Genomic DNA, 60,948 nt, shown 5'->3' on the forward strand with positions numbered 1-60,948 from the left:
GAAGTCTGACATGTATGAAGTCATGAAAAACAGAGGATAGTCAATGTTTTGTACTTGGATATGGAATTCATTTCACTCGTGGCACAGGATTTTGGATGTTTTCACGACTGCGAAGCACTTCGTTCTTACGGTTAAGCGTGAGCTATAGAGAGAGTTAAAATCATATGTAAACTTTTTTTTTCTCTTCACATACCTTAAAAACATATGTAAAAAATAATTTATAAATAAGTTATTCAATAAAATAAAGGAAGCAAATGTGTAAAAGATTATACTGACAATACAATTTTTGAAAAATGTAACTTTTCATGAACTTTTAGAATTGAGAAATGTCTTTTTTAGAGCGGGGGATTATCCTCGTTTTGTACGCCTCTATTCTTTGACACTTTTGCGGCCTATTTGATGATATGCCTCTGTCTGTAGTGCCGTAGGATGCAACGTCATAGTTGAGCAGGTGCAAGACGTCATAGCAAAGCGATGGTAAGATATGGATAATTATAAACAACAATTTGGATCGAGAAACCTTTGATAATTTTTGTCTAAGTTAGGATGGTTTATTTACTCCCGCTATCTCATAATAGGGAGATCTTCTTTATAACATACTTTGTCAAAGGAATGAAAATCAAGAGTTTTGCGGAACTTTTGATATTTTCAGTGAAAAATATCACCTTTGATGTGAAAAATATCACTTTAAAAAATATCAGTTTTTACAGTTATTCACTGTTGAAAATGTAATAAAGCTTATCATTATACCTCATAATAATTATTCTGTACAACGCATTATCTGATTGGTTCTAGACAATCACTTGACAGGTCCATAAAACTTCATATTTCCCTGTCTTCGTCTCGATTCAACCTCTTCGAAGACCTCATGCATTTTCCCGCATTACTTATATAGTTCGTTATATGAAAACTTTTTTTTTAACTGAAAGTGAATCATGTGAATTTGAGAGCGACGCCGAATTGAATAAAATTGTGTTCATTTTCATAGGGTTGGCTTGTTTCGTCATTATTAACAATTTATTGCATGTGTGTTCGGGAAAAATGAAGATTTATTCAGCCAAGAAAAATCATATTCCCCCGAGGGAATATGATTTTTCTTGGCTGAATAAATCTTCATATTTCCCGCACTATCATGCAATAAATGTATAATACATGTATATTACTATCATCGGTTTCGAGCAATCCTTCATTTACCAGATGTATTTTCACACGAATCTTAAAAAACATTCAAGACACAAAAACATTGAAAGGAGAAAATTCAAATCGAGCTTTATAAATATGGCGTTATGTATCATCTGCTGGTAATATTTGATTTGAATCTCCTGTCTGATAGTATTCAACAACGTCGTTAAAATCAACAACGACATCATTCTATGAAAACCAGTCGCTCAGGCAATATCCTATTCTTTATTTAAAAGGCCCAGTCCTTAATCAGTTTTCAAGTGTTCTTAAAATCGATTATGATTGGGGTGTCTCAGTTTGCGTTTGGAGGTATACAATTGCAGCTAGCTCATCCCTACCATACCAGAACCCTAACAGACCATCCCATCTCCTAATATTAGGAGAAGAGAAACTAATATTTTTTCTTTAACCCGAGAGCTTTCTTAACACTTTTCATATATTGTCAGCATTGTCTATTAGCAGCTGCTTGGTGTTAAAACACAGGCAAATCAATCACCAATGTAATCTATCAGGAACGATAAATCTAATTATACGGACTGGCACTTTTGGAAGCTCCATGCAGTAAGACAGACGATGTATACGACACACTTGGGCAGCAGGTGTTTTTCTACATCCAGAATCCAAACTACAATTTATTTTAATCTTCAGAAATCTCACATTCAACAGAAAATGGATGACTAAGCTTTGAAACAATACCTTGTAAACATCTAGCATTCCGCAGTAGTGATCAAATTGGGTATAAAGAGAGTTCAGCATGTTGACAACCATCATTGGGGTACAAGTCGCACAAATGGCCGTAAATCCTACTATGTCACTAAACAACATTGTGACGTCATCAACTTTGGTCGGCTGTATTGGTTCTCCTTAAAATAATATTGAATAAATTACATATTTTGATAACATAAATGATAAAAAAAAAAAAAAAGAAAACCAGATACATTTTTTTTCTCATTGTCATTAAACAATCATGTAATTTTTTTGTTTAAACAGAATTTCTTTTCTAAAAGTTGCGCAGTGAAATACAGTTGACCTTCGGTATCTCGAACACTGATATCTCGAATACAATGGGTATGTCGAAGTGATTTGGAAGTCCCAACGCCTTATTCTTTAAGTATTTTACACTGGACATCTCAATAAATCGGTTAGATGAAATATAAATTAATATCAATAAGGATCTAAACTTTTATTTTTGGTGTGCTTACCTCTCCAAAGTTTCATAGCTATAGCTTCAGGGAAGATCATGTTTAAGAGCTCCACGTTCTTCTGTTTTTCAATATTTACTGCTTCACTTCCTTCCAAAATGCTCTTTTTTATCTGTTCCATTCTTTTTGTCAATCCATCCTGCCGATATCAAATTCAAAAGAAGTCTTCTCAAGTGATTTTTTAACAAATTAAATAAAATTCATTTCCTTTAAATAATGAATATTTGCAATGTATATTTTAGGAATGACTCTAATTCTTGGCCAAATTATTCGAGTATAGCTTCGCGGATTATAAAGCGTAAACTGACCCAAACCAGGTTATACTCGAATAATTTGGCCAAGAATTAGAGTCATTCCTTATAATTTAATTTTAAAATCATTAAATAACTAAGGGTGTACAATTTCGTTGCTTTTTATTAGTTCAAATTTGCCGCTCAATAATACAACCGTAGTAACGGAAGTGATGGGAAGCGAGGGGAGGTAAAAACTGATGCATAGGCCTAGCGGCAGCCTTGTTGTTTGTTTACATGTGGTAAGATCGAATTATTTTTTGAAAATAAAAGTACATTTATTAAATCTGGAATTTTCCATGAATCCCGAGGACTGGAAATGAGAGGATTGTATGGATACAGATGATTCAGCTGGTTGTCAGGGGGTGTGTCCCCATTCCAAACCAGGTTATACAGAAATAATTTGTGTTCCTTTTTGGATATTAACCAATCAGAGGCTAGAATACAAACAAAATCAAATTATATACATGTATTACAAAACTGGAAAGCAAACTGAATGCCAAAATGATATTGGAAATTATTGTTTAAATAGGGTTAATTTCAATTTGTAATATAAACTGTTTAGTACACAGTTCATGTTTACGCAAATTAGGAAACGTCTTCTCATTTTGTACTTGTATTTAAATTTCTTCTTCAACCATTACTAAATTTACATACAACATTGTGGTGTGGTTTGTTTTACTTCTATTACCACAAAGAATCGAAGATATCGTTGTAATCAATGGAACATACACCGAGCAACTCATATTCCTTCTCATGGATGTTGTGTTTTATTAATGTGTGAAACTTGATTAAGTTGGATTAATCTTTAACAAAAAATGCTAATTGTAAGAACACCAACTAAAAAGAATATCACTACCTGTGCTTTGGTTTGTTCTCCAACGAGAATGACGTCACGAGTTGCGTCATGGATGGGGACATCTGATATGTAGAGACCTTTAGAGATGAGTTCGTCTAATTTCTCTATACTTGGGGATCCTAAGAACATTAGGGAATCTGATTCCGGGAGGAATATCAATTGCCCTTTTAGCAGTGTACCCTGAAATGGTTGAACGTACAAATCAATATAGGGCATGCACAAATATAATTTTAATTCTGAAACTTATAGGGTTAGAAATCAGCGAAGACAGTACCTCATTAAGAGATAGGTTGTCGTTAGAGCGTACTCTGGTCTTCAGGAGAAAAGCAAAGTTGACCCTCGACAGCAGCGCAGAAAAAGTAAGCTGTTTGATCTCAGGTCGGATAACCTTAAAATACTTGGTAAAGCTTAGCTCTTTAGATTCCTCCTCAGAACGAACAGTCTTCATTAATGCCGTTCCGAGCTGACTTATTTCAAGGTTTCTATTCATAATCAGATGAAAAGGGAATGTTTCACAAAAAGTGTCAAAACCAATCCTTAGATCTTCTGGATTTTCCGAGTAAGCGGATTGATGTGAACAAATCTTACAGCACGAGCACTCTCTCGAGCATGTTTTTACAGAGGTTTGTACTTTTATGATATGGTGTAAGGAGGTTTTTGTTTCATTCGGATGTACAGTGATTTGAACATCCAAGCTGAACATTGAATTTGATACATATTTAACAATACCCGCGTAGTAATCCAACATTTTTGACCTCTCCGTGTATATATGTAAAACCACATGGTTGGGACTATTTTCACATCGAAAAGATGGCGGTCGTTGCGCGTTGAATTTGGAAGACTTGAGAATATGGTCATGGAATCCATCAAGATTACTGAAGAATTCCACCATATTGCTACCCAGTACGCTTAGAGACCTCCGATACTCTGACAGACAGAGTTTGGCGTACTCCTCGCCAAGCCGGCAAAGCGTCCCCTTTTCGTCTTGTGTATCTACAAGTAGCGAAAGCCTAAATGTTTAATCAGAATTCTTCAATAAAAATCAATTCACAAATATAAAAGATGCAAAGGAAAATTTCTTTTCATCTCAAACAAATATACACATATTATTAGTGAACAGGACAAAAAAAACATTGTGCAAAAATTCCCAATACAATACACCATATCTAGAAAATGTTCGTATTAGAAGCAGATAAAAATTTGCATAACCCGTCTAATCTGTAAGTGTTGAAACAAAAATTCTATAATATGACATGATTGATTTGATAATATCTTTCTTCTCTAGACAAAAATGTCTGTGTTAGTAAGACGTATCAAAGAGTCCGAGTCCCCATTAGAGGACAGTTTCTGCGATTTTCTGGGGATAATTATCTAGCTTTGTACCGTTAGGGTTTATAGTTTGTCACTTTACACATAAATAACCCTTCATTGACGCCTCTACTAAGATGCAGGATCTTTATATGATTACGGAATCGGCTGAGTGTTTTATGCATTCGATCCAGAACCTCAGGATAGTAATTTCATACAGATAATTCAAAATTAACCGAAATGGAAGCTTGTGGGAGAATTTCTCAACCGTATATTTTCTAACATTTGCAGACATTTCAGCGTGCTGAATATTAGTTAATAATCTAATAGAATTGAGCAGATACTGACGTTACAAAAACTTAAATCACATCAATCATAATAGTTGAACGCTTAGACAGAGGTGAAATTAATAATAAAAAGAGCCCCAACACGAGACAGTTGACTTTTACTTCATCAGAGGCAGAATTCCTAAAGGCATGCCATCAAACGCGACACAGAAAGGTTAAAAAATGTTCAATACATAAGAAGCAGATCAGAGATTTATTGAAGTTTGTTTCACAGTCAATATATTAAACAGAAGATTCGATTTTTTTTTTATCCATATCAAACCACATCTGCTACAAACTCAATATAACAATGTGAAAATTGAACCACAGTGGAGTATTCGAGGAACATCAAATACGTAAATATTCCCAATGCGAACATTATAGTTGATAATATTAGTTAACAAAGTAAAAAAAGGCTTTTGGTTTGTTTTTAGGGTAGAACTGTATCGGAGTTTCTGATATCTAAGGACAGTTTGGTTCGGATGCATAAGACTGGAATGTATAAACAAGTGAATCAATTTTGTATATATCTTCAGCACGAAGGGATTTTCTTTCAATACTTTCTATTTGGAGCCAGCGATAAAGATGTTGCCATGAGACATAATAACTCGGAGAAAAGATAAATGTTCTGCATAAAATATATAAAGCAAAGCGTCTTAAAATCGCCCTGAGACAGCTCATCAAAATTTACAATCTTTGTTATTAAATATACAGTGTATATCAACCAACTATAACTGTTTTATTGCATTATATTCAATAAGATAGGATTTTATGCCGTTAGTATCGGTGGAAGAGAAAAATTAAATCAAAATGTTATTGTATCCACAGCAGCCTTGCTTGTGTCCTATACATTTTTAATTATTTATGCAACAAAGCAATTCTCTATATAATATCTACTTCTTACAGGTTCACAACTACATAAGTATTAAGAATACAACCTAACGAGGAAAAGTAAACAGAAGATCTCAACTGGTTAAGTCTCTTGTCTTGCATAAACAAAAAAAAAATCGGAAATACATGTATTTGAAACTCTGGCAAATCAAAAATTAGACCACGTTCAACAAATCATTGTGGAATAAAGAGTTGGCCGAAACGCAATAAAATTACAAATTACTTAAATATATGTAGGTTTTCCCATTTTGTGATTTAAAAAAAAACACTTTTATTCAGCTCGTGTGTTTTCTGTCCCTTGACAGAAATTCTCTTTAACTTTTCAATCGTCAACTTCTCTTACTTATGCAGCAATATACCTTTATCACCTGCATACGGGGTTTTTATCTCTCAGTTGATTCGATACGCAAGAGCATGCTCTACGTATGACCAATTTCTAAAATGAGGTAGGTTATTGAGAAACAAGTTGGTGAAACAAGAATATCAACAGTCTCGTTTTAAGCCATCATTTCGTAAGTTCTATGGTCGATACAATGACCTTGTCAGCAAATACAATCTATCATTAAGTCAAATGCTGACTGACGTTTTTCATACTAATCGTTAGGCCATTATTTACACACTGAATTGTCAACGGATTTTCCCGTTATTTCCCGATCATGACAAGGAGCACACGGCGGGTGTGACCGGTCGGTAGGGGGTGCTCACTCCTCAATGGCACCTGATCCCACCTCTGATGTTTTAGAGGTCCGTGTTTGCTCTGCTGCTGATTTGTATTGTTTAATGGACTTTTGAGCTTGAATACTGTTCGTTATTTCCATATATTTCATTTTACCACATATTTATACTTTACTGGTTTTTATCCTTTTTAAACTTCTTGCGCCATATAATAACATCATAACATAAGTGCTTAAAATAAAGACAAAGGTGTTTTGATTTTTTTTTTTTTGATGTAGGATCTGTTGCTTCAATGATTTTATAACTTAAATTGTTTTAAATTTTCCCTTTATAACACGTTTACAAATGCATACATCAGAAGCGTTAGAATACAAAGTGCGAGATCCATTGAATGATATTCACTGGGTAAAGGGTGTTGTAAACATGTGATAAAACTTCTGTACAGTACATGTATGTAAAACTAAAGTTGAATTCCTGTAGATTATCATAGATAATCATAAGTTTTAATCTTTTTGGATAAGGATAAGCTAGTGTAAAATTAAAATTTGTACAATTAATGTCCTTCCTCTTAAGTCAATTCAAAATCAAATCGACCTACGTATACGAAGAATAGCCTTAGATATCTGTTTGCTATACATGTACAGTACATGCATGACATCAAAGAGTTTTACCCGTAAGTTTTGCTACATGGGTGGAAAACTTTAAGAGCTCGTCTTGGTCCAGAGGGGTGTGTCTATTTTCCTCATTGAAAGCCGTACTGAATTTGACATCATTTTCGATAGCCTCATCCCTGGAAAAAATGGTTTTTATAGTAGAATTTCAGTATACTGTTCAATGTATGTCAGTTTTCATTGTTTATAAGTAATCTATTCGTTTTCTAATGTACCTGATTTTATTAAGAATATCTTGGTCACATGAAGCAAGAAGAATCTGCACGGCTCGACAAACAAACCCAGTCTGAAAAGAAATAAAGAATATGAAACTCTTTGTAAAACATTTTGTACTGCTATACTGTGTCTTTTCGCGTTATCAAGTCATTTTCATTTTTGTATTTAGATGATACGTCTTTAATAAATACGTGCATCACCTAGCTTTATAACAGCTGTATAGAAATATCTTCATGCTCTTTTACGTCGGGGGTATTTTGTCAAGGTTTTCGATTATTGTATTTTTAGGAGCATCTGGATCTAAAATATCGTCGTCTCCATTTACATGATGTAACTGTAACTGCCTGCGTGTGCCTCACATTATGTAGCGCACACACACGGAGAGAACCAATGCCACAATGCTACAAGAGCACTCTTCGAACATTACTCTCTTGAAATGTTTTGGTTTCGCGAGTTATTCTTGGTAGAAATAATAATAGTTTGAAATAAAAGTCTGGAAGACTGTGAAGTTATGTATACAAAACGTGGACATGTGATAAACATGGAAGCCGGCTTCTGTTTATACAGAGCCATATGTTTCTCAGAATTTCCTACCTATCATTCAGTATACATTCTAATGAAAGGAATGCATCTCAAAGATCAAAAGATTTTTCCCTTAGTGTGATCATCAGTATTTACATTTGCCATAAAAACTGTTTCAATAGTGGGTTATGTACTAACTTAGGTTAAAAATGTTTGCTCCGCACCTATTTTGTAATGTTTAATGGACTTTTGAGCTTGAATACTGTTCGTTATCTCCATATATTTCATTTTTCTTTTTGAAAATTATATGTTTATGGATATTGACTAAAATAAGGTGAAAAACTTATGTTACCTTAAAAGTTTAAATCTGAAGTTTAAACATCTATAACAATCTAGATAGTTACATTTAATTTTAAACTTCAGAGTAAATATCCATGATACAACAAATGCATGCATTATAAATCCAGTTCATTGTTGTATACCCTTAATGCTTGCAACGAAGTTCCCATTATACTAGTATGCTTTGGACGAAAATGTGGTGAAAGTACATGGCTTCCAAAACATGACTAGTGCAAAGCAGTAAATGTAAGATTGTTTGCCGAAATTTGAAATGAAAATTAAAAGCATTCCTCGTACGAAGACCTCCGACTTCCGTTTCAGAACAAAACTAAGGATAGGTGATTGTAATTGTCGCACTGAATCTCTCAGCAGGAATCGGTTTTTGTTGGTTGATAGATAACCCAAAGTAAGTGCCAAGGAGTACCTGAAATATTGTCTCTATGTGATATAGCTCTTGTCTTATCTTTCTGGAGTGGAGAGAAGTGATCAACTTCTCCGCCTTAATGACTCTGTTAACACCATTAGTAACAATTGCATAATGCTCACGAAAGTTTACTTCGTTCTCTTCAATATTTTAAATACCATGTCGGTGAAACAAGATTTTTATCTATGTTATAATTTATTAGCTAGGAGATCAACAGACCTTAATGGAGAGACAATGAACAGTATATTGATTTCCGGAATACATTAATTATACAGATGTATTGTCGTTAATGCCTTGGTACTATACTGCAATCACAGGAAGGTGTCATTTTTGTTACAATCAAAAATACATGCACAAGTAATTACATATGAAAATAACAAAAGCCATTCAGAGTTGATAGAAAAGTATAACTTATTGTGTCCCCATAGGAAGAAAGTGTTCTATTTGATGCCTTTCGCACACTGCATCGAGTGAATTATTAATTTTCTAATCAAATGAAAAGTCAATTTTAATCCATTAATAAATGAAGTATTGACGAGTGCTTTTACTTTAATCATGCCAATCTCCAATGGTGTACACCTGTGTTGAATATTCTCTTCGATATACTACCCAAAATATGATTCATTACAAAGTAACAGAATGTACTTTATTAAATTATTTATCATAAGTAAAATCCCACATAAAAAAGAACAAACACCCGATCTTTAATGAGAAACAATCTGTAGTATTTTTGGTAAAAATCTTCCACTTCTGATAAAACATCAACAATTAATACTATGTTGTAGCAGTATCAGACACTTTTTGCATCAATTATATATGCATGTACGTGTATTTATTATTAATAAAATAGAGTCCACTAAATCATAATCCTTTATGGATATAATAGCCACCGTTTAAGATAAAAAACAAATCTGTCAACTGCTACGATGAAAAAAATGATACAAATATACTCAACTTTTCTCTGTTTTTCTTATTTGTAGATTTTATAGCATCAGTGATTAGTACAGAGATTTTTTTTTTTATTCAAGCAATACAAAATCTAGACCAGGGATCGGGATCATGAAGCAGACTTAGACTTAAGTCAATACAGACAAATCTAGACCAGAGATCGGGATCATGAAGAAGTCTTGGACTTAAGTCAATACAGACAAATCTAGACCAGAGATCGGAATCATGAAGCAACCTTAGACTTAAGTCAATACAGACAAATCTAGATCAGGGATCGGGATCATGAAGCAGTCTTAGACTTAAGTCAATACAGACAAATCTAGATCAGGGATCGGGATCATGAAGCAGTCTTACATGTAGACTTGAATCAATACAGACAAATCTAGACCAGAGATCGGAATCATGAAGCAACCTTAGACTTAAGTCAATACAGACAAATCTAGACCAGAGATCGGAATCATGAAGCAACCTTAGACTTAAGTCAATACAGACAAATCTAGACCAGAGATCGGAATCATGAAGCAGTCTTAGACTTAATTCAATACAGACAAATCTAGACCAGAGATCGGAATAATGAAGCAGTCTTAGACTTAAGTCAATACAGAAAAATCTAGACTAGACTAGGTTTCTTATACCACCCACGAGTCTGTTGAGCTGAAATTTACTGGAATATAAATGCCATGAATAAACTACCAGCTTGAGGACTAATTACTAGAATATATTAAATTTGAATAACTTTAGTAATTCATTGGAATTCAATATCAAATTCATAGAAGGACTAGAGGATAAGAAAAAAAAATCGAAAGGGTAATAGCGACCTCTTAAACTGCATTTGAGAGTAACTTATTAAACTTTGAAATATAGTTCTGAAGGATAATAATGTATATTTAAATAAATGTTACAAAATTTAGCACTATACACTATATTCAATTTCCTGGAAAATGTTTATTTTTATTAGGTGACAAGAAGGTTATAACGGTTAATTTGTAAGTAACTTTTGCAGAATGTCCTAGAATCCTAGATAAAAGATTTCATACAGGTTTATTGATGAGATCTAGAGTTTTGAGCCGAGCAATATTTACAAAGGATATATGAGCAGTCAGGAAACGATCCGCGCAGCGGGTCAACTACACAATACTGCCATCTCAGATTCCATTAGAAACTCTCGGAGAGGTCTTTGAATTTGTCAGGCGGTCTAAACTTGTAAATTACGATTCTCTTCATAAGAGCTGTATCAGTACAAACCTGATAAGACCTATGTAATTATGAGTGTATTTAGTTATTAATGAACTAGATCTAAAAACATGGCACTGGTAGCACTGAATTGTTCGCAAAAAAGACGAGTGAAATAGAACATTATTAATTTTGCACTGATGTGAACAGGGGTGGATTCGTTTTATCAGATATGATAAATTCAAATATTTAAATTGCGTTTATAAACCATATTCTGAATTCAATAAACAATCGCACTTGTCATAATTTTATTTGTGATCGACTAAGTTTGTGCTTTTGAAAGTTGTTTTTGCTGTGTACAACAATGCTGACGTGTGACAACAAATACACATCATTGGAAAAATCCTATATATAAACGACATGAAAGTTTACTAGTACTCACTGTTGGTAATAAAAGTGTCCCCACGCTCTCTATCAGACCGATCAGGTCTACTTTCTTTTCAGATAACTCATTATCCTCCGATCCAACGGAGCTTGCCGTGGATACAGTGGACAGGGTACTGGTCTTCCTTTTCGGGGAATCACAGGTGCCCGAATTCCTGGTGTTCCCGCTACAGGAAAGTTTTACAGAGTCAGCAGGATTTTGTACTGATTTGGTATCACACGTTTCTTTTTCATCCTCCCTAAGGAACTTGTTTCTTGAGTTTTCTGACACCAATTTATTATTTTCCTGAGGGTCTACCCTATCTCCATGCTCCACGGAATTGCCTTTGCCGTATTTCAGGGCAAACGGACAGGGTGGGTTCTCCGCGTCGATCAGTTTTTGGCCCTGGCAGCTCATGGTACATCCCATTTTGAAAGAAGAAAAAAAGCAACAAAAATAAAAATCAAGGTTAAAGTTTGTGCCTACGTCGGGCGAAATCACAGAAGAGTGTTAAGACTCTTAACGACCAATAAAATGGACCATGAAAGGTTTATGTGATCTCAACAAACGCTCTCCACTGATAGGGACATTTTTATTTACAAATCTCTTATTTCCTATTGCCAATCATTGATGAATTCTGCAGATTGTCCGGGTATTTATTTAAAGTAAAATGCCGGATATACACAATGGACATCAGACACGGATCAATAGAGTAGTTTTGGAGCGGCCGTGGTGATATTTCTTTATTAAGAGGAATCATTGCGATTCCAGACTCTTGTAAGTAAAGGCATGAAAGGTTATACTTAATGAGATCATTCATCGTAATTTACGAAGAATGTCAGCATCAGTTCTTTTTTAAACCGAATAGCCTCACGAATCTCGGAGCGTAAAATACATTTCCGTATCAAATCGGCTGGATAATATCTCCCAAGTAAGACAAACTAAAAGATGGTGCCAAATTCATCCCAGTAACGCGTGGACGTGAATCAAGGCATTTACATATTGTACGACTACGAAGATCACGGCAAGGATCACATTCTGATGAACCTCATCATTGCCTCAAAATGAGAAGTTGCTCAATAGGGACAATTTCATCAAGCTATTTTCCTGAACAAGAACTGCAAATTGCTGAACATCCCCTATTAATGATGTATTTACTTTCATTAATAATGTTGATTAGTCTTCTTTACTCGTGAAGTTCGACACTGATTGCATATTTACATCATTCATAATGGAAAAATTAGAAATAAATAGAAAAAATACTTATTTTCTTGTAAGGCTCAGTCGACCTTCCACTTGGAAAATTATTTCAACAGGAGCTTATATGGCTGTCCATTAGAATGATCTCTTGGAGATTGCTTGTCGGTTGTTTGGGATCTCCAGAAAATTACTGAAAAAATTTCAGCCAAATTCTACCTACCATGCCTAAAGTCTAACTTCATCTAGGGCTAATAGAGTTAAAGCTGTCAGTGTTGTTGCAGGAAGTTTTGGGTACTTGACACCCCACCCTCGTCCGCAAACTACCACATAGACAATTAGTCTAGAGCAACCAGTGCACTCTCGGTAGTTAGTAAATATTAATTTTTTACCATGACTATGGTTTTCTTTAAGGCTAAACATCATTAGCTTGTACAATGAAAAATTTAAATATTCGGAACTTTATTTTTAATCTACTGTGTATGTGCAATACATGGTGCAGAAAACTTACCAGATAACGTTTTCTCCGGCATTTGGATAACGTGAGTAATATGTTTCCAAATTAAACAAAATGGCTCTGTTCTACATATAAGCACAAGCTGTCTAGAGTGTTAAACAGAGCAATATGTCCTTTCACGTTATCTAAAGTCTAAGGTATAATTAAGTAATAATGAAGATCAAATCCTACTAGTTTAGTTTCATGATCTGTAAATAACGAGCAGCTGGCGGTATGTAATGTAGGTTACGTATTAATTAGATCTCTGCATATATTTACGATAAATGTCAGTACTAACCTTAATATTCAGATCTGCTCTTTAATTTTTTAGACTTTATTCTACTCACTGACTATTTCTTAAAGATTTCAACTTTATATTGCGCAAAAATGGACTCGTTATCTACTTTGAATAAAATAAAAATAATAACACATTTTTTTCTGTGAGTTTTTCTCTGATTTTAATGAAAAACGACGTAGAACGTTAAACCAGACATTTTTATGTTATAAATGTAGGTCTAAATATATCTCATTGTCTAAGTTATCTAACATCACAATCCAAACACGACCTTGCTTCCTTTATGTTTATAGTACATGTTAATTTATTATCATGACTTTGATATAGTTCGTCTTGAGAAACTATGATTAACATGTAGGCACATAGTAAATCAATATTCAATTATACAGCTCGTGGAAATACTTTTCAAAAGATGTGGAAATCATATTTACACTTATCTGTGAGTATAATTTATAAATATATTTATTATTATATTTCATAACTAATTTATAACAAACACATTAGTAGTGACATCACTTAACATGTACACCAGACGTTGAAAATTCCATAGCAATGGAAACGTTTGAAATAACTTCGTAAAATGCGTAGTTTTTGAAGAGATTCAAACTTAACACCCTGCGACCATTAGCAATTTTGCGAGTGGCTTTTCTCATATTTTTATCAAGCAATGATCTGTTGTTTATTTTTTTTAACTTTTTCTCCTAATATATATGAACATGTGATTTTAGATATATTCATTCATAAATTTACTGTTAGTCCATAGAGTAGATACCTCTTGTAAATATGTTTATTTTGATTATACACTATGGAATTTCTCTTTCCTAGAAACACTAGAGGTGGGATCAGGTGCCTAGAAGTTAGCACCCCCTGTCGACCGGTCGCACCCGCCAAGAGCCCTCGGCATTGATAGATAAACAAAGTAATCCGTGTTCAAAATGGCATATATAAACAATGGTTAACAAATGTCAGTCAAAATACGACCCAACGATAGGATGTATTGGCAAACAAGGTCATTATTACTGTCCTCCTTGGAAATCGGTATACAAAGTGGAAGTGTTTTACAATCTTTGGACTGTGCAATTCCTCTCTTTTATGATTGGTAGAAAATACATGATGCGAAAAATTTCAATTATTTCATTGGTTGAAATACTGTTCAAGGCAAGTGAGATAATTTTTTTTGATGATCTAATTTTTGTACGACTAAACAATTTTTTCAAGATTTTCCTTCAATTTTTAAAAAAAATAGACAAAACGAACTAAAGAAAATTGCAATAAATGAAATTGGCGCTTTAATTTTATACAGCGATTATTAAAAAGTATTTTTATATTTTCTTGGTGAACAGAAATTTTCTTTTTGCATGCAAACATTGAAATTTGTGCTTATTTTTTCTTTGATTTGCACTATCTTTCATCTGATAGTTAGGGCTCATGTCTGTAAAAAGCTGAATAAGAAAAACAATGCCAAGAACTACCCAAGAATAATACAGCCTGATAGGTGTATGTCGGTTAACTGCTTAAGTTAATGTTTAAGACGGCAAAGCTTTTTGAAAAAACTATACTTGTAACGACTGTAGAGTTAGTGAAATGCTTACTCTAAACGATATAGTAGAGAACCCTGTAACATCAACTTCCTTGTCAGAAGTCTGCCTCTTTTTAAAAATTGATCGTTCTCTGAACATGCTCTTGAGTATTGAAACAGTTGTGAGATATAAACATCATATGCAGGTGATTGTTGAATATTACTACATAAATAGGGAAAGCTGAAGTCGTCCCCTTTGTCAAAGAGTGTAGTTGTTAGTTGGTCATTAACGTCTACAATCAGTAAAATATCCAGGTATGAAGCAGATGCGACAGACTCTGTGGTGTCCTTTATTTCGAGTTCATGGAATATATCGAGTTGACATATGAATGCAAATAACTGTTAATTCATTAAACGTCGTCAGTATATCGAAATGTTGAATTGAAAGCCACACCATCTTTTTTTTCCTCACCTCATGTAGAAGTTTTTAAATAATTCTGCTTCAAAAAAAAGTTCAAAAACAGGTCAACTAATAAAGGAGCATAATTAGTGCCAATCGAAATTTCAACAGATTATTGGAAGACCTAATTCTTCAAAGACTACATGGACATTGTCAATGAGGAGCTCCAGAATCTTTTTAATATTACCTTCAGAGTACATGTACTTGTGTATAGAATCAGAAGTATAGAATCAGAAATATGCAATCATCTAAAGTATTGTGATTAATGTATATTTCAGCTTTATGGTAGCAGAAGTTTTATTCTATATTGAATATGTTCAAAATACGTTTTTGCACCCACTTCCCAATCTTAGGCCTGCATGGTTTCCTCCTTCGGATCTGGCAGGGCTGGTTTTAAGGATGGAAAGGATGCACCCTTGTACGAGCCCCGTTACTGATATGTAAGTATACGCAGGTAAAAGTCAATTGCTGAAAGTCGTTTTGAAGAACTATCATGTTTATTGCTTTGGAACCTGCTACTTTTTAAGCACTAATTCCTATCCTTATTATTCCGCGTTAAAAAGTAATTGATTCTCGCGAACTTTACACAAGATCTCGAGTGCCAATGCTTGTAAGCCCCAAGTCCGAGCTTCGCAAGCAATGTGAAGGAAACCTTGCGGAAAAAAAGAAGCGAAATGAAAATTTCAAGTACTTATAACTTTTTCATTTCGAATTCTTAGAGCATTATTAAAACATTTTGTTGCTTTGTATGGTGACTCTGGGGTCATCACAGTCATGGCCGATGGTGTTTTATTAAAGTTTTCAAGATATTTATTTTGGTTATGAAAGTCCAGAATCGTTGTCTGAGCATAAAATATGCCTCTAACGACAAGCGGCAGCACATCAAAGTCTTTCTTGTGTTGACTTTGATATTAGCAAGTACCCTTTTATATATGACTTGCCGTTTATGAAATTGAACATACCTGTAATCGCCAGGTAGATGTACCTGTCTGAGAAAACAGGACGGTGAATTATGGGAGCTTTCTATCAACTTGTCCCTATATTTTCAATTAACTCAACAGTGTTCCTTGCCTCTGTAATCTAGGAGCATGACGAAGATATGAATATCGCATGCCAGATTAATTGATTGATTGATGATTGATTGATAGATTGATTGAAACATTGATTGATTAATGCATGACTGGATCGATAGATAGATTCTAAAGCACATAACTTTAAACGCTAAACTTTTCTTTGCAGGTAAAAATAAACCAAATTTGACAATTTTTTACGAGACATACTTTTCAGCGTCATTTTTTGACTAAGTAAAATCGATTCAGTAGACAGCCTTGGTTTTTTTTTCTGTTTTTACGGATATATTGTATCAAATACAGCATTTAAATCAATAAATTACACTTGTCGCTATTTTCAATTAGTGCAGAACAGATGTTGCATCTGCAGTAGATATAGTCTTACCGGTACGTGTATTTTAATACTGAAGCAACTTTGAAATAAACATGAAATTAATATTAAAGACTGGAAAAAAAATTAAAATGATGCAATTTTAACAAATTGTAAATTTTCACAATCAGTTCAATGGGCGTTTTCAGGGCATTAGGTTGATTGTTTACAAGATATCGTCAATATTTATCAAATGTGTTGAGATTTTCGTTTACAATAATACGGGGATCGTCAGTTTTAGCGTCAGTATAATCCAGATTTGTATAAAGTTTGGTGTCATAAAATCGTGTCGTGTATCTTCTATAAATCTACCTCAAAGACTCAAAGGAATGTTAATAAAAACAAAACAAGATTTCATTTTGACACAGGTTACTGTTTAACCTTAGCCCACATCTTTTGAACCGATATTTTACGGATTAAATTGAAGTTTTGCTTACTGATAACCTACACTTTTCAGATTTTCCTTTACATTCAATATATTGAACAAAAGAAACAAAATTAAGTCTATTAAATACTATTATACATGTTTAAGTACCAAAAAAAAAATTACATTTACACTTAATGTATTCCAGAATGTCACGAAGTCCTCCATGGAAATTGATTATATTTTTAATTTCAAAATACATCTTTTGGTCTCCAGTTTCCTTAATAAGAATGCAGTTACATTGATTTCTTAAGCAAAACAGAGAACAAACGTCATGAACAAACTTAATTTTAAAATTTAAATAAAAAGATGATTTTACTGAAACGAGTGGTTATTGGAATTGATTTTTTTCTTAGCTCTAGGGAAATATACGTACAAATTGATATTGTTAAATGTTTGCAGAAAAAAAATATCGCATCAAAATGGAATTATTTAACAAAAAATTCCAAGGTATACTTTAGTGAAAAACTAATAAAATACAATTTTATGAAACATGGCTAATCAATTAAGTCTCAGACTTCGTCGAGCTGAAAATGAAATTCACTGTGTAAACGAAACTCTCTGTAGAGAACCTTGCAAGCTCATTCAATTTAAATGTTGTATAACATTATCACACATACACGTAAATTAGTATCATAATCTTTAACAACTCTCACCATCAATAACAGTCTAGGTATTACATATTACCAAATTTAAACTTTGATAGTTTCTGAAGGATACATTGTGTTATTCTAGTAAACATTACAATGGGTGGACATAAGAATTTCAATTAAGAATTGTGTACAGATCATCCTCCATTGTTCACAAAGTCAACACCTTTTATGAATCTCTCTCTCCTTTTAAAATACTTACTATAAAACGAGAGCCATTTCCTGGTTTCCTGGCAACGTCAACCAACTGTAAAATATTCTGTAGCAAACTTGAATGACTTTCTCACACTTTTTATCTAGGACCTCAATGAAACTTGTCCACGTAAATCCGGAGCTTTTCCTTCTTATTATATACAATTAATAAGCTGTCTCCTGGGTGATATTCAGGAAATATCTGTAGATAAAAAAGTATCACTTTCGGATCAGACTTGACACCATTTTTAACAATCACAGATGTCAACAAAGTGCAGCCTTAGCGACAAACAAAGATTCCACTCCATTTGATTACTTTTATGGAAATCAGACATTAAAAAAAAGATTCGTTCTCTTTAAATTTAAAATTCACCTAAAATATCGAAGTTTGTTCCTCCGACAAAATGAATTGCGGTTTTAACAACAGTATCCGAGAGAGCAGAATATAATTCATAAAATGCCATGATAGAAAAGAAAAAGGAAGAAATTCGATTATTTCAACTCGTCAGATGTCAGGTTTGTACGTGCAGCGTTAGAAACACCAAGATGCATCGTAAGGGGACCAGCAAAATGACCCCCACCCTCAAACAATCACTTCAACCATTTCCTTGTGTACTGTTCAATCCTACTCGATAGAAGTCACTTTTTTTTTTAATTTGCGATTGACTTTATTCTTATGGCCAGAATCAACAAGAAAAGAGTTCAAAGTGTTGTTTACGGTTAATGTCGGGGGTACCGGAGTTAGTACCGATAGTAAAGCTGGAAGGCTATTGATGTTGGCCAACTGACGGAACGAACGAGGATTATTTTTGTCATTTATGGCTTGATTGTACCAACAGACTGATTTTATCTTAGTAAAATGGTTTTTGTTTTTGCTCTTGAAATTCCGATAGAAAACGTTGCACGTACTTTGGATTATCTGACTTGTGTTTTAGGATTAATTGATTAAACACTCCACATAACTCCCATCAAAAGAAAATGAAACTGATATAACAGAAAGATTTATACATAAAGTTTATTGCGTAGTTCTAAGATGTCGACGCTTTTTAAATTCTTTCGTTATATTTAAATTAAAGGATGATTAATTCATTTAATAATATAAATAGATATTTAATTCAGACTTTAAAAATTTTGCAGGGTAAAACACTAGAATCAACTCACCTTTACATATCATTAAGAAAGCATTTTGGTATCCTCTCTAAATCCTATCTTTAAATTCGTATGGGAGGAAAATGTGGATATGCATTCTCGTAGTTATACAACGTAGTGAATATAAATGCATGAATCCCCAAAACAAACATTAGTTCTCCATTTGGTTTATGGACTTGTTAAAATTCCGGGTAGAGATTTACGGAGACCCTTAGGTTTACCTTTCAGGTAAGTTTTTGTCACGTGGAACAAGTCACTATTCCGCCAAAACCTTGTTTGCCGATCGCGGGCCCCGAGATGCTGAGGGATTGTGTGTCCGCGGTATTTACATTGATCTCGACTAAAATACACTACATCGTGTGTCATCGCAAAACGGCAAACCCTTCAAGCCTTGTGTTTACAAAACTGTTAAAAAAGAATGCACGGGAAGAAAAATATTCTGAAGTATCGGTAAAACTGTGCCTCTGTTAAACTCTCAGTACGAATACATTGTAAGGGACTACTGTCAGTGTTAAAAAAAATCGCTGTACGTTGAAGAATCAATTTTTTAATTAGGATTGCTAATGTCCTTTCTGACATATTTTATTTTATCAAATAAATTCTGCAATATGACTACTTTGGGTTTGTAGACATGGCACACTTCGCCACAATATACTTCACAAATAATACAAATTAGATGATGTATTGGTCAATTAATTAATCCGTTGCATTATTGCAAGTATGCCGTCATTTTTTGAATTATTGTTATTATTATTTACTCATCAGCAATGTTATAATCAGGGCCGTCGCCAGGTTTCTGGAAAGAAAATTCGGGGGATATATCCTCCCCTAAGCCAGAAATATTTTTACTTAAATGGGTACCATTTTGATCGATGCGTTCTTGTGCATTCTGAAAGTTTATTTTTCCAATATTAACTAACCAAAATCTAGCAGTTTTACCTTAAACTGATAATAAAGTTATTTTATTTTATTCAAAAAATAATATTTTCGAGTTGATTCTTTAAGGGGCACCCAACCCTAACCCCCCCCCCTCCCTCGGACGGCCGTATACCTAAAATACCTTTCTAAATAGATAATTCATTCATATCGGTATACAATTTCATGAATACTCAATTTCATAGCTGTGAAATATTTTAAGATTCAAATCTATATCTAATGTATATACATTTGGAATTATACCATTTCTTATGTTTTGGCACCTTCTGATAAGATGATGGATAGATAAACTAAAGGGAATAAATGGCGCCGGACTGTACACTCTAGATCCAGTGATATGTAGAGAAGTTTGATGTCGTTGCTTGCTTCAGCTTTTTATCTTGATTTTTTTTTTCTCTCATCTCACTAGAGCTTCGTCCGTTAAACGTTTCACCAGTGATCCATGATGCATCGTTTTTGAAAAGGGGAGGGGGCAGCCAGAAAAAATATCCTAGAAAATCTTTGACAAGCCCATCACCCCAAAAAAGATAAATTTTCCACATTCCAAAATCCTATTGCACGTGTATGTGGGTGGTTGGGTGGGTGGGGGTGTTAGGTTCAAACTTTTCCACATACTCGTGTACATTTTATTAATTCGGCAACAAGAAAATGGGGGGGGGGGGGGAGGGCAACCACCCTTCTTTCAATGAACATTTTCAACAGTTAAAAGTTCATTTGGAAAAGGGGCTGGTACTAAGTGCCTGAGACGTACTATTTAGTAAACAAAACCAGGGTTTTTTAATTATGCAATTATTTTTATAAAATAAAGGGTAATTAAAATGGCATCTACTTTACAATACGAACGAAGATAAACATACTAATACATGTATATAACTTAAAAAAGAACAAACCAATATGTAACTGAAATATAGACAAATGTAACAGTAACAGACACAAATTTATATCTTCATTTATCTTGATTTCTAAAACCGTTTCAGAGTTTTTTTCGTCTGCTTGCTGTTCGACTTTTTTTTTTTTTTTTTTTTTTTTGCAATAAAATAAATTATTTTTAATGCGAATTCCTCGTCCCTCGAAGAAGATTCAAGATAAATGATGACAAAGGGTTTGATTAATGTAACAAATTCAATAAGAGAAAACAACACAGAACTTTGAAAGGTATACATTTAAAACTTCACTATAACATGTAAATGAATGTACAAATTACCAAATTTACTTCACATTAGCCACTCATATTCCTTCACTAATCAAAATTAATCCAAAAATATTCCACTTGAGAATTCATATTTTATTTTTTTGTTAAATTGCAATTTGTAAATCCGGCCAAAAGCCACGCGATTTGAAATTTCATTGAGATCGCTCCTCCGCAAATCCTCAGCCTGGGTGCGTGGTGGTGCATTCTAAAATTTTGGAGAGAGAAAAAAATTATTTGACGTGATATAGCTTATTAAAATGTACATTTAAATCTATGTCTTGTCATGAATTCTGAGTACATTTTAATTTGGAGCCTTTTCAACACCATGCCAGCCAAACGCAAGACGTATACTACACGGTTTTCGACTCTGTAAAGACGTTTGCCCTGTTTTTATACTTCTTCCCACAATGTTTTCTCGATCCCATTTAAAACACAAAAAATCCATTTAGATGTCTTTGATTATGCTAACTTCACTGTTCAAAAATATTAAAAAAAAATTGGTAGAACTCGACAAAGAGAAAAAAAAACATACATGTATACAATACGTTCATAATTTTTACTGTTCAATGCACAAAATTGCGATAATCTCTATAAGACAAAATAAAATAAAACCCCTTAAAATCCACGAAATGAGACTGTAGACTTAAATTAAATGTATATATATAAAAGGGGAGGGCCACTTCAGCAGTAGCACTTCATAATCAACGGCGACAATTTGACGAAATTTTGTTCCTCGTGCACTCACATAAAACTTGTTTAACTTTAATGTTTAGATTTGGTACACAAATATTTGCTTTCTTGAAGTGGGTGTCAACAAGAGACAGTCCATACTCGGGAGCTGATAGGGCATGTTTAGGCCGCCGATGTTTGTGTGTGTGTGTGGGGGGGGGGGGGGGGGGGGGGGTAGGGAATAACGTAATGGGGTGTATAACGTAGGAACTAAATGTAAATGTTGAATGAGTTATTAAAGAAGGCTGCAAAAGCAATTAAATTCAAATACACACTAAATGAACGGTGAACTATGAACTTGTGAAACTTTTTCTATCCGTACATGCAGAACATAAAATTAATATATTTTGAATATTTCTTTTCACATGCATGTTGACCTAGTGCTTAAACTAGCTTTGGTCCTTAAACTAGCTATGCTCCACATCGCGTAATAAGAAAGATAACTCTTGTATCACTATCTATAAATTCATACAATTTTTGTGTTTTTGTGTAAATAATTTTCTAATGAAGCATCCCTGAAAATGAAAAAAACGTTGAAAATGTATTGTAGTTAATTGAATAATTACGGACAATTATTAAAAAAGGTGATGATGTTTTGTTGGTTAAGTCTAACGTTCATCATACATGTACCAAAAATGATGAATATATATGTAATTCTATAAATCATTTTAAAGTCAGATGTAGGGATACTCTGAAGAGAGAGAGGGCATCACTTAACACTTTCTTACGAAGTTGTATCATATTAAAGTACATTTGAAAATTAATATTCTTTCTAATAAAAAATTCATCTTGCGAGCAGTGGCTTACCTGACACAACCCATCCCATATAATTGTACTTGTATAAAAGCATGGTGTCAATCTTGTAAAAACTGTGTTGGTGTTGGCGAAATGTTCCAGTCACAGAGACACTTGGTTGTTATTCAACATTTAAATGACAAAATAAAAGGATCCAGGATTTTATTTCCAGCTATTGAGTTGTGACTAGGGAGACAGTGGCATCTGCGGATTCAGGATTTTGCGTTGGGATAGATGCTATTTGAAGCTATAGATGCATGTTAATGGGTCTGGGGTCCGCCGAGGTCCTTATCAGGTCCAGGGCAGTGTCGGGTGGGGAGGAGGTCTTTGAAAGCAAAGCCTCCCGTAAGCTCTTGATAACTGGCAATTAGTGAATCTTATTTTGATACAAAAGCGACTGTAATTACCTTTTATAACATCGAAGAAATCCATATTTAAATCAGTGTTAAAAGAATGAATTATAAATGAGGAAAAAACTTTAAAATGAATGCTGATAATGAAGACATCTGTACTTGCTTTTAAATTTCCTCGGAAAAAATTATTCATATGTTTAAAATTAGGTTTTTAAGGGAGAAACGGAAATGCCTCTTGGATAAAGTCATGAAAGAACAAGAGGCCCATGGGCCACATCGCTCACCTGAGCTCAATGGCTAGGAAGAAGCAGAAAACAGTTCAGTATTGAACGTGGGAAGGGGGGGGGGGCAAACTTTAATTTACACTACCGCAGGATGCTTCCATATCAATATTACTAATCATGTCTTTGCTGTTCTTAAACAGACGAATTTAAAAGATTTTTTCCTATGTTTTCCACCGTCACAGTAGCTCATTCTGTAGAGCTCTCGCTCCGTGATCGGAAGGTCGTGGTTCGAGCCCCGGCCTTGACCGACCTAAGTCGATAAAAAATAGGTAGCAACTGTTCCTTCTCCAAGCGCTCGACACTTTGAAGTGAAAGTTAATTGCGGGTCCTTCGGATGAGACCTTAATAACCGAGGCCTCAGGCGTGTCACAGCAGGCGTAGGCACGATAAAGATCCCTAGCTCACTGCTCAATGGTTCTGAGTGCCGAGTAAAGGTCTAAATTTGAAGCCCTTCACCGGTATATGGTGAAGTCTCTATACGAGTGAAAAATTCTCGAACAGGACGTAAAACAACATTCAATCAATCAATCCTATGTTTTCCTTTGTAAAACTCTCATCTCTCAATGTGGCCCCACCATACCCACCCTAAATTTGAACAAAATTTGAATCTACACTACCTGAGGATGCTTCTATAATAATATGACTAATCATGGCTTTTTTTTTTAAATAAAAATTCAAATAATAAGAATATCAATAAATACTTTGGTGGAAAGATGCATTAAAACATTAGAAATAAAATGACAATTGAAAACGATTTTTTTTACCAGATAAGTTTTTTTAAATTGATTTTTTTTAATAATTAAAAAAGAGTGAGATAACCCTTACCAAAATTTAAGTTCATAAATTAGGGCACATCCTATTGTAATAGATGGAAATTATGTCTAAATATACTGAGTATTAAACACCTACACATCTGTTATCATGGCCGTAGGAACCGGGGGGCACGGGGGGGGCGTGCCCCCCCCCAATAATTTTTCCGATATATAATTTACTATAGAAAACATAAAGTTATGTGCTTGTGCCCCCTCAATAATAACGTCTGATGACCTTTTTTTTTTTTTTTTTTTTTTTTGCTTGTCAAGGAATTTTGAAAGTTGATAGTGCCCCCTCAACTAGAAAATGTATGGTTGTGCCCCCTCAAAGTAAAATTGCTTCCTACGGGCCTGGTTATCTATTCAATTTCATTGAATCTGTTGCTATTAGGGATGAAATACCTTAACTTCTTCCTTGCTGATTCATCATCCAACTTCTTCAGCTAGCTTCTCAATACCTGGCTTTCCCAAAGCTTTGCCTTATATACCCTTTAGTTTGGCTAGTGTCAGGTCATTTCATTATTTGAGGTCTTCAATGCGTTTTACTCAAATGCCCCTTAACCATTACACCTATATAAAACTATGTAAAAAGTTAACCCCCTGTTGTGGCCCTACCCTACCTCCAGGGGTCATGATTGGAACAAATATGAATCTACACTACCTGAGGATACTTCTATTGTAATATGTCTAATCATGGCTTTGCTGTTCTAGAGAAGAAGATTTTTAAAGACTTTTCCTATATATTCCTATGTAAATCTTCGACACCCCCCCCCCTTGTGGCCCTGCCCTACCCCCGGGGGTCATGATATGAACAAACCTAAATCTAAAGTATGTAATGAAGCTTTCACATAAGCTTCATCTGTTGTTGCCCAGTGGTTCTTGAGAAGAAGATTTTTAAAAGATTCCACCAAATTTTCACGAATTCTTAATTATCTCCCCTTGAAAGAGTGCGCGGCACTTCCTGTGAAGAAACTTTAATCCCCTTCACCAAGGATGCTTTGTGGCAAGTTTGGTCGAAATTGGCCCAGTAGTTCTTGAGAAGATGTCGAAAATGTGAAAAGTTTACGGACTACAGACGACAGACGGACGCTGGACACTCTTTGATAGGAAAAGCTCACTTGAGCCTTCGGCTCAGGTGAGCTAAAAAAAACGGGAAAACAGTTGTAATGGTGCATGTTTTATTATCGACCACAGGAGCGGCCTTCTAATAATTTTGTGATTGTGTTAGAAAGTGCACATGGGGATTTGAAGTGGGTTTTTTTCTTTTCTTATTGTTTCGATATAAAATTATTATTTCACAGTCAAATTAGAAAGAACTATGAATTACAAGACTACTTGAAATTTTCAATTAATAAATCTGTACGTTCTAAATTAACAAAACTGAGAATTTCTGCACATCCTTTAGAAATTGAAATAGGTAGATATTCACAGCCTTGTATCCCAAAAAAATCTCGTTTTTGTCACTATTGTAAAACTGTTGTAGAAATGAAATACATTTCATATATGACTGTCCTATATATAAAGATTTGCGAAAAAAGTAGTATCCTTTGAACATCTATAATTCAAATGATAACATGTTGAAGGAAAATCTTTGTAAAGTACTTTGTAATCCTGACAAATGAATGCAGTTCATTCTATGCGAATTTTTACATGAATGTTTTGAATTGCGTTCTAAAAATAGAGCGCAATCTGTACTTATAAATTAATAAATTTTGCAAATAAACTCCGAAACGGGTGCACCAGAGTTCTTACTTACTCCTCTGACAATACACTAGATACAAGATGATGTCCGTAAACTATATTTAGATTTCACTTGCATCGTAAGTATCGTACATTAAATTAAAAGTTTACTTTTATTTTCTATTAACAGCCATGAAATAGCAAAAACGTGAGTACGGTGGCGTTTCCGGTTGGCGGATCTAAGTTACTGGCAATTTTTAATGAAACTGGCAACAAGCAATCGTTTATTTATTTCATTAAACGTCATTACTGAATTATTCAATCAAAACTTGATTTAAATGATATAAAAGAAATAAGTTGTGATAACCGATTAAAAAGGAAAACGTGCAAATTATTTTTGTCTTTCACCGATCGTAATATTGACGGAAGCTTCTAGAACATCATATAGCATCGAGCCCGATGTTAAAAAGAAATTAAAATAGCTGCTTTAACATAAAAAAACTTTTGTGTGAATGGTCATTGAAATAATGGTAAATCATTAATAAAACTGTAAGTTGTGAATATATTTATATATCGAAAGACTATTACATATATTTAGTAGGTTTTCCTAATAAATTTATCGGTAAAATTTGTATATATTCCTCACTGAGAGCATCGTGGCAACGAACCCGAAGTACAATTTGGACTTTTAAATTCGTAATAAACCTGCTTACATAAAAAGAGAAAATTAATGAACAAGGCATTGTTCAAATACAATTATGCTGTAAATTTTTGTACTTAAATCAATACATTTCAGTTTTTTTTTTTCGGAAAACAGTCTTTTGTATCAAATACTCGGCCTAATCCAGTGGCGGATCTAGGAATTTTGAAAGGGGGGAGGGGCGACCAGTTTGGGTTGGGGTAGGGGCCCACAGACACAGATTTATTAAATTTTATGTATATTTTGGACACAAAATGGGAGGAGGGCTGCCCCCCCCCCCCTCTAAATCCGCCAGTGCATTCATAGGGCGTTGTAAAAAAGCTAATTTTTACACATGTACTAGGGTCTTGGATTATAAATATGTATGTACCTTATTGATATGTAAAAAAAGAGGTAAGGTACAGTTTTTACATATCAATAAGGTATATACATATTTATAAACCAAGACCGAAGTACCTGATAATTTTTACCAAAAAAATCAATTTCTCAGTAAAATGTGCATTTCTTGACGGAAATGAAATAAGAGTATCTGAAGTACAATATCCATAACACAGTATATACAATATCCATAACATAGTATATAACAGTTTTCACAATAAACGTCAATTAATGAAATTGTTATTTAAGTTTTACAAAGGGGGAGGGGGTGGAGACGTACTTCTACTTCATGAGGGATTTTGAACAAAGTATTTCTTCCTGCTGTAAGCCTGTAGGCTGTCAGTAGAAACTACAATATATATATTATTGGATTTTTTCTGTCGGTAGTGGTATAAATTCAATTCCCCGCGCTTGCGCGGGATTTCATCTAGTAATATATATTTTTATGCTTTAATTAGTTCATCTCTGTCCATATTACACTGTTTATACTATTTGCATACTGATTATGTATAACTTCAAATTGTAAACGTAGTTGACTTCACTGATTTGTACTGATTTGTACACTTGCATGTATGTATGTACTTTAGTATGTGTTTCAGTAATCTGAAAACACACTGTATTTTTTCATTTTGTATGTTACATGGTTGTATGCCGACATGTTTGGTGAATCAATAAATAAATTGAAATTGAATAAAAATCCCTTATTGATAACATATAAAAGTTGTTGGTGAAAGATTTTCTAAACGGATTTTTATTATGATTTAATTGTTTTTTATTCAATTTATATTTCACTTTTTTAATATATATATATATATATATATATATATATATATATATATATATATATATATATATATATATATATATATATATATATATATATATATATATATATATATATATATAATATAATATAATATAATATAATATAATATAATATAATATAATATAATATAAAATACGGATGTGTAAGGTATAAAAACAGATGCAAATTTTCGAAGTTAGTTAACATATACATGTACAAAAAAGTAAAATGGAATGGTAAGGAGAGACTTGGCGACTTCTCCTACCCCTACCCCACCCTACCTACCCACCCCCGATGAAATTTGGGATTTTGGGGTTTAAACAAGTTTAAAGAATTCCTAAGTTGGATTTTTTTCGGGGGGTACTGAGGATGGACCCACCCACCCTCCTGACAAAGTCCTAGATCCGCGCATGAGGCTAGCATTTATATTTTGATCGCCCCCTAGGAATGACAACTCTAGCAATCTTATTCGTATTTACCGAAAGGGGGTATGTCTTCCACAGGCACTTGTTCTGTAAAAAAAAAATATTTCCCATATTATAATTACTAATTATACTATGGGGTAAAAAATATTACAAAAAACAAGAGCCCGTGGTATCTTCAGTGAAATATATTAAAAATACAACATTTAGCATCAATTATAAAATTGTGGAATGTATACTGGTATATGAACATATATTGATTGGACATAAATAACATAAACTTAAAGATACATTAAAAATCAGTATTTAAAAAAAAAAAGATAAATTTAGATCTAGTAAATTCATGTATTTTTCACGTTAGCTGCAGATCACAGGCACTTGATTCGGTAATAAAGTTTTTAACCCGTGTTTTTATTATACTATGAGTTAAAAAATGTTACCGAAACAAGTGCTGTAGCTCGATGGTCTGCAAAAAAAAAAAAAAAAAAAGAAATTCAGAGAGCTAATTGATTATGATATGCAGCTATAATTTTACGAATGTGATTCATGAATAGATTTATATAGTGTACTTGTTCAAACTATTTTTTTTTTCCAAAAGGAGGGGGCTAGAACTTAGTTTGCCTATAAGACTGAAAAAAAAGGAAAAATAATTTCATTTCGATGAAAATCCTGTCGTTTTCATATTGAATCTAACTGCATGCACCCTGTTTTATTTTACATATGGGTGCGTCACTTTAGTTGACTTGTGATGATTGCATTCTATTGTTTACTAAAATCCTTTTCTTCTTTTTTTAAAAGGGCTCAATGTTTACACACCGTTTGGCGAGCTAAATTACCTGTGTAGGTACCGCTTGTGGATTAAAATCCAAAACGAGGCTCGATCGAGATAAACTTAGAAACTGCAGTAGATTTCAAGTCGGACTGAGACAACACAACCACGTTACTGAATCGACTGAGGAGAAAAGAGTAAAAATGTAGTGTGTAATAGGAAATTTGAATTGTGTCGGTATCCTAATGGAAAGACACAGACATTCTCTGTGTGAAAGTGTTGTTTTAAGATATTACAGGTGTAGAAATATTGGAGTTTACGTTTGGACAGGTAGTCGGCTCAGCGTGTTGTCTTATTTACTGTGTAATGGTAAGGTTTGCAATTAGTCCTTTTGTCTCCCGCGGAGAAAATGGTTCATGATATTCAAAGGCTATCTATTTTAAACATTTAATGAATTTTCGACAATTTTGTTGAGCTGATTTTGACAATTGCAACAATTTAAACATGAGTAGTGTGGCTTATTTCGTGAAAAAGTGGTGAAGTTCAGGTCGTTGCTCACTATGGCTTCGCACTGAATCGAGGACTGAGACGAAAGTATTTTAACATTTTTAGAAGAAGTGAAGGCATTTGATCATGCTCATGCATCAGAATGAAACCTTGGAATAACAACTGTGTGTTGCTGCTGCTGACCTTCGTGTCAGCAGTACAAAGCCAGGGGGAAGTGACGCTGAAGTTTGATGTCATTGAAGAACAGGCTCCATTAACTTTCATAGGACAAATCAATGTGACTGCTTATCCACCACCTTACACCCCAATGCAAACTTCAGATGACATCAGTCTGGATACCCAGTCCGGACTAATCCGCACTGCCCGGAAGTTGGACAGAGAGACAAAATCAAACTATGAAATTGTGGTACTATCTTTTCATCCGGGTGGAATGACGACTATTCAGATTAGGATAAATGTCATTGACACAAATGACAATGTGCCATATTTTCCAAGTGGCAGCAAATCCCTGTCTCTCTCAGAAATGTCCCCCAATGGAAGCAAAGTCCACATTGGTAGTGTGAAAGATAAGGACATTGGGATCAATTCTGTCCAAAATACTGCCACCATTGTGAGTGGAAATCAAGACAATATGTTCAAACTGGAATCAAGATTACCATCAGCAACATTGTATTTGGACTTGGTATTAAATGGAAAGTTAGATTATGATAATGGTGTGAAAGAATATAGTTTGATCATTCAAGTAACTGATGGGGGAAATCCTCGACATACAGCGAATATTTTGGTAAATGTTAGTGTTGTTGATGCCAATGATAATGCTCCTGAATTTACACACACGAAATACTCGACAGTTATACCTGAAAGTATTCAGATTGGGGCTAGTATTGTAAAGGTCAGTGCTACAGACATTGATTCTGGGGAAAATGGGAAGATTACTTATCTACTGGATCGGCAGCGAGATCCAGAGGAACATTTTATCATTGAGCAAAATACGGGTATCATTAGAATCAACAAACAAGTGGACTACGAGCGTCAAAAACATTACGAGTTATCTGTGATTGCAAGAGACAATGGTTCCCAAACTTTAGAATCAAATGCAGTGGTAGAAGTTAACATCACAAATGTTAATGAACAACCAGCAAACATTAATCTTGTTTACCTGATAAAAGATAACAAAACATTTGAAAACGCAACAGTGGGGGACTACATCGCTCGCATCTCTGTCAGTGACCCCGATTCCCCAAACAATTACTATGCCAATGTTAACGTTACACTGCAAGGAGACAAGGGATATTTCGGCCTTGTGACAGATGACAGGGTGGTATACCGCATTAAAATCTTAAAACCCCTGGATAGAGAAAGCTATGCTAATTACAACCTGACAATTACAGCCGAAGACTCAGGCCCAAGTGGACCACCTTTGTTTGCAAGTAAATCTTTTACACTGATAGTAGAGGATGTAAATGACAATGCCCCAAAGTTCACAAAAACTATCTACACTGCTTCAGTTCCTGAACAAGCACCTGCTGGTTCATCTGTTGTCAGGGTTACAGCCAGTGACCCTGACCTCGGAGAAAATGCTCGTATCAGTTACAGCATAATATCCAATCCTTCATCCGACTCAGATTGGTTTCAAATTGATAGTTCAACTGGGTTGATCACCACTAAGAGTAGTTCGAACATTGACTGTGAGCACAATTCAAACCCCTGGATTACTGTGATTGCGACAGATCATGGAAGTCCACCCCAATCATCCACCGCCACCGTCAGTATCACCATTGATGATATCAACGACCTTGAACCAGTCTTTGAGAGGTCCTACTATGAGGCCATGGTTCCTGAAAATGTAGCTGTGGGTTTCTGTATCTTGACGGTAAGTTTCTTAATTGACTATCTTGTGGATTAGTTTATATTTGATTTATTATATTGAATCAAAAATTATCATGCAGAATTTTCCCCCTTTATTTTCATTGCAAACCAGTGTGCCCCAAGGAAATGTAAAAATTTAACAAATGATTGAAAAAGTGCAAACAGCTGGGTTTTGAAGTAAGATGGATTATTTTGGAAAGCCTGATGAATGGCCTGGTAGTGTTCTGTTGAATGTTGATTTTCCTCTCTCTAGATTTAATAGAATCCTTACACAGACACCTGCATTTGTTTGATTATTTTGTGTGTAAAGGGAAAATAAAAAGAACTCTTCATAGAGGAAAAATACACGTTTACCCTATATCAGTAATAATTCTTTAATTAAATTAGTTGCCTGGCTTTTACATGTTGTATGGCAAGATCAGCTAAGGACAAAGTCTAGCTGATGGAGTGTGGTTGATTAGAATCAATTGATTTGTTTAGTCTAACACTTACAGTCGCTGATGACTTCATGACTGTTATAGTGAATGGATTTTTAGCTTGTAAGAGAGGCTACACCCTGATGTTTCCCTGCTAACATGAAGAGCCATGCTTTGAAGTTGAGGAAAAAGAGTCTCTTTGGTCACATTAGTTGTTTTCCTTACAAGGCACTTTGATCGTGGTGAATTGGTAAAAAGGTGGGACGGTGGTTTTAATCTGACCCTAGGGGCAGTAGCTGTCATCTACTGCAGTCTATATGAAGCACCAAGAGAGAGGCTAGTATGACAGAGAAACAATAGAACATGTGTAGAAATGGCTATAATGGGTCAATGCGACCATCATGAAGTACTGTAAAAAATGTGACACAATCCATAATTAACTACTAAAACATACACATATATGACCATGATGAATGAAAATCAGTTCCTTAAAAAGCAATGATTGTTACTTAATGTGAAAGAACACCAAAAGATTTTTATTTTTGGATAACAAACTAATGTAAAAGTGGTTTCCACTTTTGGAAACAAGTGTTCAGGAAGATATTAGAATTAAAGGCAAAATAGAACTTGAAATGTTTTATTTACTATATTTAGACTGAATTTTCCTTTTGGACAACATCTCTTTTGCTTAAACTAGGCTCATTTAATCATGTGAATGTTTTACTTGGCAGTTCAAAGAATAACTTGTGTATATTAACTGCTACCAAACATGTTTCAAAGATTTTATCCACACATGCAGAAGAAAAGCATTGAGTTGTGTACAGAAAGGATTTTAATTTGTTCACATTATGTCTTTGTTGAAGGAATGTCTTCCATAGAGAGACCCAAGCAATAATCCCCGTACAAATATTCTGTTGACACTAGGGATAAAGGGGTACATCCAGTGGAGCAAACATGGATTCCGCATTACAGAGAAATGGTGTCTCACCGTGAGGGGTGACCAATATGGTCTGACTGTCCTTGGTCACCAAAAAAACAGGAATCGTGTAGTTTGGGCCTCTCCCAAGTATTGGGCAGTCTAACATAATCAAATTTTTGACATTTAGCTCTCCAATTCACTTGGAATGGTATTACACAAAAATTATTATGTCCATTATATTTAATCCTTTAGTGTTTTACAGGAAAGAAAGGAAAAGGCTTAACCAGTGTAGCCCCTTTGTTTATTTTCTTTTGTGTGGGCATTTAAGAGTTTTAATCATGTTAATACAAACTTTGGTAATTTTTATTGAAATTGTCCAACAGTTGAAAGTGTACTTTTTAGTTAAGGGGTCGCCCAGGTGCAGTCATGGACTTGGGGAGAATTCATTATGTCAACCCCTATAATCAAACCTTTTATCATAGGGGCCTGCAGTAAATAACAAAACAGAAGTCAACTAGGTAACAAATACTGATTATACAGGCGATAATGATGACTTCATGTTCTCAGCAAGACACCTACACAATAGAAACTCTCCTTAATGAGTATCATTAATTATCAAATTTCTAAGCATGTATTATAGTTAGTACTTGGTGACCGATTTCCTCAAATCAAAGAGTGTGATCAATAGGTAGATAAAAATATATTGACAGCTAATTGTGAGCTGTATACAATGTGCAATGAGACCCCTTAAACACTTTCTTCCTAAAATTTTTAAAATGTGGTTTAATAGAAAACCTTTTTGGGAAAAAATGTACCTCAAAAGAATTTTATTTAAACCTCAAATTTCTGTTACATTTTCAGGGTTATACTCATGTAATTTGAATACAACATAGTGATTCATATTTGAAACATTTAAATATGCATATGGTCACTTAACTGAGGGGGTAATGATCCTGTACCTATCTTTAATATTTTGAGCCAAAAAATCAGAATAAGAGTGCTAATTAAACTATTAAAGTTTATTTGCTGATTTGCCACCACTTAATAGATTCGATTACAGTTATATTAATGGTAAATACTTGAACATATACAGTCAAACCTTGTTATCTCAGACTCAAAGGGACTGATAAAAAAAAACTCAGATATCCAAGGATTTGAGATATTGAGGGTAAAATATATGAAGAAAAAATTTTGGGGACTTCGAAATCACTTTGACATATCCGTGGCATTTGAAATATCTGTGTTCGAGATACCAGAGTTCAGCTGTAATTACACTAGTAAATTTAAACTAAATGTTTTGTTTTGTTTTTATTGCAAAACACTGTGATTGTGAATTAATACAGAAGAGCATACACTTCAAAACCTGTAAATATATTTGTCATGAGTTTGTTATAATGCTTGACAGGACTCTTTGTTTACTTGCTTATTCACCATCGTAAAATTAATGGCATACACATGTGCATTAGACATTTGTCCAGGTAGAGTCAGATGAAAGATGAAGCCGTGACGGATGACAAACGACGTAAATTACCAGGTGCCCGGCTCCCAGCATTCCCTCCTGTTGTTTCCATTATTCAGATCGCGGTCAGTTCTTCCCTAGTCCATTTGACCATGTTTGTCCATGCCTTTGTCAATATCGAATATTCTTCAAATCGGCTGAAAAATCAATTTTACGGGAACTCAGACAACAGACCTTTCTGACTGATTTAATACAAACATAAAATTTCTCAAACTACGATAAATTTTCTGTCTCTCTTAAAATTCTTTTCTTCACCTTTTCTGCAGCCATGGCAATGGCTAAATGGGTCTATGCATTTATTTTGTTTAAAAAGTATTTCAAAAGGCAAAGGCGGTTCATTGAATAAAATTCAGAATGAGAACCCTTTCCTTAATAGGGGCAGTTTGGTAATTAACCTTAGTCTGGTCTAGACTTCCTGTGATTTTATTGCCTGCATTATTTGTGCAACAAAAGATCCATTTGATTGAGGCAGAGAGGTCCTGTTGAGAAAGTATGTGATACCAATGTATATCTATATTGCATTAATCAAGGTAGAAATTTAGGTTGAAAAGAGTTTTAATATCAATGCATTTTTTCCTTTGAAAATCAAGTTGTTGTGTGGACACTTGATCATCAACATATTTTGTCATGAAAGCATCTTTAAAATATTTGTTAAAATATTTATATAAATTTACTAGTTACTCAGTAAATTTCTGAAATTGAGGGGGTTGAGATGGGGGGAAAAAAGATGCCATTGAATCTTGTATAGCATATAGTTTTTGCAGGATTTAACATTTATATTAAAATATGCAGTTATGCTGAATTTCCAGTGGTGGCTTAGTAAAGTTGCATGGTCTCTAGGAGCTAAAGGTCCCAGTGATGGGTTAATCCCCCCAATCCTATTAGGAACATTATTCTATAAGAGGGCTGCTCAAACAAATTGCTCTTTTGGGTTACACATGGGGAAGCATGTCACAGAGTAATCACTTTGTGGCCAGCCTCCATAAAATTCACACTGAGTTGGTTAGTGGTGTGTTCATAACTCCCTAAATCCTTTTTTTCTTTGTCACATAGATAATGTTAGGAGAACCTGAGGATCTAAAAGATGTAGGGTTTATTAGATGGTCATCAAGATAGGTGTCCAGTTAACATGGTTAAGGTCAACAAATGGCCGATGATCTCTGTCTGCAGACACTACTGATATTTTGTTTAAGTTGTGAAAAAATCAAGTTTGCTTAATTATATATAGTTATGTTATTTGAAAATGAAATATAGTACATGTAGTACCGATAAAAGAGGTTGAGGGATTTAAAAAATCAATTAGTTTGTATTTATTTTTTTTTTATTATTATTATTTTTTTTTATTATGTGAAAGTAACCAAAAAGTGTGCCCTTAGTCCTTACATGAATAAAGTATTTTTTGATGTAATTCACACCCTGTATCAAGATCTGAGGAAATTCAGATGTTATAATGTTGAAAGCTAATTATGCTGTGGTTGGTTGCAGTTTTACAGATTCCAGCTGAATAATTCATTTTGTATGCATAATGTATTATTTGAGATATACAGCTCAGTAGTTAGGAGATATTTGGACGTTTATACTAAATGACCCTTTTAACAGAGATTTGGATGCCAGGCAGGTTCTCGACAGATTCTCTTAAAGGTCGCTGATTGAAATTCAATCTGCCATATGTATCATTGACAAAGTCTCGATGATGGCCAGATCAGATATTAGATATAGCTTATAAGCTCAAGCTATAATGAGCAGTGTCACAAAAGCTCTCCATATTCTGCACACAAATACAGCTCTTGTTTTGTAAGACATGTGACACTCTCATTTGTATGCCTGAAAAAACGTCTTGATTTGCCTTTAGTTCATATTGTTCTCACACCGGTCGGAATATCTTATACCTTATTATTCAGAAGCTTGAAAGAGATCAGTAAGATATTTAGCCATCTCCAACTTCACTCGATTATGTTTGTTAAATGAGGCAGACATATTTCAATTTTTGACAATGCATGTATAGGTTTCAACAATTTTACATGTGCAAATATTAGAATGTCGGTTGAATTTTGTGTGGCTGGTGCGTGTGATCTGAGAACTGCTTTGATAATATATATGTAAAGCTTCCATTACACTATCATATTGACAATATTGTGGAAAGAAAAAGGCAAGATTCCAACATTACAAAAGATGATGAAGTCAAGGACATGCTTTTTATGACTGGAAACAATATGCTTTCTCTGCTTTCAGCAGTCATTTCCTTTTCTTTCTGATGCAGTTGTTAATCCATAAATTTAGTATCCACCAATTGTTTGCTTTTGACTCAGCAGAATTCATTGTGAAAGGATATGGAGAAATTAGTAAAATGATGAATGGGAAGCTGATGCTTGTATAGGAGATTACTATCAATACATACCTGTCAAGACAAGGACCTGGTTACTGTTTTATATCTGACTTCATGGTGTCCTTTTAGGGGCATGCAGTATGAGTTTTATGGCAAAATTTTGATGTGTCACTGCGAGCTAGACAGGATTTACAGTGACCCATGCCATGAAAAAATCCTGAGTACATGAAAACTACTGAGCTGTCCTCCATAAAAAAAATTATGTCACCCATTAAATTCTGTTGTAATTGTCACATTCTGTTTTTTGGTAAGAATAAGATGTTTAAAGCAATAGGTAATGCATTTTTGCTGACAAGTTTTAGATAACTCTTTCAGTGACAAATGAGAGGTTTATATTGGGAAGACGTGATTTATCTTAATTCAATCATCTTTTTGATAAGTAACTTTGATTTTACAATGGTTTTGTAAGGACTAGTCAGTTAAAATAAAGGAGGTGATCGAGAGTTTTGTTGGCACAAATTATATTTTCCATATACATTTTGGAAGAAGTTTTTGCATGGAGATGATGGAACTCCTTTGGCATACTGGAACTCGATTGTATTTAAAGCACTCTGAATTAGTTGTTTTGGTAGAATCGTTTTGAAATCAAGAAACAGATTTTTTTTGCGTAAACTCGGTAATAAACACATATTATCTGAACCACAGCATTTGCCTGAACAGAAATTAATAATCAGAGAGAAAGATGCAGAGATATTAACTTTATTGGTATGAATTCTTGCAAAAAAAAAAATGCGTACAGGAATACATTTCAACAGTGATGACTAGTATATAAACCTTAGGCGTTACTATTTTATTATCTCTTTCTATACATACCAGGGTATTTGCCATTTATCTTGAGTAGCTGTTTGATTTCTGATTACATGAGAGACTATAATTCACAAGGATTGGTGTTTCAGAATTTAGAGTTATGACAGGGACCATAGAATTAGATTAGTACTATTAGAGTACCCACTTAAAGAGAGATGTCAACACCTGTTACTAGTACATAGTGGACCATGTTACAGCATTCCAAGTCCTCAGACAGTTAAAACCCATGACAGACTTGCCTTTAATAGACTTGGATAATTTACATGGTCCGATAAGGTGGGCACCTTACAGAGTAAAGGGGGGCACCTGCCGGGGCATGCACATGGTTCACACCTTTCTCCAGTAGTTGCAATGTCCAAATGCGTACAAATGTCACAAGTGATTGCCAATTCTGTTATGCCTTTGTGAGGCCTCGGGTGCTTTATGGCTTTAATATTTGTCTTGGGTAGATAAAAATCTCTCTGCCGTATTTCACTATGAGTGATCAATAGAATAAAGAACTTTTGGGAATGATATTTAGGAAGATAATTACAGGGTACCTCTCTCGATCCAACCTCACATTTCCAAAAAATTCCTCCCAATCACTAAACCTGATCAAATGTAAACCAGGAAAGATTTAGGGGACGTTAGATTACAGGGCCACAGTTTATGAAATTAACCTAATATCAGAATGTGTTATTACTAAGTGTATGTGTGTTCCTTGTTCATTTGAGATTGAACAAAAGTAAAACTGTCTTCTTTTTCTTTGTGTTAAATAACAAAAAATCTGTGAAACTTTGAAACAATTGTATTTTTAGTATAACAAAATCAGTAAAAACAGTATCCTGACAAATTTTAAAGTGTGGCATTGTGAGTATCTGAAATATTTGTGTATGCGAGGTATTACAAGTAAATGTTACAATTTTACCTCTATAGAGAGTGCATTTTAAGCTTTATTACTTTCAAAATACAGTCAAAATTTTGACTACCAGAAACTTATAATGAACCCCTGTGCTTAACACATTTACATGAATATGTGAATCTATTAGAACCAGTGATTTAGCACTTAGTGCTGATAGCATACCCTCAATTATATGTATACAGCGGCAACCTTCAATCATTTTAATATGCTATTATGCTTACAAAAACTTTTTTCATCCAAACTGCAGTTCACTGAAGATTAGGCAATTAGATTAAAAACGTTTGGCTTCACAGCCAATATGATTCATTTAAATCCAGTCATTTTTACCCTGGGGAATTTTTATTTCAAATGTTCTAGGCAGTAATTTGAAAAGATTGACTTTAAAACTTTTATCCCACAAAAATTGAAAATTTAGCAATATTAAGGATGATCATAAGATTAAAATATTTCTCCATTTAAGACTTAAGAGCACCCACTGCGTGCGAAAACAAGATTCCGATTAAGGAGGGATATTAAAGAAAAATCTTCTCTAACCAAAGACTTCAATCTTTAAATTCATAGGAATGTTCAGAATGGGGAGATTTTGGTCAATCTGAATTTCCCTTGCTAGAAATATGGAAGAAATGAGGGCATTAAAACAGCTAAGGTCTTTCATCTCCCATTGTTTAACAGGCAATACCTGTCTATTTTGCTCCAATCAGAAGGTGCAACTTAATCCAAAAATTGGACTGTATGGTTTAAGTAGTCTCCTGGGTGTGAATCTGCCGTTTGTTGGTTTGTTGCGTGTTGTGGATTAGTTTTATTTCTGTATACTGGCTCTGTTATAGGAGCCAGACGTAGAGATTTTATGGAATTTTAATCATAGATACATAAGCCATGTACCTCAACAAACCTATCAGATTTACAGTTGTGGTAATGCAAGAAGTGGCCCCCAAATCCAGGCTTTGTCACAGAGATGCTAAAAGCTTCAGTGGGTTTGCCGTCTCTAAGTGGGCAACTTTTCTTGACAGAAAGTATCTGTTTACTTGTTAGGCCGTCATTTAGATTTAATCAAGTCACAGTTGACATTATAAAGAATGATCTTGCATATCAACTTCTTAAAACGTTGGTTATGTTTTACATTTCAAAAAAACAGTATGGTAACCCAACAACAGGCCACAACCACTTCCCCTGGTATCAATAGAGATGCGATAATTAAGTGGAATTTTACTTAATTCTAACGGTTCTGTACTGGACATGCCCACCATCTGAAGTATAAGAAACATCCAGTGGAAAGTTGCATATATTTTCAGATATGGAAACCCATACTACATTAACATATTAGCATTTTCTTTTAACATTAGAGTTTGTGTGTCAGCCTGTGTCTCAGACAGACATGGGAGCATTCCGACCACCTTGTTTACCCGCAGACACCCAGAATGGCTGAGTCGTCACTGTGCTATCTCTGTTTAGTCATGTTCACGATTGTCCTTTTCCTCTGGAAGCTTTTAAATTTTGCTTGTTGCCTCATTTAGGGTTTAAGACAAATAAGCTTGGGTGGTTAATCGTTTTAGCTTTCTCCGGTAATCAGTAAAATAGTTTTTAAGTCTAGATGTAATGCTATCAAAATACATCACCAGATAGGGATGTCTGTTTGGAATTTAGAATCTTGGGGAGAAAAGAATTGAAAACATTTTATTTGTCAAGTGTAGAAAGTAAAAATGTTAAGTTTTCTAGGCATAAAATATTGGTTCTGTGGTAGACAAACAGATAATTTCAGGAGATGAATGAATTTTGGGTCTACTTTATTGGTAGGGTGGTGCAATGCAATAGAATGATTTCAGCAGTCAGTAATGATTTTCAGAACATTAACTATGGAGGAAGTGTCAGGGTATATTTCACATGTTCTATAGATCTCTCAGCCCTGACAGCTGGGGGTAAAGAAGGATGAAAGACAAGGCTAAATGGACCATGCTTTTTTCTTTTCAATGATATCTGGAGATTTGATTTGTTTTGTAAATACTATTAAGAATTTTTCTATGTCTGTGTAAGTTATATAGGTGGTTTTATGTAAGGAACTGAATAGACTTTGAAGTCATAAATCAGATGTCATGGCCAGAGTTTTGGCATAGGTAAAATCTTGGAGGTTTTTTTTTCATTGATTCTCATGCATTTTGTTACATCAAATTATTCATTTATTTTATTTGAAGTTTCCTTTGAGATGGAATAAATGAAATTGACTCAGACTATTTGTAAATTTTGAATATACATGTAAATTCATTTATGCGGAAATAAAAGCTCTGCCGGGGTACTTTTGCAGAAAAAATGGCACTTGAGCATGTTCTTTATCCTGAAAAGTTTCATTTACAAGGGTGAGGGAAATAAAATTTTCTGTACAGGCATTGAAATTAGGATTAAGGGACAAGGAATTTTGTTGGCAATGTATCCATTTTGCACATTTTATCACACTCTTATGTTGACAATTTAGATATATGAATTTCAGAAGTGTGTGAATGCATTGCTGTTCCATCATAAATCACACTGATATTCAGAGGACTACACCAGGCACAAAAACCTCCTTACAGGCAAAATGATATCTTGTATAGCCAGGGTAGCCAGGGTTTAAAAAAGAAAATAAAAATATTTAAGAATGAGGAATTTTGAGTAGAGTAAATGGAAGTCATAAACAGTGAGCCTTCTTTTGTTGCTTGCAGCGGATCTCCATTGCTTGTCACATTAAAACACACTCCATTATCAACAATTTACTCTATTGATAAAAATCATCTTTAAAAACATTTCAGTGAAAGGTTTTATTTGACCTATATATTGCTTTAGTTGAAAAGAGGATCTCTCTGGCCAGAACTCATTTGAAAGATTTGATCTAAAACTTGTATATTGTCCGCTGCTGGGAGTCAAAGTTGAAATTATTATTTTTTTAAATAACTTTTAATGCATTGCCTGTGGCTATGATGTTATGTCTGTAACAAACAACTTTAAAGTCATTTCCTCTGAAATATTCATTACCCTGTCCAAGTATGCAAATTTACATCAGTAAAACACAAAAGACAGTGCTCTGGGCATGGAGATGACCATAAACTGTTTTAAGCCTTTGTCTTGTGGCTTTCTTTTATTTCTGTTGTAAAATGATGTTTCTTTGTATCTAAACAGTTTATTATCCTGTGAACAGTAGTTTAATGCTCACCTAAGCTGAGAATACTGATGTAAATGATAAGTCAAACATATTTCCTAGAGGGAACCAGGTATTGCTATAAAAAACATTGATATTCTTCATAATTTTATGCATTAGGTGTGATTTAATTTATGTGACCTTAGATTACAAATATTGCATGGCAATCAGTTTAAGCTGATTTCGTATACAATTGCTGGCAGAATATGATATTCCCATGTTAATTATTGTACAAGACTCATTAAATATTTATGACATTTATAGAAATAATCTAATTTTTAGATTTTGCTGTTATAGCAACATTGCACTTAGACATGCAATCCATGAATACTTTGAAGTTGATATGACAGTTTATTTTGTACAGACATTTTTTCATTGTTTCCGCAAAACCTGGGAAACTGCACTTAGAATTTGGACAGGTATGCCTGGTATCTTCCCCATGTTTTCATGCAGTACCTCTGTTTATTCCTGTGTGTCAAATGAAGAGAGGAACAGTCAATATTTGTTATCTGATGTCACAAGATTACCTAAGCTTTAATTACCCAGTCAATATTTGTCCTTAACACACCATTACAGGGTTTCATTGAGGACATTGTCCAGGCTTCCTGTCCTTTTCTAATAGTTATCCTCCAACCAAACACATACCCAAAGACAAACTGTCAAACAAGATGTCAGTCAGTAATTATGCAATAGTGATTCTGAGATTATTTTTTTTTTTGACTGAAGTTTCTGGCCTGGATAGAATTTCACAAGCAATTGATACTCAGAGATAGACAAAGACCTTTATACAAAATAAGTTCAAATAAACAAATGTCTGTAAAATGTTTCCTTACCAATAATACCCCTAACACTGTAAAGGGAATTAACTGGAGACATCGAGTGTGTGTCCCCTTAAGAGAAAATCTTAACAGGAATGCTGTAAGTTCTGTTAAAGCTTCCAATATTTGATGAATAATTAAATTCTTAAAAGAGATTTTTTAAACACAAGCCCATTAAGTCACATGAGTTGTTTGTTAAAGAAATGATGTCCTTCAGCAGAATAAAAGTTAATATCCTAGCGGGGTAAGTGGTAGCTATTGAAAGAGCTATGCAAATTATCTTTGGTAATGCAGTCCTCGTGTTTAAGAAATATCTGTCTTTTTTTCTAAAGACAGCTTTTGTGAAGTGCCCATTTATTTACCTAGTATGTCTTTGAATCCAAAAAGCTTGGAAATACCTGGCAGTGCAAGTAGATATGGTTAAAATAAACAATTCTGAAATACGTGGTACTCAATCACAACCACCACAGACAGATTAAATATTGCCGAATTTCTTATGTCTCTAATGGCAAATTCCCTAGGCATGAAATTGATATCATCATTTTTTATTTCACGTGAATGTTAAAAAAAAAATTGTATTCAAGTTTTGGTATATTTCAAAATGATAAGGCAATACAAATATTGACATTATTACTGTCTATATCTGAAAAGTGCAGAAAGCCTGATAAAGAGTGTCGAAAATATAGAATTGCAGGAGTGCAAATAGGTGTCAGTTTGCAGGAAGGTTTAAAAATGGAACTCAAAATTTGAATGCAACATTTTGATGTTTTAAAGGAATTTAGGTAGAGTTTTGAAACAATGAAAATGAAACATTCCATGAAATCTTTTAACAACAGTTGGTATGGTCATGCGGCGATAAATCCACAAAAGACTCAAACATCCTCTACAGTTTAAACCTACCGATAAACAATAGTGTGTTGACAATGTACATGACTGATAATATTAGTCATATTCTGTGTGAAATATATCGTATTTCTCAGAACATCCGATTTATAAAAATCTGTAACATTGAATGTATTATTAAAATACATCTTAAGTAATTTTATAATTTGTTTTGAATACATTTCCATATGGGTACATATATATTTACTTTTTAACTTTGCATTGAGAATTGAATGGTAAATTTATGAAGTCCACTGGGATTAGAGATAATCTTTTATTTGGTGAGAGTTGTAGTGGTAGCTGAGTCCCAGTAATTCCTTCTCAGGTCTATATACAAGAGGATCAGGCTAGCCTTTGTTATTGGACAGACCCAGATCTAGGCTTCAGTTCAGCCATAATGACTTCCCCTTCTATATAAGCATGGCACATATTAGAAGTACCAACCAAAATTGCTGTATGAGGAAAGTTGGTAGTTGATTTAAACGAGTACTTGTTTAGGAACTTATACCTGTTCTATATAGTATTGATTTATCGACACCTCGAATCAATTCTTCATACAAAGCCTGGGGTGAACCGGTTTGACAGTGTCCAAATGCCGGCCAAATTTACCCAAGGAATTTGAAAGCAGTTTACAGAAATATTAAAAGAACAAAAAACGAATAATCTGGCTTTTGTTGGAATGCTGTAAGTTTTAACATAGATATCAGTGTCTTCAAAAGCCCTATTTAAACACCCAGTAAATTTCATTATATGATGTTCAGAGAACATAAAACAAATACTGGACTAAGCTTGAGTACACGATCAATATAGATCATACAAATAATTCCTGTCAGTAGGGGGTGATTTTATGTTACTCAAATACTAATATATTTCACTCTAGAACCTCACCAAGTTTTGATATATTAAAAACTTCAGAGTTTATTTTTCTTGCACATCTGTCACAAGTTAGAAAGCCTGTTTATAAATTCTGTGACCTGCCACTTCATTTGCAGATCAACCCTTGACTAATGATCTGTAATTTACTATAAACTATCATCTTCCCTTGCGCTGTTGGAGGAGGGTTGGAGTGAATTTTCCTCACAGTTTCGGCATTTTTCTGGCTTCCATCACACATTTTGCATTCTTTGACAGCTTTTATTTCTCAAGTATTCTGAATATTGCTCTTGAAGTGTGCCCAAAACATCATGTTAACATGCCATTGTCAACCTTATGCATCATAGAGAACAATTTTTGTTAATTGGGTATAAACTGGTTCAGTGCACACAGAGTATTTCAAAAGAAAATTACATATGTAACATCAAAAATTGGAGAGAATATAAATCATTTTAGAAGTGGTACGGAAATGAGGGATCACCTGTGATACAATTATTCTCCTATTAACACACCTTGTTCATGCACTGTAAGCTTGGGAAAAGGATCAAACTTGTAAACCATATGTTCTTTGTACAAAAAAACTTCTAGACTGTATACTTTATTTTCAAGATGTTTATAATCTCTGCAAAATGTAAGTGTATCACATCAAAAAGCCAAACAAATTAAGGCTGCATTGAAGCCATGGTTGCCAGGGTACACAATCCTTTTTCAAACTTCATTGTTGATGCTCCTGTAATCCACCAATTTAAAAGATTCTTTAGAAGTCCCAAGAAGATCAATTCATTGAATCAGTGCAACAAATTACTGTGAAATTTATCATAAACAAAATCATATGGGTAAAACATTCAAAATAATAACAATTTAGAGACCTTGATGGAAACATTTGATGTCTGATTTACCACAGGGTTTGCAATCTGGTGTTTGATTTTTTTCTATGGTTTCATAAAAATGATCCCCATTTTGGCAAGGAAACCCCTTCTGATGGTTGATGTGAAGCAATAAGATTTATCACCAAATCTTTCATAAAAAGGGGAAAGTTTTGAGGAGAATTTGGTGTCTGACATGGGAAAGTGCTTCTTCTGATAGAGAGGTGCTGATGGATGTCTGTGTTCTGTGATGAACTCCCTAATGATGGTAAACAGAGCCAAAAGGAAGAGTTATCTCCCTTCCATTAATGGAGACACTGATTTATCTCCCTTGAGATTGATGATGTATATATCAGCTTCCTGACATATTTAACCATTACATTTTATGAGAAATCTCATTTATTTGGAGATTCTTTTAATCACACCAAATATTTTGGAATGAATGTGCATTTGACTTTTTTCACACATAAGTGCAGAATGTCAGATCCTTTTACAGCCTAATCAGGTGTAACTATAGAATACGTTTGTTGTCAAGCCAGTGGAATGTCCATTTGTTGCCAAAATGTTTATCATTGTTTAAAATCAACCACAAAGACTAAATTTGAAGTAATGAAGGTATAATGACTTTGTTGGTTTTGTTTTGTGAAAGAGAGTTGATATTGAGGTACAAGCAGACTCAAGGTTGTAGGTAATAACAGGATTAGCATTTCACAATTACCAGAGCTACCTCCAACGTCTTCCCCCATTATCCATAAAAGTCCTGCCAAAACGTTGAATACAAAAAGCTTCAGAATGATCTCTTATCTACCTATTGCTGAACTGTAATTGGGTAATTGAGACTTAAGTCAGTTTTTGCTGTTAAAGTGAAAAACTAACGGTAAAAGTCAGAATATGATCTGATAATGTTGAGGCAATCAATAATCATGACAAATCAAAAAGATACCAGTATTTTAAGAGCCTGCTGAATTAAATGTGTTCATTGATTGTATGATAGAAAGGAATGCAAAATCTGATGGATGAGGTAATTGGACCACTGTCAGATTTTGCAGAGCTGTTTGTGGACACAGGGGCCTGAACTCTGTGATAAAGACTCCGAGTTAAGAGTGATGTCATGGAAGTTAAGATTGGGAGTACAATCTGTCTTATTGTCAGCAATACACACTGAGTCTTTGTTCACCTGAAACCAAACTACATAATGACACCTATCACCTTAAAAGACCTGAGGATTGTGATGAAGGACATTAAATCTCAGTATATAGCTCCTAGTTATAACTGGATAATGGGTATATCCCTTCTCTGGCCATTAACTTTAATTTTACTCCACTTTACACTTTATTTTGTGGTTCCCTCAATTCAAATAAGATGGGTGGAATGTTCGATAATGTTTATTTTTTCTGTCAGTATGTCTGATTTTGATGGCTCCATGAATTGTCCCCCTGTCCTCCTTACCTTGGAGAGGTAAACTGAACTGCTTTTAACATCTTTGAATGGAGGCAAGGGTGTTACTGAAATGTGAAAGGGTCGCTGACATTTTTCATCTTAAAAGCATGAACAAGAAAGCAAATATTTGTAAAAATTAGAAAGCCGGATGATTTCTTTGTGCACTCCTCTTTATGATAAAGAGTGTCAACATTTCAGTATAAATAATTTCATTTAACCAACTTTCAATAACAAAGTGAATTTTTTTTTGGAGGAAAGATTTTGTCACATTCAAGCTAACTATCTTTTGTTTTAGGTCTCTGCAAATGATCCAGATTGTCAGGGTAGAATCCAGAATTTGATTCAATACCGTCTAGACAATTCCTCGGTCTCCCAGAACTTTAATGTGAGCACCACCAGTGGACAAATCTGTGTTAGACAGGCTCTTGACTTTGAGACCAAACAAAGCCATGAATTCACAGTTTTTGCAAAAGATGCTGGTAAGATCAAATTTTGTTTCTCTATGGCAAAAAAACCCCCACAAGCATTGTTAATATCACACTCTGTTTTTTTGGCTTTTGGCTTTAGGTTTATTTTTTTGTGACCACATTAACAGAAAGAACCACAATGTAGTGAAGATAAATTGACATTTTTATGGACTGACATCTTACAGACACATACTGAGGTAATCACACATTATTTGTTATTTATAGGTAACCTTGAGAGCAGTGCTGTAGTGAAGGTCAGCCTTACTGATGTCAATGACAATCACCCTGAGTTTTACCCACAGAACTACAGCATTAATGTGGATCTGTCTGAAGCCCAGGCGGGGACCACCATCGTGAGGGTTCAGGCCCAGGACCCTGATAGTGGCAGTGACGGGAGTGTTCAGTACAGTATTACCGCTGGCAATGACAGGGGCTACTTCAGTATCACAACCAATTCAGGTATACTCCATGATGAAGAAACCATAAATTTGATAAATTAATGATATATACTTAAATTCAATGCACCCAATCTTGACTATTTTATCAGATCAGTGATCAGTCACAAATCTGAGTAAACACATTACTGATTCTGATAATCTAAAGAAACATTCTATTTATTTCCAACCTGGTATTCATAAAGATTATTGTAAATTTATGATATTGCAATATTTCAAGTCACTTACATATGATGTTGATGAAAAACAAAGACAATGTGAAATCTAATTTGATTTAATAAATCTAACAAGATTTGATAATTTTGTTTTTATAGGTCGTATCTATCTGGCTTCTTCCCTGCCCTCAGAAGAAAAAGTCTACACCTTGGAGGTAACTGGAACAGATGGTGGGGGTCTGACATCTAAAATCCCTGCCCATGTCTATGTCAGTATCACGGGACAGAATTCCCACCCACCAGTGTTTGGTAACCTGACCTATAGCTTCTCTGTACCTGAGGACACTGTCCATGGAACTACTGTGGGAACCATACATGCTACAGTTCAACCTATCAATGGGGTGACACCAGGTAATAAAACTAAAGAATCTCAATAGGGATATCACCATAATGTTGAAAATATTTTGCTCATCTTGATTTCATTTTCCAAAAAGATCAATTAAACATAGAACATAAACCTAGAATATTTTACATGTTTTTAGTGTGTTTTTAATTTTTTTTTTTATTTGATATACATTTTTGTATGATAAAAAAAATTGATTATAATTTTTTTTTCTTTTTTTCAATAGTTGTGAAATATTCAATTGCCTCTGGTGATAAGACTGGACTGTTTGCCATCAATGACAGGACTGGAGTGATATCAAGCACCAAGTCCCTGGACCACGAGTCCCAGCCATTTGTCCTCCTCAGCATTAGGGCCGAGGCTGGTGACCCTCCCACGTTTGGCACAGCTCAGGTTTGCCTGTTTCCTTCTTCTAACTGAATGGAAATATAATTACAACAATTATGCAGTATGCACTAAAGCTGTTCTCATATAGGATATTATTTGGAACTGCTGAAAAAAGGTCCGTTTATTTATGGAATATTTGTATTTTTCAGGTGAACATCACAATATCAGATGTGAATGACAACAGTCCACAGTTCCAGACAAACTCCCTTCAGATCCCTGTTTGGGAGGACGAGGATCTCTCTACCACTCTGTATACCGCTCATGCCACTGACCCTGACAGTGGTGAGAATGGTACTGTATTATACAACATAGGAGGAGATTCCTCAAACACATTCAGGATCAACCCCACATCAGGGGAAATCACTCTACAAAAGTCTCTGGACTATGAACAAGTGACAATGTACCATTTACATGTGGAGGCCAGTGATCAAGGAAAATCTCCCCGCACCTCTACTCTAAATATGACCATCAAAGTTCTGAATGTGAATGACAATTCACCAGTCTTTTCAGCTAGCCGATATATCTTCAACGTAAGTGAGTCAGCTGCCATCCAGTCCAACATTGACAGAATACAGGCCACAGATCTAGATGGTGACATTGTGTCATATTCTTTGAGAGACACAATGTACCAAAATTTGTTTGGAATAGACACTTCAACAGGATACATATACCTCAAACAAGAACTCAATCGTGAGGAAAGAGATAGCTACACTTTAACTGTCATTGCTAGGGACAATGGGAAGGGCTCCCGCTCCACAGCTGTCCAAGTCACAGTCAATGTGATAGATGCCAATGACCATAGTCCAGTCTTTAAACAGTCTTTCTTTACATTCTACATTCTGGAAAATATGGCTGCAAACACTTTAGTAGGACAGACCACTGCCACAGACAAGGACACGGGGGACAACGCATATATCCTTTATCAGTTTGAGCAACCCGAGGCCCACCTAAGGATAGACCCAGTGTCTGGTGCTATCACCACCACCAGTTCTCTGGACCGAGAGGATAAGGACCTCTATAACCTCACTGTGATTGCTAGTGATCATGGAGACCCCAAAAAGTATGACTACGCTAATGTCAAGATTTTTGTTGGAGACTTGAATGACAACAGCCCCATGTTTCTAAATAATCAACCAATAGAGGCATTAGTCAGTGAAAATGAACCCAAAGGAACATCGGTCCTTAATATTTCGGCTAAGGATGATGATGCTTTGGAGAATGGAACTGTATCATTTTCTCTAACAGCAGGTATGTGTTCTCTGTTTATATGCTTACTTGTAATAGTAAAGATCATTTCATATTTGTATTATATGTTCTCTATCAAATTTTGAAATTTCTGTCTTGATTGTAGATGGAGATGCAGAGGCCCTTAAATATTTTGCCATACACCCAAAGTCAGGTCTGATAACAACATTGGAGGTTCTTGATTATGAGAAAAAGAACAGATATGTAATGGGAGTTGTTGCTGAAGATCATGGGAACCCAGCAAGGAGCACTTCTTCATCTCTTGTCATTCATGTTAAAGATGAAAATGATGGCAAACCCATCTTTTCTTCACAAAACTTGACCATAAAAGTGGTGGAGAATTTCAAAACTGGGTCTGTCATAGGTAGAGTGGAGGCAAAGGACTGGGATTCTGGAGAAAATGGTCGTGTCTCATACTCTATCATTGGAGGAAATGTGTTTGATGTATTTGCTGTGAATGTTTCCACTGGGGATATTTACTGCATCAGGAATGTTGATTATGAGGAAGCATCCACTCATTCCCTAGCTGTGAAGGCAGTGGATAACTCTCCTTACATTCCTAAGAGCAGCACAATCAGTGTGGAGGTGGAAGTGGTGGATACCAATGATAATCCACCTGTGTTTGACAAAGATCCTGTTCTCCTTCATAGGAAAGAAAATCTACCTATTGGATATACAGTTTATACATTTACTGCTACTGACAAAGATTCTGGAGTGAATGGAACCATCCGCTACAGCATTCAGAGCCAGACCCCAGACATGTCTTTGTTTACCATTGATCCACAAACTGGAGATCTTAAAGTGGCAGCCATGTTGGATTATGAGGTTGTTAAGCAGGTGTCCATGGTGATTCAGGCTGAGGACCAGTGTCATGTTGGATGTGAACAGAAAGCGACAGTTACCGCTTGGCTCTATGTGATTGACGTAAATGACAACAATCCTGTGTTCAAAGGAAATTCTTCTTATTCTGTCTTTGAGAATGAAACAGTGGGTCCCAGTGGTTTTCCTGTGACACATATTATTGCCACAGATGCTGATAGTAATGTGGATAACAGTGGTAATGGGGTCCTAGCCTTCAGTATTATTGGTGGCAATGATGAGGGACATTTTGCTATTGATAGATCTTCAGGTAAAAATGAGTCAAGTCACATTTCTGTGGTTTTGCTACTTTATAGCATTTTAAAGTTATTCATTCAACTTTTTGGTTAATTTATTCATGCACATGTTGATAATTTGCAATACATTACTGCTTGCCAAAGGCAAACTGTAATACAATGCATTTGTTGCTAAGATGTGTTTTATAGCCCGTGTAGGTGTTTTGCAAATTTGTATTCGACTACATCAATTAAATTAAACTACCTCATAGATGAAAATAAAAATCAGTTCCATAAAAGAGAAGCAAAAGGTGAAATATATGCTATTGATTTTCAAGCAATTAACATGCTTAAAGAAATAAGGAACTGAATGGGTTTTCCTTTTTCACAAAGTGTGACCATGAAAGAAAACGCTTTATTATGTCATCAGAAATGAGCATTCCAGAGGTCTTTTTTAAATAACATTAAGATTTGGATGCAATTGTTAAATTCATTTTAAAGATCTGTATTTGAAATTACACTTTACTTGTCCATTGTGCAGGCACAAACTGCTCGTCTCAGGTGTTTCAAAATAACTACTTAAAGTACACAATAATGTTAGAACTGTGAGTAGAAGATTTGAAAGTAGGTAAAGATGCTAAAAATATCCTATTCCCTGTGTAATTAAAATTTACTCGAAACCAAGATGCACTGTGTAATTAAAACTTACTTTAAATCAAGATTATACACTCCTGTACGTCAAAATTTTGGAGCTTAGGTACTTGAAAACAATTTCAATAACTAAATTTTACATGGACGTCAGAATGACGATGTAAAAATAAATTTGCTGTCCAGAAGGTCAAAGGTCAGGGGATAAATGTGATTTCTTTGTGGTCTTTCTTTTGACCTGTAACCTTGGGCATTAGTCCAATACTTTTGATATATAAGAGGAAGAAACAAATATATTTTGGTTTCATTGCTAGATGTCATGTTTAGATGTCAAGTCGGAATGAGTTCATTTTTCACAATTATATCTTATTTTCTAATTGTTTTAAGTAGTCCCACATTTTTTAACACTGATTTAAATCATTTTCAGGTTTATTGGTGATCCAGCAAACTTTGGACAGGGAGACAACTCCGTCCTACACCCTGACCATCCAAGTGCAAGATCAGGGGACGCCGCAGCGATCAGCCATTAAACAGATCAGCATCCATGTCCTGGACATTAATGACCATGCCCCTCAGTTCAGTCAGTCCACTTATACCGTCAGTATCCCGGAGAACTCCTCTCCGCAGCAGAATGTGCTCCAGTTAACAGCAACAGACGCAGACATTGGTAAGGAATAGGAACATTCTGACCACTTATTTCCTAGTTTTTCTATTTATATAATAAAGTAACTTTACATTGTCATTTGTTACAATGTTATTTTTAGTGTTTCATTTTTTTTTTAATTGCATAAAAAAATGAAAGATACTATGAAATATGTAGCTTATTTTTAATTTTTTGGTGAAACTTCTTGATCTCAGATGCAGGCAGAATTGAACAGTTGGAGATTGTTAGTATTTGATTAGTTTTGCTGAGTAAACGTATATCCAGCTGTTGTATAATGAAAATAAGAAATTTTCATTTGCTTCCCATGTTCGTTTCTTAATGTTGATACAATTATGTATCGTAATTATTTTATTTCTTTGTAGCTATCGATTTGCATATTGTTTTTGTTTTTATGTGGATGTTTTTAATTGAAACAAATTGTGCAGCTTTGTTTAATATTCGTTGTGCTGCTTGAACAGGGGAAAATGGCCGGCTCTCCTACTACCTCCCCCCTGGAGTTGCAGACGACAAGTTCCAGCTGAACCCAACCACAGGTCAACTGAGTACAACCGTTAGTCTGGACAGAGAAGAGCAGGCCCAGTATGTCCTCACAGGTAAATAATAAAAAAAAAAACAGTCATCAGACCAAAGAATGAAATAAAAACAATACAAATAGCCAAGTACTGATGAGAGCAAGCCAGTTTTGTTCAGAGCTAACACTGGTAAATATACAGGCACACACATTCCATTGATCTATAAAAAAGACTTAAAAGTGTTGGAGTAATGCCCAATTCAATTTTTTCATGCAATGGTAACTGTTTTGAATCAAGATGTTTATTTCCTGCATATTAATGATTAATGCCAATTTTGTTCTCATAAAGAACATACAAATGAATGTCTAATTCAAGGTACATGTTTTATTCAGTAAGAATCATGTTTTATTCTTAGCATATGTGCGTGACTTTGGATACCCAGAAAAGTACAGCACCACTAGAATTATTGTGAGTGTAACTGACATCAATGACAATGTCCCAGTTTTTGTCAAAACTGAAGTGAGTCTGTCCATCCCTGAGAATACGGAACAGGTGGCCATCCATCAGTTAGTTGCCAAAGACCAGGACGCGGGTGACAATGCGAGACTGTCCTATGCAATCATTGGTATGTATCTATGTATCACGTATCAGACTGAATTATTGATTCAGTTTATCCCCCTGTGTATTAGTCTGCAGGTGAAGTGATAAAAAAAATCTTATATCCCTTAATACTTATCAAATAATATTGATTTAATATACCTAGATTAATGTTTATCACAAGCTGTAGATAAGTCTGGTCACAAATCTGTTTGTTTTCCCCATGGGTTGATGCAGGTTATCTAAGCACATTTGAATATTGCACAAAATTTATCATCTGTACACTGATTTATATTTCCGTTAACAGATTCCTCAGATATGAAAATGAAATACTCAGCAAATTTTGGTTCATCTAAGTTCTGTACCTATAAGTTCTCTTAGCAAAGGGAAATAACTCTGTATTTTGAATTATCTTGTATAGGTGGTAATATTGGTGGAGCTTTCACTATTGATCCAGAAACTGGTGAATTGTCCTGTAAAACACTGGACAGAGAAACCATATCATCTTATAACCTGACTATCAGAGCTAGTGACCATGGCAGTCCACAGAGGACAACTATGTGTCAGGTCCACATCAAAGTTTTGGACAAGAATGACAATTTCCCAGAATTCTCTGCTGTAGAATATGCTCACACCATCAAGGAAAATGTGGCATTGGGTACATTCGTACTTCAGGTGGCAGCTAGTGACATTGATGAAGGTGAAAATGCACGCATCACTTTCTCACTTGGTAATGACACTGATGGCTTCTTCCAGGTGGACAGCCAATCAGGAAACATCACTACTAATGGGTAAGATTTTATTTTGGCATGTACAAGTAAGTAATTTTATTGCACGGTTGTAGAGAAAAGAATCTGTATGATATTTGAAGCTTTTTCATTTTAATAACATTTTATTTGCAGGCTGTTTGATTATGAGAAGAAGACATCTTATGTTTTTTATGTGGTTGCTAAGGATGGAGGTCAAAAGGACATCAAAAATAAAACTGTTCAAGTCCGCATCAACCTTAGTGATGTCAATGACAATGCACCCATCTTTAAGGAGATGGCCTACCGCAAAAATGTGTCGATCAACATGCCCGCTAACACCTTTGTTGTCAAGGTTCAAGCAGATGACAAGGACTCTGGCATTAATGGAGAGGTGCGTTACTCCTTAAGTAATTCAGGCACAGATTTATCCACCTACAACATGTTCCGTATTGATGAAGTTAGTGGAAACGTGTACACCAGGCAGATTCTGAACACCAGGGGAGTCCACATGATTCAGGTGGTGGCTACAGACCTAGGAGCACCTGCTCTTAGTTCTACAGGTAGGTCGACACTAGATAAGGGAGCAACTAATCACAGGAATATATGAATATTGATTAATGATAAGAAAGATTTGGAGGGATTACTTGTCGCTATTTCTATTTGACATGAAGGGCATGCTTTAAAAAGATAAATTTACAAGGTATTTTGTAAGGATCCTGTTTTACACTAGATTGTATCCTTTGTAAATTTTTCAATTCAATAAATCTTCACAGCATTTCTTATGAGTTTCCATTTCACACAAAAACATGACAAATGGTTCTAGTATTAAAAATGAAAGAATGGAAAGCATTCTTCCAACTTGAGCTTAGGATTTGGAGGACTTGATGCATTACTGTAGGATTTGATCAGGAAATGAAAAGAAACTTGTATTAAACATTTCTATCTGTTGATTTTTACTTTGCATGAAGGATTTAATATCTTTTTCACAATACTTAAATTATAATTTGATTGTAGAATTGCTTTTTGGACTCTACCCCCAGGAATAAAATAACATGAGAATTATATGATTTGTTTATTTTACAAAGATCATTTATGCTAATAAATTACAGTTTTGTTATTTAATAGATAACTCCAAACATCATGATTTTTTTTTGGGGGGGGGGGGGGTGGAAGATTTTCCAATTTTTAAGGTAATGAATTTTTTTTTCAATATGGTTTCTGTTCTCAGAATTTGATGTGTATAAACATTGACATTGTAGGTATTATAGAGGTCACTGTAGGGGACAATGCAGGCAGTGTTGGTTTAAGGTTTGACCAACCTTCTTACCATGCCACAATACAGGAAAACTCTCCCCAGTACACCTCTGTAATAACAGTGAGAGCCACATATGTAGGATCAGGAAGTGGCCCCATTACATATTCCTTAGTCAACAGCAAAGATCAGCAGGTCTTCTCCCTGGACTCTTCATCTGGAAGGGTCACTGTTAACAATGGAGCTCTACTTGACTTTGAGGTGGCCCAAGAAGTGTATGTGATGGTGGTAGCTTCCAGTGGGAACCTCTATACCTACACTCAGTTGGTGGTCCAGTTGACAGACATCAATGATAATGCACCCAAGTTTGCTCAGAATGTTTACTACTCCTCCACATGGGAGGGAGAAAAAGGGGACCATGTCTATGTTACACAGGTACATTGTCATTTCTGTTAATACATATTATGTAATTAATTTGATGAAAATCAGGGTTTAATGTGCTTTGTGCTGTAGTTTATCTTTATCATCAGGTAATTTGACTCAGTCTTCTTTTTCTTTGCATATTTCCTTCATAATTAATTCTAGATAGTTTGTGCATTACTAAATACCATCCACAGGTACTAGCGACAGATGCCGACTCTGGTAGCAATTCGGACATCACATACAACATCATTGGGGGTAATGAAGGTTTTACCTTCCAAATCCACCCTCCCCACAGTGGAATTGTGGTCACCACACTTCCTCTGGACTATGAAATTCAGAATTCTTACAGCCTCACAATAGAGGCAGTAGATCAGGGAAGGCCCTCGCAGAGCAGTACCTGTACACTCAATATAGATGTGGTGGATATTAATGATCAGTATCCAAAGTTCCCCGAACCTCAGCCTGTTAATCTAAGTGAAGGTAAATACCAGAAAAGTAAATACCAAATTTATTTTATCTTTGTTTTTTTTCACTGGGTGATTAAATTTAATTAAGTAGGGACTGATGAAATTACCGTTACACACAATTTATTTTAATTTTAGCTGCAGACATTGGTTCACTGGTGAGATTGGTAACAGCCAATGACAGGGATAGAAATCCTACTCTGCTCTATGACTTTACACCAAATGGTAACCCTGGAAACACCTTTGCCATCGATAGATTCAGTGGAAGAATTACACTAGCCAAGCCACTTGATCATGAGATTCAAAGGAATTATGCTGTTGGCTTAACTGTAAGTTCTACATTTAAAGAACATTATAATAGTGTATTTAAGAGAATTAAAATAAATTTGAATATGTATTTGTGTTACATTAAAGAAAAATTAATGTGTTTGTGAATTTATAATTTTTTTGACATAATTGGTCAAACATTTTAATCTGCAGGTGAATGATACAAAATATACAGCACAGACCATTTTGCATGTAAATGTTAAAGATGAAAATGACAATCACCCAGTATTTTCCCAGCAAAGTTATAAGGTAAGGACGTCATCTATAAAGCTCTGTCAATCAACGTTTAACAAGAACAAAGCAGTATGGAGAAGGTAAAGTCCGTGTATTAGAAAATAATATGTATTTTATTATTTTCTTATGACAGGCTGATATTCAAGAGTTCACAGGATCAGGGGTGAAGATTTTGACAGTTAATGCTACGGATGCTGATGCAGGGGTCAATGCTATCATTACTTACAATCTTATTGTTAATCCAACAGGGGGATTTTACATAGATCCTAATACAGGTAAATAACAATCATTAGAATGTAACCTTGTATCAAATTACCATCACAAGGTCTTCTATGAAAATGATTTTAAAATATATCCAGGAATAAAGATTGCAAGTGATTATTTAACAAAGTATTTTTGTGGACAACAATTAAAAAAAATTAAAAATTGCAGGGGAGATTTATACAAACAAGACAGTTGAACTTCGACAAGATCAGCAGGTGTTAACTTTGGTGGTGACTGCACAAGACGGTGGTACTCCGAGACTGTCAGCAGTGGTAGCCATTAATCTGCAGATCATTCCTGTCAACCAGTATGCTCCAGAGTTTCCTCAACAACAAACCAAGTATGTTTTGTTTCAAAGGGGGTAGAAAAGAATTTTGATTCTTATGAGAATCAGTGATTAATCTGTTTAAGAGAGGGTTTTTGTTAAATGAATTGTTGTTATTTATAGATTTTCTTTCGCTGAGGACATCAAGAAAGGTGAAAATCTCTGGAGCGTCACAGCTACTGACAGGGACATGAAACAGGAAGTCTACTACAGCATTGGGGCAGGGAACCAGGGAAACACTTTCGGAATTGATAGACAGTCAGGACTTGTTTTCTTAAATGAGAATCTTGATCGAGAGTCAATGCCAGCTTATTCTCTCATTATTGAGGCCATAGACAATGGCAACCCAGTGAAAAAGAACACCATTGGAGTGACTGTGGAAGTTCTTGATGTTAATGATCAGAGCCCAGTGTTCAAACCTACCGAATATTTCAAGGAATTACCTGAGAATATGGCACACTCCAATTCCTTCTTACAGGTGCTTGCTACAGATTCTGATGCTGGAGGTAATGCTGAAATTCAGTACACCATTACTTCAGGAAATGATCAAGGTCTGTTCATAGTGCATGGCAAAACTGGAGTTGTGTCGATAACACCAAATGCATCTCTGGATTACGAGAACACTCCGCAACATAAATTGATCGTGAGAGCCACAGACTGTTTGGGCTGTAACAGCTCACAAACAAAATTCTCAGCTTTTGCAACAATTGTCATAAATGTGACTGATGTCAATGAATACCCACCTTTGTTCCCGGTGCCATTTTATTACGCCAGCGTCAATGAGGGACCTAGAGATACTAAAGTGTTCCAGGCGCATGCCAATGACAAAGATGGTGGAAAATATGGAGTTCTGACATACAGAATTCAGAATACTAATGTTTTCCGAATTGATTCCATCACAGGTTGGGTGTATACAAACATGGATATTGATTATGAGAATCTTCCATACCTCTCTGCTCCAGGAGAACATCAGTACAAGTTTGATCTCACTGTTACAGATCTGGAAGGTCTGGAGGATACTAAGCCTGTAATTGTTATCATCAATGATGTCGATGAATTTTCTCCTGCATTCACTCAAAATAAATATGCATTTGATGTTCCTGGAAATGCTAAAAAAGGTCATATAATTGGAAAAGTCAGTGCAACAGATCAAGATGGAGGACTTGCTGGAATGGTTTTCTATGTCATCAAGAGTCCTGTGGATTACTTTGATGTCAACATAACAACCGGTGAGGTGTACGTGTCCCATGACTTTCATTCTGATATTAGGAGCAAGCGTGATACATTTTCGCGTCAGAAGCGAGCCCTGGATAAAAACTTTGTCACTCTGATCGTTACAGCCACAAATGGGGCCGAGGACTTGAGGACATCTACAACAATAGTGGAAGTGTCTGTGGACACGGAGTGTGCTGGATGTGCTCTTCCTCGACCTCAAACTCCAGAGGACTCGGTGAACACCACAATAATAGCTATAGTGGTAGTGTTTGTGTTGGTGGCCATCATTCTTGTTGTCATCATAGTGATCATTGTGATCAGATTCAGAAAGAGGAAGGCCCCCACTGTGGTTTATGAAACGGAGTACCCCCATCAGTTTGATTTTCCAGTGGCCAGTGATGATGGATCCCCGCCAGCTTATGATGAAAAGTACAGGAACCACCCCATAACACCAGATATCTCAGAACGATCCCATCACTCACAGTCTAGTGGTCGTGGTTCAGTGGAGGCTGACGAAGATGAGGAAATCATGATGATCAACTCCCATTCCTCAGTTCTAAATAACTCCGCTGGATTCCGAAGTAAAAACATGCCGGATTCTGGTATTCAGGATGATGACAATATGTCTGAACCTTCTGTTCAGAATTCAAAAGACTATCTAGCACGGCTAGGAATAGAACCCGTGCATACGCAGATAAAGACTCAAAATATTATGCAATCTGTTGAGAGTATGCATCAGTTTACAGAAGAGGGGGGTGGGGAGGATGTTGAATATAACAATGATTCTAGTGCAGATATAGTTATATCTGACAGCAATAATGACTTAGGGTTCCATGAGCCCGATGTACAGCAGCATGTGGGGGCACTGTCTAGTGTGATAAACAGTGAGGAGGAGTATAGTGGCTCATATAACTGGGACTACTTATTAGACTGGGGTCCACAATATCAACCTCTAGCCCATGTGTTCACAGAAATCGCCCGATTAAAGGACGATAAACAAACACCAAAAAAGCAACCTGTGAAAACTGTGCCACAAAGAAAGACAACCATTAATTTAAATCCCCAAGTGAAAATGGACCCTCCCCCAATAATAACAAATGCTCCTCCAAAATCAGTGCAACATAGTCAGGGGAGCAAGCATTCCTCACGAACAAATAGTACAATGAATGTGTCCTCACTCCCCAGTTTACCTCGATCCCCCATCAGTTACGAGTCTAGCTTTACATCCCCTGCCATCACCCCCTCTTACACTCCCTCTCTCACCCCCCTGGCCACTCGCAGCCCTTCCATATCTCCATATGGGTCAGGCCATAATACACCAAACAGACAACGAACAAATGGTCACATGCAGAGAATGGCTTTATCATCAGAGTCTGAACAAGAGCTCAGGATATAACTACCTATGTCAAACTAAAGACTGTTTGTTTCATTACAAATGTATGCATTCTGCTGGTGATGAACTTATGCTGTCTGTACGAGTATTCGTGTACTACTTCTTTTATTGAAATGATATATATTTTTAAATGTGATTTGTTTTTAATTGTGACACAAAGATGCATGTATGTTTTAGTTGTCCTGTTTTTAACTCAAAAGAAACTTTTTTTCTCTACTCAAAACATTTCCACATGTCAGAGCATTATTATAGAAAAGGATTTTATCATTGCAATCACTTCTTAGTTTATTTTTCTAGTATTTTTTAATGGTGACAATAGTCGTATTCTTGTGAAATATCTGACTTCTGATATCAGGTTGTATGTTAGTGCTCGATGAGAAGGTTTTTATGTCACTGTTATATCTGATATTATCAAGTTTTTATATATGCAATATAAAGAGGGACCATAGTCCTTGAGACTTTAAAATTATGTATTTTTGTGCAAAATTGACATTAGTCACTTGACCCTTTTTACATACCATATTTTGTAGACTTTTATCAATAGTTGATGCTGACTTTTATGTACATGTACTTGTTTTTAATAAGTGCCAATGTCATATACATGTGCATTTTATTAATATGCATTTAATTCTTAAATTAAAACTTAATGCTCATGTTAAAAAAAAAATGATCAATTTGGTACTTACAAATATGTATCTAGATGAACCATTCTGTATATTTCACATCTTAGAGTTTCTGTAGCTTAGAATTTAGATTTTCTTACATTTGTGCCATCATAAATATGCATATTTTTCTACAGTTGTAAAATAACCAATCAAAAAGTTTAAATACGAAACATTTTTTCATCAGGGGTCAGTTGGTCTTTGTCTCACTTTACATATGTAAAAAATAGATGAATCAAATTTATTTATACCAAATAAAGAAATTCAAACTGATTTTATATGGCTTTTTTTTTTTTTGAAAAACAAATGATCTGGGTGTTATTTCTTTTAATCACACTACATGTAAATCTTACAGGAGAGAAAGATTTCATAGAAAACTGGCTTGTAATCCAGATATCATTCTGGTATGTGCCCATTTTACACACATTTGATAAAGTATAGAACAATAGATGTGAAATATGTTTTGATAGCAAATATAGTCTGATCTCCGCCCGGGATTTTACCTGGAATTACCTGT

General features: G+C 34.9%; 2 protein-coding genes across 2 annotated transcripts in view; one reads left to right on the top strand and one right to left on the bottom strand.

The window, feature by feature from the left end:
* LOC133173208 (guanylate cyclase soluble subunit alpha-2-like) overlaps window positions 1-12,701 on the bottom strand; it is a 22,221-nt gene extending 9,520 nt beyond the window's left edge. Inside the window, exons 1-7 of the mRNA XM_061308163.1 lie at window positions 11,469-12,701; window positions 7,620-7,690; window positions 7,405-7,523; window positions 3,808-4,526; window positions 3,534-3,713; window positions 2,385-2,523; window positions 1,879-2,045 (exon numbers count right to left, since the gene is read on the bottom strand). Coding sequence (XP_061164147.1) covers window positions 1,879-2,045; window positions 2,385-2,523; window positions 3,534-3,713; window positions 3,808-4,526; window positions 7,405-7,523; window positions 7,620-7,690; window positions 11,469-11,879 — 1,806 coding nt within the window. The 5' untranslated portion in view covers window positions 11,880-12,701. The remainder of the gene's footprint in view (window positions 1-1,878; window positions 2,046-2,384; window positions 2,524-3,533; window positions 3,714-3,807; window positions 4,527-7,404; window positions 7,524-7,619; window positions 7,691-11,468) is intronic.
* A 17,003-nt stretch (window positions 12,702-29,704) lies between these two features.
* LOC133173027 (protein dachsous-like) lies at window positions 29,705-60,705 on the top strand. The gene is made up of 19 exons (XM_061307907.1): window positions 29,705-31,507; window positions 46,792-46,975; window positions 47,189-47,422; window positions 47,733-47,984; window positions 48,203-48,369; window positions 48,513-49,611; window positions 49,715-50,737; window positions 51,778-52,017; window positions 52,473-52,607; window positions 52,942-53,151; window positions 53,545-53,914; window positions 54,026-54,432; window positions 55,132-55,559; window positions 55,742-56,027; window positions 56,150-56,340; window positions 56,492-56,587; window positions 56,706-56,847; window positions 57,005-57,176; window positions 57,285-60,705. The coding sequence occupies exons 1-19, from the start codon at window positions 29,777-29,779 to the stop codon at window positions 59,770-59,772; spliced, it is 9,855 nt and encodes a 3,284-aa protein (XP_061163891.1). The 5' UTR covers window positions 29,705-29,776; the 3' UTR covers window positions 59,773-60,705.
* The last annotated feature ends 243 nt before the right edge of the window (window positions 60,706-60,948 follow it).

This window comes from Saccostrea echinata, unplaced genomic scaffold (assembly GCF_033153115.1).
Source record: "Saccostrea echinata isolate AGI-Se365-2 ecotype Australia unplaced genomic scaffold, CSIRO_AGI_Sech_v1 ptg000056l, whole genome shotgun sequence".
Classification (NCBI taxonomy): Eukaryota; Metazoa; Mollusca; class Bivalvia; order Ostreida; family Ostreidae; genus Saccostrea; species Saccostrea echinata.

Bases quoted from the DNA above. Each gene is read 5' to 3' on its own strand.
- LOC133173027 (XM_061307907.1), top strand. From the start codon at position 29,777: ATGAAACCTTGGAATAACAACTGTGTGTTGCTGCTGCTGACCTTCGTG. The intron at 47,423-47,732 runs GTATACTCCATG...TTGTTTTTATAG, and splicing joins CAGTATCACAACCAATTCAG to GTCGTATCTATCTGGCTTCT. The intron at 56,028-56,149 runs GTAAATACCAGA...TTTTAATTTTAG, and splicing joins GCCTGTTAATCTAAGTGAAG to CTGCAGACATTGGTTCACTG.